Source organism: Amia ocellicauda, chromosome 9 (assembly GCF_036373705.1).
Source record: "Amia ocellicauda isolate fAmiCal2 chromosome 9, fAmiCal2.hap1, whole genome shotgun sequence".
Classification (NCBI taxonomy): Eukaryota; Metazoa; Chordata; class Actinopteri; order Amiiformes; family Amiidae; genus Amia; species Amia ocellicauda.
Window position 1 is genome coordinate 15,892,390 of NC_089858.1, and position 72,089 is coordinate 15,964,478.

General features: G+C 39.1%; 1 protein-coding gene across 1 annotated transcript; it reads left to right on the forward strand.

The window, feature by feature from the left end:
* The first annotated feature begins 1,583 nt into the window (after window positions 1-1,583).
* Window positions 1,584-54,506, forward strand: tox3 (TOX high mobility group box family member 3). Its single transcript, XM_066713442.1, has 7 exons — window positions 1,584-2,498; window positions 34,419-34,484; window positions 42,050-42,304; window positions 50,807-51,070; window positions 51,447-51,674; window positions 51,801-51,881; window positions 52,125-54,506. The coding sequence occupies exons 1-7, from the start codon at window positions 2,397-2,399 to the stop codon at window positions 52,986-52,988; spliced, it is 1,860 nt and encodes a 619-aa protein (XP_066569539.1). The 5' UTR covers window positions 1,584-2,396; the 3' UTR covers window positions 52,989-54,506.
* Window positions 54,507-72,089: the final 17,583 nt, after the last annotated feature.

Below are 72,089 nucleotides of genomic sequence, written 5' to 3' on the forward strand. Positions count from 1 at the left end.
GCCCACGGGAGAGGAGGCTGGGTGACAGTGCAATTTCTTTGTCTGGGGCCCTTTGTGATAGCTAATGAACAATGCCATTTATTTTCATTTCCTCGCTGTTGATTGCACTCACAGATTTTTAGCAACAGCAGCAGACACAGGGCAGGTGGCTGGTGGAATGTCTTTCAGTTCAGTTTTTCTCCGGTGGAGGTTCAACTACCCCCTCCCCCTCAACACCCAAAACACACACACACCAGCAGCTACAGCAATTATCCAACTGAGAAGTAAAAGAAATCAGGGAATAAAAGTTTGGTGGTTCTCAGGGTTTCATAAACCGAGAAGCACAGCCGTGTTCCATGGTGCAATATACAGTGATTAACTTTTGTGCGTGTGTCAGTGTGTGTGTATAGAAGTGAGGTTTTGATGTTACCTTTTGTTGTTTTACACAGTTTACACAAGAATAATTAACCTGATCCAAAAACAAATAAGTTCTGAAATACCTCAAATGTGTCTCCTGATGTCCTAAACTACCACAAATGCACAGGTTCGACAGTTTTGCGTTAACCTCTGAGATATAGGAGGCAGAGCTGGCAAGCTATTCACGTGGATGTTAATGAAATGCCAGGGTAACTACAGTACACCGGACTCAAGAGGCTTGTTGCTGTTGGCTTTATAACAAATGTGTCTTTGAGATTTTTACACTTAGCTTCTGGTGCACAGGACCCATTCCATGCTTTTTCTGGACCAGTTGTTTGAAATTCATTTCGAGTGGTGCATGTGTGGAGTTAATATGTTTTTTTTTGTTAAACTATAAACATGGTTTAATGATCCAGCAACACATAGAAATCTTGGGCCTAGACGTTCCACTAACATAACAATTTAATAAAAGCCCGAGGAATTACTTCTTCCATCAGCAGGTTACACCAGGGAGGAGGTCTCATGCAGCAGTTTTATTTTGGTATTACGGCCACTTCTGACATTGTCAAATACATCAGCAGCTTAGAATTTGGACAGCCACCCCTCCTCCAAAACACATTCACTTGTACATAATCCAGCTTTATCAACTGGTCTATATAGCTGGACAGACTGTAAAAATATATACAGATGTTCAAATGAGCTACAGGTGCTCGTGATCATAACTGTATTTACTCTAGAGTTTTGTTCTCAATATTCAGGAACAATAACTTAAATACCTTTTAGTCTTTGCGAGACACTATATGTTAAACTTTCTATTTGACTGCTGCGTGGTTCATCCTTTAAAGCGAACCATCTTGATCCATGCAACCCTTACTTCTTGTAGGCAAACTTCTGAAGCAGACTACCAGGAACAGAAGTTGCTGTTGGAAGGTGGAAGGAGGAGGAAGAGGAAGGAGCAAGGAGGTGGCAGTGAATGAGGTTGTGTGTAGGGGGGGTGCTGCCTGCATGAAGAATACATATCGATAAGCTGTTCAAATGCATGAGCTCCTATGTGTAACAGCAGCACGGCCGTCGTGTTGTGTTGTAGAGGCAGGGGCGTGGCGTGGGCGGGGCGCGGACGAATATGGCCGGTGTGGGCGTGGCAAGCGGCGCGCTGGGCGGGGCCCCGGCTCTCCACATGTTTCCCTTATTCATGATGGTGAAGCCGAAGCGGCGGCAGCAGCGGAGCGGCACTGCAAAACTACAATCCGTGACCGTCGGGTGGGACACTCGCACTCTTGATTGGATCTGCATTAGCATTTTATTTATTTATTTACTTCACTGGTGCAAATGAGGTAAAGCAGTTTTTAAAACAGTTGGCGCGCGTACAGACCGGTCACTTAAAAACAAGAAGCTCAAGAAAAACAACACACAGCCACACAAACTTGCCTGTGATTTTATATGAAAAAGCAACAGAACAGAAACAGGCAAACTTAACTGAAAAGCGGAGGGCAGCGTTACTCCACACAGACACGGGGCGAGGAGGGGCGGATTGATGCTGACGGACCCCCCTGTCCACCAGCCCTGCACCGGACAGCGGTCAGCCTGTATCCGCGGACAGCGTCCAGTCTTTATTATCGCCGGGCGGCTGTGGATGCACGGCCTGGGCACGGCGGCAGCGGCGCTCCGGCATCGGCCAGCACAGTGACCGACCCGTCTCCATCCCCCCCAAACTAGAAACAAGAGCGGAAGAAGAGGAGTCTCACCGCGGCACACTTTTCCTCCCCTGGTTGTACCTCGTTTCTTTCTCTCTCCCCTCCTCCCCTCCACCGTCCCGGGTTAGGTAGAGCTGCTGGCTTTTTTGTTGCGTCTGCAAACTCCGCACAGTTACTGTAGCCGCCGCCGCTACACGCGTGGATGTAAGAGAGCGACAATAGCGATTAAAGCGAGCCGGCGTTTGTGTGCGATTGATCCCGATCCATCGCACGGTTCTGGGCGCCCTTTCTTCATCTAAAGGCATCATGGATGTAAGGTTTTATCCGTCCGCCGGTGGGAACCCCATTCCCGGAGAGCCGGCGAACCTGGATTTCTCCCACTGCCTGGGTTACTACAACTACAACAAGGTGAACTGCTCTCTTTCCTTTGTTGCCTTTTCTGAGAACAACCCCCTAACTGATTTGTCACAAACTGCCTGTAAAGTATATTGGTGTGAAAATGCAAACAGACGACCTCTAAACAATCAATGATCAATGATGATTATAATAATAATAATAATAATATCATCATTATTAGTGTGCACCTAAACGTGTTTTGAGAGTTGATCAATGGTCTGTGTAAAGTAATTTTGAATATATAATAATGGTATTACTTTCGTTTTGTTTACTGGTTTATTTAAGTATGCCATGTATATATGTATATATTTCTGAAACGAATCCCCTGCAAAGTGGTGCAGGTGGAAACCGGTTCAGTGTGAATCCTGGTTAGAGAGCCCTGCAAAGGAGATGCATTTGCGTGTTCATTATCTCTCCCAGGTCCACATGCTCTGCTTGGGTTTGAGGGGTTCACGTCTGCCTGAAATGCCCCGACAGCCTTGCTCCTGTCCTGTGTGTTGACTGTGTGAGTGGTTGTCATTGCAAGAATCGTTGGCTGCTTAATTATCCTGCTAAAAACCAAAGGGATAAACTTGGTATGATCTGTGGAGGCTAACTTCAGGTGTGACGGTACGACTTCTGGTGAACTTTAGATCTTCTTTTGGGTTTGTCTGTTCTTGAGGGCAGTACGTGGTTTTATGGGTTCACAGTAGTAGGGCACATTTTGCGATCGCCTAATGCATTGCTGATTTTGCTGGTAAAACTTGTGTGTTCAGTAGTTCCTCCATGTGTCCCGTTTCCTTTATCCTGTTACACACTCCTGCGCTCTTGTGCGTAAAAGAAAAAAAAAAAAGCACAACCCCAGAACGAAACAAGAACATCTTGCACCTTTTTTCCTGTTTCTTCAAAGGACGCAACATCCAACAGTTGGGGAGATCCGTGAACAAAGAGCTGTCAATTGTGTGCTGTTCAAATAGGAAGACAATGGCCGATAGATTGGAAACCAGAAGCAGGGGGTGGGGGGTTGTGAAATTGAGAAGTATTCATGTAGATCGGGTTATGTCTGTGTGGATAGCTGTGCGTTTCTGATCGGGACTTCATCGCATCGGTTTTCATCTCTTCCCTTAGCATCATCTCCGTGAGTCGTCCTGAAGTGTGAAGTGAAGAAGTTTCCTGCTTTATTTTCCAATGAACGCATGGGCTTGTGCGCTGTGGTAGACCAGACTATTTGGACAGGTTGCCTGCTTTTCATTCATTAACAGGACAGATTGTTTTTCTTCGAACATTTTCAAGGATGCGTGGCATTCTCTCTTGGCCCAAGTGTGTTTATGAACAAGTCAATCAAGAGAGTTGGAATTGGAAAAAAAACCCAACCACTCTAGTGGAGTGGGAAGCGAGAATGGTGTAGCATACTGATGCATGTAGGTAAATACAGGGCACTGCAGATCACTGTGTGTATATATTTTCAGGAGGGTGGGGGACCCCAAACTCCCCCCCCCACACACACACACATGGATAAAAGCAATCAACAATATGCTCTGCCATGATTTAAGCAGTGCCCCCATAGTAAACCAGAGCTGCAGAACAAAGTAACACAAGATCAAGTAAAATGACCACCCCACAATTACATTTTATTCCATAAATAAATAAGAGTTAACTGGACCACTGAGTGAAATATACATGTTTTGTAATGGTACTACTTCTTTCTAGTAGCACCATGCACTACCAAATAAGTTACACTGGACTGTACTTTAATAATAATTGAGAATGGGTCATGGTTGAGTGCTTGAAAAATGCTTAGTAAGCATGTAGTAAGGTTATTTGCTTCCTAATGAACACTATTAATGCCACCCAGTCACCACTATGCAGTTCATAGGTGAGCTTTTCAGAATCAAGCACTGAGGGCTTTTATATGTTTGTGCCAATATTAGGTAATAAAGCAGGTTCCTAGAGCATATACAAGGTTCAATATATAGGTTATTATGCAACGGGTAGCCTATATGTTTTGGCAGTTACTGATTGTAGTTTTCAGTGGTATGATGCCAGTAAAATGGATGAACATAATTATTTCTTTCTAGGTAATGATGCATAAAAGGAAACGTACAAATAATATTATTCGCTATTTCTATGATCTAAGAATCTCTAAGAAACGCACCCACGTGATGTGCATTTATAATTAGCTTTGCCTGGGTTTGTCTTAGGAAGTTAATAACAACATTTAGTGAACAATATTTTCCAAGTAATGAGTAAAACTTTCACCTCCTGATAATAGTCATGGCAATCAGAGAAGGGCAAACATGACCAGATTCTGGATCTGGTCAAATGGAAGGTCTCATAATTAGATGAAGGCCTTGTCAAGCTGGTGTCTAGCTCTCAACATGCATGCTCGTCGGCTTGAGAATATTTTAAATACATTTGAGAGAAACAAATTATTACATCAGACAACAGCCAACCTCACTGGATGAACTTTTTTTCACGGTCAGTTTAGTTTCTCAGTACTCGTCCATGTTTGTTATGGGCCAGTGGTTGTCAGCATTTTTATTTCAATTTAGATGAAGGAAGCAACACCACAACATGTTTCAGCCCATCACACAAAGTTACTTCAGCCTAAGGTTTCCCCATGAAGTGCCTGGCTGCAAAGCAATCGGAGACTGTGGACATTCTAGGAGATGTGTTAGAAGTTAAGATTGTGTTTTGTGATAGTAAAGAAGAACAATCACATGGATGCAGAGGGGCCTTATTCCTTGATTCTAGATATGACAATGAGCAGCCCTAAGACGGTGTTCTCCTGTCCACGTATGGCTACACTAACCAACCAATGCGTCTGTGTGGATTCTCCTTAGTTTGATCCTGAAGATAAAGTAAAGTATCAAGTGTAAAGAGAAGCAGAACCCGTACGGACTGAACCTGCGTGCTGATCTTATGACCGCCAGGAAGCACTTGACTCTTTCTCTGTAGCCTTGCATTGCTGTTCTGATGCAAAGGGAGTGTGAATAATATATATCTTCCTGATGGTTGGGTGTAATTCTAAGATGCTCACCAAACTGTTTGTGGTGCTGTAGCTTAGGATTACAAGATGCACCTCAAAACCGGTTTGGGGGAAGGTTTAGAGCATGTTATCTATTTAAGGAGTGGTAGGCACAGGGAAGAAGCAGCCTTGTGGTCTTCCAGGAGGTAGATCCTTGTGATCCTGTAGGACATGATTGGATGATGTAGGTGATTCAGTTTGGGAATGGGAATTAAAAGATTATCTGGGTGTGTTTTAGGTGGCCAGTTCATAATGTAGGTCCCTAACTCCCTTGCTATGCATCTGATCGTGGAATGGTTCTTTGTAAAATTTCCCTCAGACCTAACAGCCTCTGTTAGTTTTACAATTTGTGACTTGGTTTTGGACAACCTGGGTGTACATCAAATCAATATGAGTAATTGATTTGCTTTATTCTGTATATCTGCAAAACTAAATTAAACTAAACAATCAAGCAAAGCAGGGTATCATAGTTCTTGACAAAAAGCAATAAGCATTGATTTCTGCTTTGGTCAGTCCTTGAAGAATAGAGAAATGTCACTTTCAGTAGTTTTTCATGTATTTAAAATCACATAATTTATTGATATATAATTTTTACAAAGATGACACCAGTCTAACAGTAATTTCTATTTTTTGTTACAAGTGGAAAATGCATATTTAAGAATTGTGAACTCCATATCAAATTACTTGTCTGATTAGGACATTGTATCTTCAAGGCCCTGTTGCAGATTTTCCCTTGTGTCTATTTGCGTTTCACGTGCTCTGAATTAATACTGAGCTGTGGAATTCAGTTGTATATCAGTGCTGTGCCAGCTCCTGCATTTCATTGTGCAGGTAATGCCAAATTACCCAGGAACTAATGCTTTGTTTTGAAAAGTTTCTGCACAATCAGGAGGCTTGTGAAGCCTGTTGAATTTGTTTTTGTATATTAAAGGAGTTTGTGGTATCAAGTCAAAACTTTAACATCCTATACTAAAGAAAGAAAGAAAACGTACAATTTTAATGACACTAGAGACCAAAGGGCACTGCAGTACTTTAAAACAACTTGTTTTTTAATTCTACTGAATGATCCTGATGAACATTACATGTATTTTTGTCAAATCAAATAATTTGTCGTGTGTCTGTATGTGTGTGTGTATATATGTGTGTATGTGTGTGTATATATATATATATATATATATATATATATATATATATATATATATATATATTACACACCGATCAGCCATAACATTATGACCACTGACAGGTGAAGAGAATAACACTTATGATATTGTTATCATGGCACCTGTCAGTGGGTGGGGTATATTAGGCAGCAAGTGAACATTTTGTCCTCAAAGTTGATGTGTTAGAAGCAGGAAAAATGGGCAAGCGTAAGGATCTGAGCGACTTTGACACGGGCCAGATTGTGATGGCTACACGACTGGGTCAGAGCATCTCCAAAACTGCAGCTCTTGTGGGGTGTTCCCGGTCTGCAGTGGTCAGTACCTATCAAAAGTGGTCCAAGGAAGGAAAAGCGGTGAACCGGCAACAGGGTCATGGGTGGCCAAGGCCCATTGATGCACGTGGGGAGCGAAGGCTGGCCCGTGTGGTCCGATCCAACAGACGAGCTACTGTAGCTCAAATTGCTGAAAAAATTAATGCTGGTTCTGATCGAAGTGTGTTCTGACACCTAGTGCATCGCAGTTTGTTGCGTATGGGGCTGCGTAGCCGCAGACCAGTCAGGTTGCCCATGCTGACCCGTCCACTGCCGAAAGCACCTACAACGGGCACATGAGCATCAGAACAGGACCACGGAGCAATGGAAGAAGGTGGCCTGGTCTGATGAATCACGATTGTTGGCTTGGCCTCCAAATTCCCCAGATCTCAATCCAATCGAGCATCTGTGGGATGTGCTGGACAAACAAGTCCGATCCATGGAGGCCCCACCTCGCAACTTACAGGATTTAAAGGATCTGCTGCTAACGTCTTGGTACCAGATACCACAGCACACCGTCAGAGGTCTAGTGGAGTCCATGCCTCGACGGGTCAGGGCTGCTTTGGCAGCAAAAGGGGGACCTACACAATATTAGACAGGTGGTCATAATGTTATGGCTGATCGGTGTGTGTGTATATGTATATGTATATGTATGTATGTGTTTGTGTGTGTGTGTTTATATATATATATATATATATATATATATATATATATATATATATATATATATATATATATATATATATATAATGCCTTTATAACATCAACATTTCAATTTTCTGCTGTATGAGTGGTTTTGGGGCAATTACATGTGATCTAGCTTATACTTCTAGAAAAGCCAACATGAAATCCAGTAATCTAATACAGCCGATAAAACAGGGCATTTTTCTCAGACATGACATGTTAGAGTTTAATAAAGTACCATAAAGACTGTTATGATTTAAAACACTCCTCAAGCTTCTTATGTGGTATTTTTGTAGAAGTAAGATGCACCTATTTTTTCAGTTTTTTAATATTTAATCTGGATGGTGTTGAGGTGTATGACAGATTTGCTGCTGCAGCGTGTACCTTTTAATAAAGTCCTTTGATAAAAGTTTGAACACGGGGGAAATTCCTCCAGATAATTCCAACAGGCTTTTTTGAGTTCATGATTGGTTGGTACTTTAAAATGATGTGTGGAGTTTAGCATTACATTTAATTTATAGGGGATAATGTCTGTGATTTTAATTTTATTGCAGGCTGTAAGGCTTGTATAGGAAACACATGTGGTATTAGTCATTGAATCTTACAAGAAAAAAAAAAGAAATCGTGTTTTAAAATGTTTAATGAATACATGTGTATCTACTTTGGAAGTGATGTCATTTTTAAAGCTGGGTTATAACACACACACACACACACACACACACACACAGTTTAATATCTCAAAACTGATTTCAGCTCCAGAGGTCTTGATGGATTTCTGTGGTCTGAGTTTCAGAAGCTGTGTTTGTAAATTAGTTTCCTAAGTGGAATTAACAACTACATTAACACCCTCTTATTTTGCTGTGTAAATACTGAATTAGTTTGAATGTAAAATATACATGTGCAATGAGCTCTCCATCACAGTCTCTATTTTATGTATCGGCTTCTGGGAAGTTTCAAACATTTGTTTGTTTGTCAAGTATATAACAAGGTTCTGCAGCTACCACAAATGCCAAATACCAGTTCTTAATATGCTTTGTTAGCAGGAAAGATCTGTGCAGATTGTGCAGGAAGCTGTGTGGAAAATGCCACTTTCTTTTATCCTTGATTGGATTGAATAGGTTTAATAATATATCCAACTATAACTGGAAGGACATCTGGTTGATATTGTAGAAATTGCATTAAAGAGGATAGATTTGGGCCTGGATTACATCAAAATTCAGCAACCCGGCAATTGCATATTACAATTATAAACTGCATGGTGATTTTTTGTGCCAGAGGCTTCTTGTTTCTGTTGAATGTTATACTCCCATCACATAGTGGAATTGAAATTAGCCATTGGCAAGTGGGTCAAAGTTTTGATTCAATCTGTGCCTATGTTTCCATGAATGTGTACAGAAGCATAGCAGTTAGTTAATTTATTGACGGAATCCTTTTAACTGTCACACCATCATGTCAATTTTATTGCACGCTTTCCTGCAAAGGTTAAGTATAGTTTTTAAATAATTATTTTAAGATAATGTTTAAGATATCTGGACAAACGTGCAACATTGGTAGAATGGAATTAAGTAAAATATATATATTTGTATGTTTTTGGAGTATTCATTAAAAAAAAAAAAAGTGATAAAGGATGGCTTATTTAAAATCTCTGAGAATAGCTCATTGCTAGGCATTTCGAGAGCTCTGCTAAGGTAACTTGATACACAGTATGTAGACCGTAAAAAAAAAAAAAAAAGTTTTTTTTCTTCACACTGCATGGGACATTACAGTCCTGTTCCTTTCTCCATTATCAACTCTGTTAAAAGTTCCTTAAACGACATCTCCACACGCTCTCACATGCAAAAGAAGAAAAACTGTGACTTTGGCCATTCATGTACTTTATGGAGATCCCTGTCTTTGGACCGTAAGAAAAAGCTGGGTACAGAGGGCTTAATGACCCCAGCCCCCCTGCAACAAAAACAAAGACACACAAAGAAATCCCAGAGATACTGAATTACATCCCCTGCCCCCCACCCCCGTGGCTGCACTCAGCGGCAGTAATGAAAAGGTTAAGAACATCACAACCACAGTGCTCAACATTTCAGCGTGCACAGACTTTTTATTTCATTGTGCAAAAACACATTCTGAAAATACTGTGGAGGCGTCGTCTTTGGCCTGGCGATTCAAAAGCACAATGAAATGCGGGACTGAGACGATTCAAACAGCACTTAATTATGTTTATGCATGGTCGATTTTTTTAATAGTTATTTATTTGTGTAGTTATCTAACGATCTATCTTTTTATGTACCTAATTGAAGCCTGCTTGTAGCAAGTGCATTAATTAAAAAACAAAAGTGTTCTGGTTTATTTTGAATCACAGTAAGTAACAGAATGGTCAGGAGCTTTGAAAGAGACCTGTATCATATTAGGCTGCCTTGAAAATTTCAAATTCTGCCCTCTTTTTAGTTGCTGTGAAGCATCTTGGCTAGCTAACATGTAGTCAAAACACAATTATTGTAATGCTATTATTGCTTTCATTAATGTTTGAACTGTTGATAGCTTTGGTAACCGGAAGCTCCCATGATGCTCTGTGGTTCGCACTGTAACGGTTGCCATGGAAGCTGTGATTCAATTCAAGAATGAGTGAAGGTTCCTGTCTTTCTTTGTGAGGAAAAAGACGCGCGCGCGCGCACACTTTTTTTTGTGCCTCTGAGCCAGATGAATGGTTTAATCTCCATCGTATATGGTGTAGAACTCGGTTACACTGAGATGATTCGATATTTGCATTCTCTTTTGTATCCTTATGTTTATTTAGTTATATTACAGTTCAGATAACTGAAGGAGTTGTTCATCTGCAGATTGCTGTTGATTTCATTGCTTTAAGTGCTCTGGCCTCAGTACAACATGTGAAAACTTTCTCTGGTGACAATGATCTACTGTGCTCTATAGTCACTGTAATAAGCTGACCTTGCACCATATTGTTCTGATCAACAATGTCAACATGCAACAACAGTATGCGCAGTGTAAAAATAAAGTAGTCCTTTATGCAGCCTGTAGTAATTTATCTTCCAGATGAACTCGGCTATAATATGATTTTCCTGTCGGTATGAAAGAATCATTGTTTGGCAGCTGGACCAGAGTTTTACTGTAATCTCACATGTGATATTCTTTGTGTAATGAAAATATTCCCACCCCCCCCCATCTTCTGAGGCTACAGTGGCTTAAACAATATTCAATTTTTATTTCTTTTTTTCCTAGCTTGAAATATGTTGTGGCACACTGAAAACACATTTTTTCTGAAAGCTCTTGGTCGCAGTCCTGTAGTGTCGTGTTACTTGCAAAGAGAAATTTAGAGTATCAAATAAGTATTAGACTTTTTTTTTATTGAACCTGTGTGCACCATTTAAGATAGGTTAGCTTTCTGTGCGATCAGCCACTTGGAAGCCCTGTGCATGTTTAAAACCTTGCTGACATGGGCTGTTTCTTTGAAGTCAGTCTTTATGAGGAGACTGATCAATCAAAATATTTCTCATCTATAGACATTGTAAAATCATTACAAAACATTAACCCCTGGTGGCTGCTCACCTAAATGAAGCAATATGTGCAAGTCATGTTAAGAAAAATAAATAAATAAATGAAGGACTACTTAAAAAGTGAGAAAATCCTATAATGGCAGATATATTAAGGGCCAATAACAATGTTTCGGCCGCAGTCACTGGTTATGAGCGTGCCTGTAATGAGTGATTGTGTTGAACATGTCTGTCATTCTGGTGAAACATACATTTATAGTTATATTGTTCAAGCCATATACCTCTGCATGTGGCCTTGGCTACAGGAGTGTTGGCTTCAGTCATGTGTACGAGCACTTGTGCAGTGTGATAGTTTTAACTTTCTCAATGACACTTTTAGCCATGTCAGAGACCTGAAAATTACCAAGCAGTCATGCCGTTTTGAACCCTGTGCAGTTTCATTCCTGGGCTTTGAGGTTTAATTGTACCGCTGTGTTAGACTCACAGATACTGCTGAGCATTAGTGTTTGTAAGACTGTAATCCTTAGTTAAAAGACATTATACAAAGCTGTCCGTATCCAGAGTTTCACTGTTGAAGCCATGACATTCAACGGTTCTGATGATTTTGAAAAACATTCTGAATGCTTTACATTGTTTATTTTCTGTGCTAGACCTTGAGCATTAGCCTAGTTAAAAAAAACGATGTTCTCTATAAAGTGTTGATGTATTAAGTGGTTTAAAGTTACAAAAAGCATGTCAAATGTTTTACTGTACTATAATTTTAATTTACTGTACCATTTTAAAAACATACTCTAATAATATCTTTGATGTAATTTGTTGATGCATTGTACTTTTAGAAAATTCTTTGAGAGTCAAGATGGCAATTAGTATAGAATAGACCTATATCCATAAGTACCCTTGGTTTCTAATTGCTTCTTAATTACTAATTTCCAGTCTCCATTCTAGAATTTCTGAAATTATAACTGTAATTATTACAGACCTATAAAACATCATTAAAAATTATAATGACTCTTCAAATTAAGGTGATTACACATGATTATACTATTTTCCACACGGTTACAATTAACACTCTGGTAAAGAAGAAAATAATGAGTGATAATTACAGCTTAAAATTATGTGCTATGCCACAGTGATACTACAGTAACCTAGTATTTATTTTTTAAAGACGCATCTTCTTGTATCCATTTTGTTTTCACCCTAAATGTTATTCCGGCAACCCCAATGAACGTAGGTAGTAAAAGGTAAATTAAGTTTATTTTGGCCTAGACTAGCTTGATATTGATGTACTGCAAATAAGACTAAAAAGACACTTTGAAATCTCCCTCAATATTCTAGTTATTCATTTGAATTTTACCTCACGGATATTTGTGCTAGAAATGTAAAATAAATGGCTTGTTTGTTATGGCTGTTTCAACTTCTGTGGAGTGTCTATGAAAGTGTGGAACGGTGTATCTGTATGTGTCAGGTCAATGTCTTTTGCTAGATTTATTTTTTGACTGTGATAAGCTGTTTCAATCTGGCTTTGGCTCTGTATATCACTGACAGGATCAACTTCACTGACTTATTACAGAAGAAAATTCCCTGTGCCCTAGAAACGGGTTGTACTCTGAATTAAGCAGTTTTCAAAGGACAAGTCAATCATTTCTGGATGGGTGATTTAATAAGTGTTGTGTCCTACAAAATGGTTAGCCTTACAGTTAAGACATGCACATTTTTTTCCAGCAGTGCTGCTGTTTAATAGCCACTGGATGCAGTGCATTGAATACACTGGGAATAATATTGGTTTCTAAAAGGCTTTAGGAAACTGCCAATGTTGGTTGTTCTTTGCAATATTTCAAACTCTGGGAGAAACTGTTTGTCATAATCATAATTTGTCATTTTATTTCATATGCTGTTTTGAACATGTGTATAAAGTAGGCAGCATAAAGGGCTTGAATCAGATTGGCTTCCAGGTCAGTCTGTGGTTTATATGATTTGTTGTGATAGTACGACAGTTAAGACATTGTGTGATATTCCAAGCAGCACTTGGTGCTCATAGTTAAGTCTTTGCTTTAGAATGCTTTACCCAGCAGAGTAAACTTACAGGAACTGCTGAATTGATCCTGAAATAATTTCTATCACTACAATTTAACACAGGTGGAGGCCACTTGGTGTGTGATGTTGAAGACAATTTCTAACGCCTGAGCTAATTTAGGATTAAGGGTGGTGGACACTTATCCAACCAAGCTATTTCAGTTTTTATTTTCATTTACTTTTCAACAAATCTGTAGATTTTTTTTTCATTTGGAAGTTGTGGGGTAGGATGTGTAGATTAAATAAAACAAGCTGAAAACCATCTTACTGCATTTTTATTCCTGAGCTATAAGACAACAAAACGTGAGAATCTGTAAAGGCGGTGTACAATATGTTTGTATTTTCCCCTTGACTGGCATTCAGGAGTACAAAATATTTAAGTCAATGATAGAATAATTTAATAGGGAAAAAATGGTAATTATAGAGTGTGTACCTTAAAAAAGGGTCAACATTTTACTAGTCTTTTTAAATCAAAGCCTTACTCAGTGCATTGTGCTGGCCCTCTATTCAGTGTCGTCAGGAGAGTGGTTTATTGGAGCCCGGGAATGACCTAGAGGTACTGTAACACTTGCCTTTTATTGTCAAATAGAACAATTCTATTGAAATTCTTCCTTTGCAACAATCGACCTTCTTTGAAGGGCAGAACAACAACGTAATTTGCTTTGTAATGCCTGTGGAACCAGGGCTGTGACAAGCACATCTTCTAATAAATCTTTCATATCATTGGACTGTTTCCTTCCTGTTTGTTTATAAGAAAGATTGGGGGGCAAATGCTCACAATCAGTGTCTGACTAATAGGAAATACTTTTTTATTATTATTATTTGTGTTATTGTGTTTATTGATCTTATTATTTTTCTTGTAGTTCAATCACATTAGAAGGCAGGGGAAAGTGATGGGGCACAGAATGCATCAGTGATTTAGTTATTGCTTGATAATGTTATCACTGCAGTTTTTTCCCCAGCTGATCTTTACCCATTTCCTATTGCATACTGGTTGTGATTTGTTTTATGTTTTGTGTTCTAGTTTATTTTTTAGCCCTGTACCTTTGGTCTTATTTGTCTTATTTCTTTAAAGCCTCCTTTCTTCGAAGAGCTGTGTTGTACAGCAAAATATCTTCCGTTTAATTAACCTCAAAAGCATTTTTAGTGCTCACTGTTTTGGAATGTAACTAAGAAGTAAAGCTCAGAAACTCAGATTTGTATAAGTTTGGAAGAATACATCTTTTAAACCATAACCCAGGGATATATCACCATATTATCCACCTTGCAGTAATAGCCAGAAGAAAAACAAAACAAAAAAGCAATTACCTGTAGAAATGGAAAATGTGACTTGTACAGTTTACTGTTTACATAAGCCTGCTGGAACTGCTTACTGGAGCACCTATATGTACAAATCAAAACTGTACAAGATGTTCCCTGCCTGGAGAGTCCAGCCCTTTGTATTTCCTTAGCCTTCCCATGTTCTCTTTATCTGCCAGGGAATGAGATGTTTAGCCTTTATCATGTCTCTGACACCTTCCTCACTTGCAGAATCAGATGCAGTGCGCTGGAAATTGACTAGCCTGTCCTGAGCTTCTAACTCCACAAGGCACCCCTCCGCTAAACCTGTCAGGAGCCCGGAAGCTGGGTCTCCATCCAAACACACTTGTTTTTTTAATGGTGAATGAGCAGTGTGTTTACAGAGCAGGCTTCTGCTTTGATATGGTCTCTCTCTCTCTTTACTGTGATGTTCTTGAGAGTATGCAAGAACAGGGACGAGAAAAAATTGTTCAGTCTTCAGATGAGCAAGTAGGCTGTATCTTCATCCTCTTTGATTGAAGGTGGTTATAATCCTTGTAGGAACCTGGCAAACTATGCCTTTTAACTCTGATCTGGCTTCTCTTATACCCCCCGCCCCCTGTCCAGTGTGTTCAGTAAGTTGTTCTGCACGTGTTGCACAAAAATATATTGCTTTGTTTTATATATACATATATAATGTACACTTGCAAACAAATAAGGACCCTGTGCTCTGAAGGCTGTTTCTATCTGCACATTATAGATTCCGGATCCTTCACCCCACAGAACACGTCCAAGCAGTTCTTTTTGTAAAATTCACTCAAGTCTTCATTTTGTCTGGGTTACAACTAACCAGTCACGGTTTGCAAAGAAAAATGGCTGCTGCTGATCTTTGAATGCAGTCATACTTCACAGAATGGGCACTGTAATAAAAAGTGACTGCTAATCCAATATTACTACTGTATTAATCTGCAGCCTCTAAAGGTCTTCTTTGTCCAATAAATATACCTTAATAGTCTTGAGGAAGACCAATATAAATAACAGTCTGAAGGCAATATTATACTAGGGCAGATTTTCATTGAATATTTTATAGACATGCATTAGGCTGATAACACTTTGTATTTAATTACAATGATTTTTTCCCTATTATTTATTCAGGTTTTATTTATTTCCTGTGTTGTTCTTTGGAAGTAATTTATTTACTTTAACACTGACAATCACCATCTGCTGAAATACATATGTGTGTTCGGTATAGCTTTCAGTTTCTATTTTTATTAAATAAATCGAATAATAATAACTCTCCGTTAATAACTTTATGTAATATTCTTCTTGTATTGGGTAATGACTTGCTTAATTCCCTCCCCATAATAACGTCCTCCCCCCGTATTTTCCGTTACAATTGGCTGCAATTTGCTTCTTTATATTACTTGTCAATTATAGTTTCAAGCAGAATAAATAATTCCTGTATTTGGTTTAAATAAATGTTTCACAGTATGCACTGGACTCAAGATGGTTTCATTTACCATTCCAAAACCAATTTAATATTGTTTTTCTGCAGAGGGAAAATAAAATTACATTTCTGCGCTTCAGCCATTTCAGCTCCAAAGACATCTTATTGTGAACTACGCAGCTCTCTTTGGTGTTTTGTCTTTTATAGAGCTTGACTGTATAACCCAGACTGACAATCCTTTTGGGACCAGGTAAAATAAGCCACATGGTGAAGTCTAGTATCAGAGTAGTGAGAGGAAAGGAACTGAACCCTTTTACAAATCTGAATAGAAGAGATTTCTAGTTTCTAGTAAATAACTGTAACAATATCTGCCTGTACAGCTCCTGTTTTACTACATACTCTTTTGGATATTAGACTAATTTCCTGCTTGGTCTTCAGCCTAGAGAGTGTTGTGTCTCTTAATAGTTTGCCGCATCTTCCGTTTAATTTTCTAAAGGTGCCCAAAAGTCGGCTGTTTATGCCAACTATTTCCAACAAAGTAGCCCAAAAAACTTTAGAGGGTGATTTCAATTTCATCTGCTGTAACAGAATATGCAGCTTACCCAGTGACGAATCCACACATAAAATGACCAAGTCTTCACAGGACAGCTCTTTCTGTAGAACATATCCAGAGTTTAAGTGTCCATGGGGGTAGAGAAAAATAAAAGAAAAAGAGCAATTCCAGAAGGCCACTCTGACCACCAAACATGTGGTTTCATTCATTTGTGGCAGAAGTTGAATATTTATTTAATATGTGTATTAAAATGGGAAAGTGGTTTCTTTGTAGACTTATTCCAGAATTGTACATGGATTGCATCATTGCCGATGTGATTTTATTGGCCTCAAAAGTATCTTTAATGAAAGCGGAACCACCCTTCCCTTTGGACATAATTGGATCTTGCATTTAGGATGTTCTAATAAAGACCCAATTAGTTGCATTACAGCTGGCTTCCATCTGTGCATTTGAAGCGGTTCTGATGTACAGTATGATACAGTACAGTACAGCCTAGAAATTCACCCACACTGTTCATGTGCAGTCCTAACACTGCAGATTTAAACCAAACTGTTTACCAAAGAGCCACACTGGTGTTTGTAACTCTTACAAAGACTCGGTCTAGGAGTGTATACCTCCCACGTCTGGAAAAAGGTTATTTAATTCTTCGGACACCTTGAATGATTTGTTTCTGCACTTGTACTACGCATTGTAAATTACATTTTGCACTTCTGGTCTGAGCAGAAAAAATGGCTTATAAATAAATATTGAAGGCTTTAAGAATCTAAACATAAAACAAAATGCCAACAAATTGTGCTTTTCAGAAAAAACATTCCGAAAAACAAAACCACGCCAGATGTTTTTAATATTGTTTGAGAAATTACAATGTTCCTTGAATTTCAGGTTCTGCTTTCTTGAGAGAATGAATGGAGGTAGTTGTTGTCATTTGCAAAGCTTATCTTTATTCTGAGAACACATTTTAACATGGGCATTTTCCAGTCTTTATATTATTGTGGATAATTTTGCGAAACCTCATTAAAAATGTATTTTCAAGGTTGAGGATCAATATTGGACTGCCAGTTTTGATCTGCACAATATATGGCCTGGAAATGGTGAATTGGCACAAACCACAAACCTGTGCTTTTAAAGGTGGATTGAATTGATATGCAAGGCGACAGCTGCTCTCATGGTTTGATAGGTTATTTTTCTCAATGAGCCACGAACCCCACAAATTAAACGACAACCAGAAAAACAAAACTATTCATATTTGTGTGTGTGTGTGTGTGTGTGTGCAGATGCTGTGTACACTCTGCTGTTCCCCTTTCCAGCGAGTCAGACCTGCCCGCTCTGGACTGTGTTGCCGGTGCCAGTGACACTCATTGGCCTAGTTCTCTGACTGGTACTTTGCCCAGAATAACACTCTACCGCTGTAATGGATGAGTTAATATACAGATTATAACATGAGCAGAGAATGGAACCAAGGATGTGGAATGGCAGCTGGGACTATTCGCTCCAGCAAGAGCCAGCTCCTAATGGAGATTTCCCTGCGCAGATTGATGATCAGTGTTAATTGATTGATCCATTGATTCCGTTACTAATAAACTGAAAATATACTTTTTTTCTTTTTTTTTTCCTTTCTTTCTTTTCTTCCGTCCATGTAATGGCCCAGACAACCTTCACTTGAGCTTCCTCGACACCTGCAGCAGCTTGAAAATGAGCACTATTTAATGAGGCACGGGAAATTTCCACAAGCTGATAAAGGGGAAGAGAAACAGAATGATTATTGTATCAGAGAGATTATGGGGAGCTGATTAAAGTGTTCATTTCGAGTTATCCGAGGTTAACCTTCCATAATGAAACACTGTAAAAATAATGATACGCTGAGCAGTTTTATTAAGGCTTCATGGCTGTTTAACGGTGCTGGGATGACCTTCAGCATTTGGAGGAGCTCATCAGCGAGAACATTCAGCACCCTTGTATTTCAGGAGGAGTGCATTAGGTTTACTTGTGTAAATGCATGGTGGACGTTTAATTTGCCTGTGCGAGCACTACTGCTTGGCACACTCATGGTTTGATTTAATGAGTTTTAAATATAACCCTGTTTTAATTTTCCTTACCCAGAGTAGGTAAAACCCTGTAAAATGTAATGGGTTAATTCGAAGGATGGGCAGACCCCGCTATCAGTCTGAAACCTTTAGGTGTCAATGGAGCCGCACCCGCTAAATCAATGTGCAATGTGTAAACATATTGACACACATCAGTTACCGTCTTGTAAATAAAATAAAGCCTTATACTGGGTGTAATTTCACACCATAAATGTGTGTAAAGATGAAGATTCACTACAGCAGAGCAGTATTAAATTTGATGGAGAGAAACTCTTAAGTGAAATGAAGTGAAGCTACATTCTCCCTCACAAATAACGGAAGGTAAACAAAACTAAGCAAGACTCTTACACAGTAAGTTTTTATATGTCAGGGGGTATTTGTGTAGGATATTATCTCCTTGTAACAAACAAAGGAGGTGAAATCTTCACAAATATAGTTTGTTTGTGCAGCATCTCGGCAGTGGCATTGATCATTACTTATTTATTTTATTTATTTATTCAGTCACTGCATAGCTTTTGAGTAATTATAACATTAAAGCTGCATCAGACCCGCGAGTCCCTTAAAAGGCATTACAGTCAAACAGAGGTAAGCCTTTAAACCATACAACCTTCTTCAAATAGCAAAGGCTAATATATGAGCATTACAAGCCAAAACCTCCAAAGCATTTAATAATATGATTAGATATTTAGCAGATGCTTTTAGCCAAAGCGACTTGCGGAGACTAGAGGATAAACTGAGCATTAACAGCCACTGCATGCTGTACTGCTGGACCTACGTCTTCTGTCTCATAGGAGGGAGCAGGACAGACCGGTTCAACGGTCGGCTCTGGGTGACCCAGACTGAATCGGTGACAGGACCAGGACTTGAACCAGGATTGTCCTGGATGTTAATATTTAAAAACCTTTTAATAACTATTTTAAAGTTATTTTAGTTTTCTGTATAAGATTTGCTCATGTTATTGCCTGTGTTTACTGAAGTGCATTCTGAAGATTTCACAACTGTTTTTATTTTTTATTTATTTTTGTTACTTTTTCTTATTTTCAGCAAGGTGAACAGTCAAAAGCATCTGTCCAAATAAAAACAAACCATCACATCCGGGCTTCTTTGTTTTCCTTCCACTTCATTTTTTTTTTTTTAAATGTCATCTCTCCTAAATAAAAAATACGTCACACCACTTGTTTTGTACTTTGGTGGTATTAATTGTTATTTAGTGCTGTTTGTTTAATGCATCTTTTGTTCAATAGCCATAATTGTCCCTTATTGTCAGGGCAGTAATTGTGTGTTGATTACTTTAATTATCCCTCTGGATTAGTTTCATGCCTTGTGGGCATTTTGAATTTGTAGACTCAAAAGCAGGTTAGTTAGTTGCAATTCCAGTGTGCCTTCCCTACCTATTCTGTGAAAGACATTTAATTATAAATGAAATAAGCTCCTGACAGAATTAAACAAAGAATGGTTTGCCGCACAATATTGTAAGTTAAGTAGGTGTGCCATGTCATTACATAATAGGTTGCCTACCCATCATAAACATTGACATTTTCATACAGGGCAACCAATTAATTAATGTAATTCATATTCCGAATTTTTATGTTGAACTATGATACTGCATTGTGATCCAGAAAGGAGAGACTTTTCTCTATATCCCACTATATTACAGCAGTAGGATACCTGCCCCATTTTGAGGCCAATCTACAGTCTGAGCCCCAACACTATCCAACACCAGAATGTCAAGCTAGACTCACACAAATCTTCACCCAATTCAGTTAAGTCCATAGAAAAACAACCCCAACCTTAACGAAAACCTAAGTTTACTGGGCACTCTAACCCAAACCCTAGCCCGGACCAAAATGTAACCCTAATTATTATAATTTCACTTCAGTGAGTCTTGACCACTGTGAATCATGTATATGGCTATTGATTCTCTGTAGTCTTTTGTGACAAAGCTAATAAGATCTTCACAAACGATTGAGAAATGAATTTCCTGCCCTATTTATGGTGGCTCAGGTTTTCATTTGTGAATTTGCTTTATACTTGATCTAGCATCCAGTTGTGAAGTCACAGAGATAATCTCTATAATTAAAGATACAGAAAATAATAGTAATGTTGTATGTGACCTGGGGTAGAATATTAAAGTTGCTATTGGAGTGAAGCATCGTGAAAAGGAAGAGTTGTTCATGTCAGACCTACTTCTGATGCGTCATGAATTTATTAATTTGTCTTTCTTTTACTTGGCCATTAGGACTCAGATCAGGCATGTGTAACCCTTGTGTTTAAAGAATTAAACCGCAACTGCACTTCTGAGATTTGCATGTGTTGTTTATTGGGGGGGGAGTTATTTTAAGAAAGATATGTGTGTATGTAACATTTAGCCATAGTTATTTATCTATTTATCAACTAAGGAAATTACAATCCTTTTAATTTTCTAATTTGTTTTTGGAAATGGGTTTCAACTATACTGAATGGTACATCTCCTCTCTACACAATAAGCCTATTGTCTGCTGACATCCACGAGCAATTGAAAATCGGACCAGAATGCACTGTCTTATCACACAGGCTTGTGTCATGTTTTTTTTTTTTTTTTTTTAAATACTGCTAGTACAAATAACCTGTGCAGCTTAGGTATTTAATGAGTGAACAGTAGGTCCATTTATAATTTAAAGGACGCTGTAGTAAGTGAGAGCTAAGAAGTAATTCCCCTATGATATACTTGGTAAAAGCACAAGAAAATGTTCACTTTAGCAGCAACCATTTTTCAGCGTATTCCAAGATTTATCACCAAGTAATTTGATAAAATGAATAGTCTTTACCCCCCCCCCCCCTATTTGTTTACTTATTAATGGCACTTTATGGTGTGCCACTGTTTCAAAACATCTTGATTTTGTGGCTGGGAAATCATTACAGTCTTAATTGCACGTGGGTGGAGATAATGGAACATCTTGTTGTTTAACCTGCTGTTTGTTTTCATTTTCAGTGCAAAATATTTTAAAGGGAACTAATTAACAAATAGTATAATTAAACTATCTGCATACTTACAAGATGTCTCATAACAGGCAAGCCTCAAGCTGAAGTAACAAATAAATACATAAATAAATAAATAAATAAATCAAAGTTCTTATCCAATACACAGACTCCCCTGAGAGTTACCTTAGTGATTTAATTAAAATACAGAAGTATGCGTCTTAAAGTATAGGTGCCCTTAATATGATTACAGGGGACCGTGTCTAATTGTTGCGGTTTTCATTACTATTCTGCTAAAAACGATCACTCTGCCATTTCTCCCTTCCATGTTATGAGATTTTAACAATCGATTGTGTAAGTGATGTTATGGAGGTGTTTTTGCAGCCTCCAACAACATGGGCATGTTGATGTTATTGAATGAATATTAGAGTGAAGCGGCAAGCTGGGTGAGCCATTGTAAAACGAGCCCAAAAAGCACTACGAAGGTTGAAACGGTTCACGGTTTTCATGTACTGTTAGTATTAATCACAATCTTGTAGTGATTTAATCTGTGTGGCATCTGAGCAACGGGCTCTATACCAAATAAAAATGGATTCAATTGATTGTTTAGTTGGTATAGAAGGGCTAGTTGGACTGTTGGTCAATTTCAGATGTTTAAAACATGGAGAACAAGGTCATAGTTGTTGAATTGCAAACCTACAGTTTTGAATGGGATTGAGTGATACTGTGGGTTGTGTGAAATGCCTTTAATTTGTGAATAAAAAATGCAATTACAGGAGGGATTGACAGTCAATACTGTGAGCTAATTGGGTCGATCTCTTTAGTGGTGATTAATGTACAGATTAATGCTCTGTGTGTGAGCATTGTGTGTGCAGCTCACTGTTCTGCTTAAAGGAGGGTAAAGGATTTGACGACAAGAACTGAAGACTTTATTTTTCCTTCGTTTTTTTTTTATAAGGCAGTATTGGGAATGTTTCCACTTGCGGTGCGGTTGTTTAGATTATAGGCAGATCATTATCCTGGCAAAAAGCACATGTCTCTCATTACCTTTGAAAGAGTCTCTGATTAAGACCTATCATGAAGATCACATTGAGGAGATCCAGGGTACATTGTTAGGAAATACAACAGCTCCCTGCAGACCCTGTGCTGACAGAGATGCGAAAAAGCAGGTCAAACGAAAGCCTAATGAAGATGAATGAAGAGAAATCGCTGTGCAAGAGACATGTGGTGGGAGCGCAGCCCAGGCCCCCGAACGCACGATGGATCCTCACAGCGTCATTTATCAGTGCCGTATTTAGGTGAAGAGTTCACACCAGATTTCTCATTTTCCCTAAGAGGAGAGGTCAGTTTTCGGGTTTATGGCCTTGGCACAATGGTTTCTGCTCTTCTCTTTAGTAGCAAACTGTCTGAAAGCTGAGCATCACAGTGCCAGTACCAGTGTTTGCAGGTGGTGATGTACATGTTATGTAGAAAGCATTAATAACTGTTCATAGCTGGCCTTCAGTCACGCTTACTTGCAGGTTATTAACAAAATGTAGGCTACACTGTTCACAGAGATGACTGTGCTGTCAAAATATGATTCTGCATTGGTGGTTTTTATACATGTGCATTTAACTGTACAATGATGCAACTAATAAACCAGAGCGTGTTCAAACTGAAAACCAGCCGTGCAGCAAACCATCCATGATTGTGCTGTAGTCTCTCCTTACCATCATCGGATGAGATTCTGTAACTTGGTACAGCGCTAAGCACTGCTTTCATTAGCACTGAAAGGGTTAAAACAATCTTTAAGGCATATTTTATTGTGATCCAGTTTGACAATTTAGATTTCTGTTAAGTTTATGAACTCCTAATTTACCCTCCACTGAAACACACTGCAGATAGTACTTGAACAGCAATATATGATTGAATCCATCTCACCAGTTTAGAAACATGCCATTTTAATTTATTTTCCAAAGAACTTTAAACTGAAGCAGAAGCTGGCGATGCTGATCGCACGAGACCCACACAGAAAGTGTTGTGAGTGGTCAGTGTACAAGCCTGCTTCGGCATCAGATTATTTTTTTGTTTGCAGATTTTTTTTTTTTTCCTCCATGTTGTTCATTTTGGGTGTGTTAGCTGTGGATAAATAAACCATGAATCAGTCCTACAGTGAAGCAGCAGAAGGCTGCCCTTTGATCAGGGTTAGGAGACAATACTGTCTGTTCTGGTTTGCATTGTATTATTCCTTCCTTCTCACCTTTCTTCATCCTGAACCTGCAGTGGAGCCCTTCTTGGCTTTCTGTAACGAGGAACCACACAGGATGGTCAGGCAGGTTCTCGGGTTTCTGCAGACTCTGTGTCCTCCAGGGTGAAGGTATCCCCAGATTTTATACTGCCTTCATCTCTGTGTACAATGTGACACTTACCACCCTTGCCCGCCCCCCTGAAGAAAAAACAAAACACCCGATCATTCAGTGATGTGTATCAGTTGTACACACACATTTGATTTGTTTTTCTTAATGCAGACAGGCAGGGTTGCCATGTGCCGGGCACGTTTCAAGACCCGTGGACAAATCATTGGTGTCTGAATTGCACCCCATTACAGTCGTGCTGTCTGGCCGAGCCCAAGCTGAAAGATGCTTTGTGTGAATGCTAATGATGATGCACAAGGAACCTGTATCTCATGACAACACAATCTTTGTTAAACAAAGATTTCTTGCTTGGAGCTTTTCCTACCAAAAACATAAGTAAATAACTTACTGGGAAGTGGGAATTAACTGGGACATGCACATTCCGATGTAATGCAAGTCTTTCTTGTAACGGTAGAGATTGCACTAATCTCAGAAGACATTGAATGCTCTACATTTGATTATAGCCCCAGTTTGAGAGTATGCATTGACTGAGGACCCACTGAAACTAATAGTTTTATTGATTATGATAAAGTAAGTGCTCAAAATATTTGTAGTTCAGTATATAATATGCCCACCTTCCCTCGAACCCCTTTTATTTTATTTTGTATAGACTTTGTATTTTTCTATTTCTTTAATAACCACACATGACTTTCCTATGCCCAGTTTGGCCAGTGTGCTGTGGTCACAACACTGCTTTCACAGACTGAGTTCTACTGTTTAGGACGATTGGTACATATATTAGTGGCTAATGTAAATGACTAACTTAATGTTCTCCTTCGGGAAATTCGCAATGTACTTAAGGTAAAAGGATTTCATTTTGATAGTTCCCTTGCCACTGCAGTGGAGCATTTCTTATGAATGATATCTGTTGAATGCCTGACCCCCCCCCCCCCTTTAATCAATGCAGTGCTACTTCATCAGAGATCTTCAGTGCATTCTCTAAAACTGTTATTTTATATTGATAACTAAGCCTGCAAACTGTGTAAAGTCTCCATGCATGTCAATGCACTCTTTACTAGAACCGTTGGCTGTTTTAATTCATTAAGCCTTTGCATTAGCCTGCTTCATTTTTCCAACAGTAACCATAATGTAGGTTAGAATATACATGTACATGTTATGTATGTATATTTATACAGTGACAGACCTAAAGGTACATTCTGTGGGTATTAAAATTCACATAATATACTGAGTGCACAAACTGAATATTGTTAGTAACAGCTTTAACTAGAATGCTAGGAAAATACATCTAGATTCACCTGTAAAAGATTTATTTAAAGCTGTTAAAGGCTTATTCAGTATTAGCCAGTTATCCATTATAACTAGATTGTTTTTTTAGATGCTAAAATGCAGTTCTGCAAAAACAAACACACCAAAAAACAAACAAACAAAGAAAAAAAGATTAAAAAAACATTGTATTAAGCACAGAGGATCTGAGAAGTCTCAATGGTTGGGCATTTTTAATGGGGTGCACGTTTAAACCATTAAAAGATCCACATGGCTCTCTGTGAGCAGAACACCTAACTGCTGCTTCAAAAACACAGGTGCCACATTAAGTGAATAGAAAACATCCACAGCCATATGTTTCTATAATTTAAATTAATTTGCTACAGTCATACTGTTAATCTTTAGCGACTTGTTGATCGGCAGTTTCCAGACACATTTCTGGAAGCAGCCCAACTGTGTTTCAGCTAGGCCTCTGTCAGTAGCACCAAGCAACATTGCCACAAATTGGAATCTTGTACAGTGCTGGGAAGAGAGCCAAGATTTAAATTAGACGGTAACCTTTGCTCCCTGTATTGCTTCTCTTTTCCAGCTGCAGGCAGATCCATTTGTTTAATACAGTCAGCCCTGTAGTGTATAATAGACTGATATATGAGTCACTGTTCAGCAGTTTGTGTTTCTCAAATTTATATAGATTGAACAACTGGTTAGGATTGTACGTGCTGTAGTTTGTGTTACAGGAAACAACCAACCGGACCTGGGAACAGGCCATGCGTATCTATATTTGGATGTTGGGTCTTTTTTCATACATATTAAAGGATGTTCTTGGTTCAGTTAATAGAGGCTATTGGCATGAAATGGGTGTCTTGTTGGTGAGAGTAGCTGTGAATGGTCTGCTGTGAGATGTCCTTCATTTTATGCTGGGTTTGTGCATTTTCAAATTCACAGTTTGGTAGTGTTGTTTCTTGATTGTTTTTGTTAAAGAAAAAGGAAATGTAAAGGAAAACTTTTAGACAAATATTGGAAATATTCCTGCATCTTGAGGTTGAGGTAAAGCAATGTTACTGTCCTTGAGAATGAAGAAGTTAAGCGAGCAGTGAAGAAGGCTCCGATTTCTTTAACCACAAAGTCTTTATTTAGACCAGCTTGCTCCTGACTTGTCCACCTGTCACAGTAAGCAGAGGACTAAAATAAATCAAGAAAATAAATACATTTGATGCAAGAGAAATGACTCTCTGTGTTTCTCTGCAAAGACCTTTTCAGATCCAGTGTAAAAAATCCCAAAACAATATTTGCTTTGCTATTTGGCAGGTAGCTCTGGATTCCTCTGATAGTATCTTGAACTTGAGTTACATCAAAGGCATCCATAGTAAACAACCCAGGACGTGGCTGGAAGGCAAATTGAAGGCCGAGCATTGTGGTTCTGTACACGTCGGCCTTTGTAAGGACACAGAGCCGGGGCCAAGTCTGTATAGGCAAAAGCCAACCCAGGGATTTACAGGCCCTTGGTGGTGTTTAAGCCTTCTGTGGCCAAGAGCCAGCAGATTTTCACCCCGTTAGATCAAAGATTAATCATTTTGCAGCTTTACCATTATTTCTTTATTGCAAAGTTTCTTTTGAGAAAGCTGACCTGACTTCATAAACCATGTAAATGCGAAGGGGTGAAAGTATACTATGGGAGCTCTGTATTCAGTATGTTCTTTCATATATTTCTATTATTTCTGGTACATTAAAATTTTTTGTTATTTTTCTCAACAACAAAGTAGTGGTTAAACCAATACTGTGCTCTGGGTACAGTATGAATGTTACACAAGAGGTAAGGTGCAAATGGAAAAGCAAATGTGCAAGTTCCCACCAAAAAACCTGTGTGCTTCTTCCCAGATGTCTGCAAATTGTACTACATTAAACCACTTATGCAGTTCTAAACAACCTACGGTTGAAGTGAGCTTTGGCAGTTTGTCTGCAGTTGTATGCACCCCCCCAGACACCACCCCCAAGTTGCCAAAGGGATCTTCTTATAACCGGAAAACTTTCCAAATAGGCAATTAGAAACCAATTATCCACCTGTTCTCCCTTGGAATTTGCACCTTGGGAGACCCAGAAGAGGCCTTATCCTTGAGGGCTGTTTGCACTCTGCTGAAAGCTATAAAAATGTTTAATGCATACTTCCTTGTTCTGAGATTATTAAGAAGTTCTTACTGATGCTATCATGTACTGCAGGAATCTGGATGAGAACAAGTCTTTGTTTAATTAAATTTTACGAGATGTCTTAATGCTGGTAACGCTAAACTAATGTTGGAGAAACCTTTACTGTCACTATGAGACTGAAATATAAAAACATACAAGCTTATAACATTACCTCCCCCCATTGCGCAATGCCTACTGGCAGAATTGAACCCGTACCCATACTTTGATGCCTCAGGCTTGACAGAGATGCAGAGAAAGCAGTATGTCTTATGTGATGTAGTTAATGCATTGATTGGCAGCTTAGGGTGGGCATGTTTTTGGTTCTGGTTAAAGGCTCTTCTGGTTGTGCCAAACTGCTTCCCCTGTGAAATGCCTTTTTTCATTTTGCATGTGCAGTAGTTTCGCAATAGGGCCATAATTATAGCAGCAGCAAAGCCTATATCAGATAGAATCAGCAAATAAAACTGCACATAACCGACAGGATTAACAATTTATGGAACAGTGTAATTTACAGAACGGGATCCAAACAGTAGTTAGAAGCAAATTAGATGCCAGTCAAAGATTATTAGTGTAGGAACAGCAAAAAACAGAACAAGAAAACAATACAGTATCTTATCTCAGTGCTGTCAGTCTGATACGAGCCAAATCTCAGAAGACTGTAACATGCTTAATACTTTTTGCACCAGCTAATCCAGTTTCCTGTGGGTCCTTCTGGGAGAACATAACATAAGATGTCTGGCAATCTTCTTATAATGCTCATTTAAATGAAGTCTGCAGGCATTTGCAATGCTGTCTAACTGGACTTTGCAAAGGCCTGAGACTTTTGCATCTGAAATTCATTTTGCTGCAGAGGCCCATAATAATCTGTAATTCAGCACATATGCTGCTGCTAAAATGTGAACCGATGAAGGCGTGCCTGTGATATGTTACTGGGCTGTTGAGTGTATGCTTTTATTTTATCAGTGTTTTGCAAAACAAAACCTTAAAATCGATCAAGTTTCAGGTGTTGTAAATGTGCTGAATATTGGTATGAAAAGTCAACCCTGGGTCTGAAGTTTACAGTAATCCCTTTGTACTGAAAGGGATCTCGAATATTGACTTTCTATCGTGACTTTTTTTTTTTTTTTTCTGTATAGAGTAGAATCTAAAAATTGAGGTCTAGACTGGATAACATATTAAAAATCGACCAGATTGCCCAGCACAACACTAAGATCAATGGGCCACTGGAGGCAGTGCCTATGACATCCTCCTCCATCTCTTCATTTGGTAAAAAAAATAATAAATAAAGTAAAAAACAAAACCGCAACAACCTTTTAATCTCTGTTACACTCTTACCTGTTTCTAGTGGATGCTAAAGAGGAGGTGCTTGCGATCTGTAACAGCCTGTTCGATCACTACCTTCCTGGTACAATCTTGTGGAAAATCTTTTCTTTCTTTGGAACATGCCATTTACTCTTTTACGCTTTTGAGGTTCCTCCTTCACCACGCTTTTATTATTATGTTTCTATATTGCATCTGAGGAAAGGAGAGGGGAAAAAAACAGGAAACAATTATTGGGAAAACATAAGAATCGGTGCAAGACTGAGAACAAGCAGTCAGTGGCAGAAGTAGAACCAGGTGGCGATGTTCTTTCTATTTGGTATCCCTCAGGTCTGAGTGTTTCTGAAGCGCTCGTCACTGCGGTGGTGTGACGCTGATGCACACAGTGACTTGATAGTTTTAAATTGGCAACTACAAGAAGAAACTAAACCTTGGAAGGATGTTTCAAAGTTCCTGTTTTTTTATATTTTTAAGAGAGAAATCGTCTGCCACCTCCCAGTGTTAATATTAGATCCTGGAATCCCCGGGAGCAATCGTTAAGCATTAACAAACTTAAAACATTATTACATAGATACTGCCTGCAGATCTGATGAAACCAGTGCATGGGCATACTATGCTTCTTAAAAATTGGTGACCACAAAGGGTGACTAGTTTGAACCTGTGAACCGCCCCTGTCCCTGTCTTGACTATCTGACTTGGACAGCTGCTGGCTAGTTGTTAATGGTGTTGTAGATTAGTTCTTATTTGTCCAGGACCTTGAAAATCAAAAGGTAACCTTTCAGTGATTATATTTACCTAGCAGCAGCTGGAAGAGGGAGAGAGGGGCGGCCGGGAGAGGCGCAGCGCTTGTCTGGTCTCGTTGAAACTTCTTTAGAGTAACTGGGAGCAAAGCTGCCTTTCTGCCCTGCCTTCAAAAAGCACTCACGGTTGGTTACAGATGCCTTCTGGAACATTTTATTTCTGTTCTGTATGATCACTTGAAAAGCAAATTAGCATGGAAATTATCTTGCCAGAGTGAAATCCTGGGACCTGTAACTTGTTTTGATTATAGAGCACAAGCTGAACTGTAAAATTGCTCGCCGGCAGCTGATAAAATTCTGTAAAGTTTAAAAGCTTAATTAAGGTCGTTCTGTTGGGATAATGATGCCAGGATTAGGACGGATACCTGCTGCCTACCTGCTGCACTGCAAGAACAAGTCTTTATAGGATATAGTATCAAATTAAGTCATTTTCTTTTCATTTAAACATTGTTAGCTTCTGGAGTTGTTGATGCATCGTGTCAGAAAGCAACAGCTTTCACTAGTATTTTAATTGTGACTGGTTATGTCTTCCATTGACTTTACATATGGACTGTCTCAACACACAACCAGTTCTAATGCAGTCTGTCTGTTTTTGAGAATGACATCATCAGTGTACATGGGGTTTTGCTTATTTGTTTGTTTTGTTTTTATTTTTTGAAACTGTGCCCACAGTTAAAATGACCTTTTTTCTTTAGGGAAGTGAAAATGTGAGTTCTACCAATATTCAAAACAAACACACAAACAAACCGAATTAACTCTTACAGACTGAGAGGTTGTCCAGTGGGTTTGTGGTGGGCTGCTCTGATATTTTTGTGAGCTGCTCTCCAGTCTATCATGGATAAACAGATACATAAAAACAGACCATAACATGCATTGCTGCTGGAATTGAATTACAGAGCATGGTGTATCAGAGCATGTAGAATGCAGTGTAATGCAATTAATTAAGATCATGATGAATTAGGATGAGCAGTGCATTATACACTTGTCTTGGGTTTTAAAATGTTGTGCTGACAAAGTACTTTGATTATTCCACCTAGTTACCACATGTTTCTTGTCGTCTATATATGTGGAAGGAAAGCAACAACAGTGTAAATACTGATTTGTTAAAATTAAGAATATCCTCAGGAAAACCTTTCAGATGCAGACTCAAGCGACACAACACCATCCCATCACAGACCCATTCGGAAGCCGTTAGGTCGCAGTTTTCTGATATACATTTGTTAAGTCTTGTTAATTGGTGCCATTTAGTTTCCCTCTCTAGGAGTGTAGTGAGAGCCTGGAGGCTTTTCAACAGGAGGCCGTCAAAAAACCTTTCACTGGCTCCTTGAAGAAATAAGCAATTATAGGAAAGGCTTGATTTATAAGCAAAGCTCACGATGACTGTATGGAAGAAAATCAATGAAATACAGTGTGAAGAAAATAACTCCCCCTTGCTCATGTAATCCTTCAGTTCATAAAAAAACTAATAATGTCTTGTATTTAAAAACCGGAAAGAAAATCGACAACATGGGGAAGTACATCACACTTGACCTGTTTTCAGAAACAATTTGACAGATAAATCAAGTGAAGGAAATGCACACTATCAGCTGATATAATGTTGAGGAAACTCTACCTTAACCCTTCAAAGGCTTGTTTGCCTTTTAAAGTGCTTTTTAAAATCTACAAATGTACAGAACATATTTTTGCAATTTACACACTTGTTGGTTATCCTGGGCACGGATGGAAGCACACGAAAACAAAGCGAAGGGCTGTTTTCTTTCTCATTTCGTTGTGTGTGGTTCTTCGAGAGGTTTGTATTACAAGGCTCCTTCAGCTATTGAGCCACTTTGATAATAAAAGCTTTATATCCCTCAGCAGTTTTCAGCTGGTCCTCGTGTGCTGCCCATTCGGTTATTTTTCTGGTCAAATGGTCTGTAACCTACCTGGATAATCTTCATAAACACTAATTGATTACCTTGCCCATCCTGTAGAATGCTTATCGATCATTACCCTACATCAGAGTACGTTTTGATTGCTGTGCTTACATTAGCAGCAAAGACTGTTGCTTGGGACCCCCTGTTGCTGCCGGGATGCTCTGCGTGTGGATTGCGTTGTTTGTGCTAATAAGGCTGGAGAAGCATTAGTCCAGATTCTCATCTTTTAATTACAGACTGTCCATTGTCTGTGCTGACCCATTTTTGCCTGGCTCCCCACCAGCAGCCCAGACTTCAGCATCTGACTTAATTTAATTTGGCATTTTGTTCAATCAGACAGACCGTGAACATGATTAAAAATAATAACAGTAATAATAATGATAGTTGCTACTTCTGAATCCTCATTAATATTAGTCTTAGTTTTTTCTTTGCAAACGTTTAATGGTAAAGAAACCGAGATTTAGAAGATTATATATATATATATATATTATACACACACACACACGTTTTTTTTTTTTTTTTTTTTACACAAGTCATCAGACACTAAAATCTCTTACCTGCATGGTTGCATATCCAGTACTGGCACTCTTAAATGAATACCTGTCCCCTTTAACAGAGTTTCATTTGGTAAGAAACTGACATCATGTAGAAAGTGGTTCTAATATAGGGTTTGAGATTTATGATGTCATTGCTCTACTCCGTTGAGGTCAAACAAATATCCACGTCTATATTTCTCTCTGTCTTTAATGTGACTGACTTAAGTGTAATGGATTTTGGATCAGTTTGACACTACAGGTTTGCGCAGAGGTGAAATGACCTGGAGTAAATAAAAACCATTTAAAAAATGATGTGACTGAAATGTCTGTGGAATGTGTGCAGTTGAAGGTTACTAATGCGGCATTGGTGTGGTATATGTTGCTTTAAAATGTCTGTAGAAGGTCTGTACACAGTAGATAATGATTTTGTTATCTAGCTAACAATGTAAAATGGATACCAAGAAACAAAGAGACACAATAGACTTCATCCTTCTTGTAGCTGCATAAATAATTTTGTGCTGGAGCTGACGGAGACTTCGTCTGTCACATGCATTAGGTACCTCTTTTTTGTAATCTTAAGAGAGAGAAAAGTACAGTGTAACACTTCATACATAAGCTTCTCCAAGGTTAATTACTGCAGTGCTGTGTCAGGGGGGCATACAACCTAACTCGGCTAAGTCTAGTAATAAAGTTCTGGAAACCGGCAAAAAGTGCAAAAGTCTCTTAAGAAGCTGGTTCTGGCACTGTAAGCTTCACTGATCTACAGGTGTTCCTTAGCAAAGGTTATATTTTTTTTTCGGGCTGTGTGTAGACTTAGGCATTGAGCTCTGATCCAATTTAGTGGCAAAGCTTCAGGTAAGAGCTTTGTAAATGACTTAGACTACTGACGCCACCTGCTTTGCCAAATGCTGTGGGCCTGTGCTTCCCAACTCATTGGTGCATTACGCTGTTAACATTGTTACTGATTTTTTCACGTTTCTCCAGGGGATATTCTAATTAATGGATACCATTCGCACTTGATTAGCTGCACTTCCTTCGGTAATTACATTCACGTACTAACTGCTCAGAAGATGTTTTAAAAAAATATAATAGATTACAAAAGCAACACAAAAAAAATTGCTTACCCATTGCTCATTTCACTTCATCTTAATTTGTTTCTGCTATTGTTTTCAGTCCTCAGTAGATATCATTTGACTTTTATTTTAATTTGTTCCTTTCATTATTGTGAAGAGAAAATATTTGGTAGGAAATTGTGTGTTCTGAATTTGCATGAATGACGATTGGGTTTTGCTAAAACCTAATTAAAAACGGCATGTCACCTTTCCTTACCTCTTTGCTGGCAGCGGGGAATTGTTATGAGTTGGCCACAGAAAAGTACTGTGCTAAAGGCACAGATGTTGGACAATAATTCTTCATTCTGTGCTGCATTATTCTTACCTGTCATTGCAGTTCTGTCTTGTAGCAAGACTGTCTGTCTGCCATTCTGCCAGGAGGCTAGTTACACGGTGGCTGTGCAGTCACAGTGCTGCTTTCTTATTAAAAGCTCTGCAAAGTAATGTTGCTGCTCAGGAAGGCTCGACCCAGCACCACTGCCTTCACTACAAGCTTACACATCCTCCCAATATTTGGTTGTTTTATACCTTGACTAGGTTTTCCCTTAGGGTTGCTTAAAGTTAATAAGCTATTGCTGCATCTTGCAACTTTGCTTTGTGATGCAAACATGTCATTAATTGCCATCCTGTGGCTATGACTAGCCATCGCAGATACTCATTACTTTATATTGAATTTGCTGTGCCTCTGAGCCCTCCTGTGTGTGACAGTTTACCATAACGGCATACATGACAGTTTAAGAAAATAATTGTTTCACTCTGAATCATACCTGACACACTACCAAACATGAGACAGTGTCCTTGATATTCCTGGTCTTTACCACATTGTACATTTGCAGGTTGTGTGTTACTAACAGCTGTGTTGCATTCTACAATTTTTCACACCATATATGCAAGTTTTTCTTTGGGGGTTTTGAAATGAAAATATATGTACGCTGTAATTTGGCGTTGTAGTATCTTTGTTAGATAACTAAACCGCTTTAATCAAGGAATGCTGTCATACATTTAAATATTTAGTTTGTGTATCGAGGAGGTTGGTTAAAATGTTGTATGTGTAATCTGATTTTAAAATATTTGAGTACAGTTCCTGATGCAGCGAAATCCTTTATTTAACTGTGATTAATATTTACGTGGAATGTGTGGTAGACCAGTCTAGCCTTTGAAAGCTGTAATCACACACACATATTTGCTTATTCATGGGCTACAGATCAATATCTATTGGCAGTACAATGTATGAACCCTCAATACACATAAGCACAGAATTAAGAGATTTTTCCTTTTCACAAATAACTGGTGCTTTTCCAGATGCCATTCATTTGTAAGGTATCTTATTCAATGTGGAATTAATGTTGAAAAATGTAATGACTGTCTTTTTTTTTCCTCTTGCAGTTCGGGAACAATAATAACTACATGAACATGGCAGAAGCAAACAGTGCCCTTCTTGCAGCCAGTGAGGCAAGTATTTCTCTCCCTTTCTCTGTCTCTCCCCCTCTCTCCCCATTTCTGTTTGATCCTTTGTGTGCTGCGCTGAAGACAGAAATGCACAGCAGACAAATGAGATTGATTCCCTGAATCAGAATGCCTTTTTTATTTTTTTTTATTTTGTATGAAGTGCAAAATAAAAGGGGATTTAATGTGAAGCAGAAAGACTTGACACTTCTCCATTACCCAGTCAATCCCGCTGTCCTTGCTTGATGCATACACTGGTGAAATGGGACGGATGGCCAATGGAACGGCAGAAAAGACAAATGGCGGCTGGGGAGCAGTGGATCTAAACTGTTCCATAGGTCAGGGGCTGAGTCAATGTCTTTATTAAAATGCAGAGTGCCACTCGAGACACGTTTAACAGAAGATAAGTCTTGGTCTTCCAGATCGGGGGACATTGCTGTACCATATGACTCGGGCAGTTTGACCTGCACTCGTAACCTGCGGTCTGGTCGATACATGTTAGGCCACCGAGCTCAAGACTAAGCACCGTTGGGCCCTGTAATGGACACTGAGAAAGGCCAGAGGAGGCCTCTAGTCCCACACGGGGCGGCCTCGTCCATCTTGCTGATGGTCCATTGAGCATTCTAAAATCACAGGATGTAATTATAAGCAAATTAATTGAAATACTAGGCTAGACCTGCCTCCTAGTAGTACATCTACCAGTTAATCGTAATTTTTAAATATATTATACATAAATGGAGAAGTAAAGGAAAATGCCAATTGTTAAATCATCAGCTTGATTTAAAGGTGTTGAATAAAGATGGTAATAATCATGATCCAGACTTTTTTTCACTGTTGTTTGTTCTCTCCATTACCCTGTATTTTTATATTTTTTCTACAACTTTTTAAATCTATTTTTGTCAGATTTGTTCCTTAAGTTGGTAAATACACAGGACAAATAAGAAAATAAATCACAACCAAAGGGTGGGACATACGTCTGCAACAGTATTAACAGACTCATACTAAAGTCAAAATGCAAATCTTATCAAAGAGAGCCACATACCAACACACAGGCCTAATCCGGTGTTACTGGCAGTCAATTAGACTGTACTTTGAAATTTCTCACCTCCTGTTACTCTCATTAACATTGAGATATCATTAGAAATCCAGCTCAAGCAAGGCTCATTAACATAAAATTAACCATTCAAAATACGTCAAGGACTGATGCTTCCCTTTGAGCACACAGTCGCTCTGAACCCTTTATTAAGATTGGGTGCATGGGCAGAAGGCTTTGGTTTAAAGCACCACTCGTTTCTGAGAACTTCAGCCTTAATTGCTGGAAGTATCAGGGTACACTGATGTGCCGGGGTTTGGAGTTGGGGGGGCTTTGTTAAACGTGCAGTTTTTTGCGTTGTCCACCTGCTCTCGCAGTAGCTCAACTTCAGAGCTTTCGGACTGGATTTCCGCTCGTCTCGTCTCAGTCACTGCCGCTCCTTTGTAGGAACAGGGCGGGGGGTTCTCGTTGGCGCAGGGAGACGCAAAGACCTCCTGTGCAAAACCCAATCTCTTCACTCTGGAGAGATGGGAGTAAAAGGGCAAAAACTCAATGCCTATAGGGATACGAGGCTGAATGCATAGGATACAGTGTGTGACTGAAGACAAAGGCTGTCTCTCAAATGTCTTCTTTCACTGTCCCACAAAGTGTGTTAATAAACACATCCTTTTCCAACATGCATTTGGTTCCCTTCACCGTACTTGATCCTGTCTGAAAATATAATCCCTCCCAGCCATGAAGCAGCATTGTCCTTTTTGGAGCCTTTGTTGAGTTTGGATTGTAAGCAGTGGCTTTATCAAGACTGCTGAGCATGAGAGAGAAAAAAACATAAAGAAAAAACAACACGGTTATTTAAACTACTTCTGACCTGGTTTTGTAAAGCATGGTTAAAAGCGCTGGATAATGATCTATAGTCGCTCTTGCCTTCTTGTAGTGCTCAGCTGAGATGCTGTGCAGAGAGAGTAATGAAACATGTTACTCTAAAGATTGCCTGCATCTGTGTTGGAGAACTAGGGGTTATTGAGAGTCTGCATAATGATATTAAGCTTGGCTCTTTATTAAGATAAACACAAAGCCAACCTGCAGGAACAATATGATGGTTCATTCTTTCGCTTTCTTTCTTTTTACATGCAGACGTTTGAATCAAATGTCGATGAAAGCTGTGCTTCCACCAGCTGTTCAGAAACAATTTAATTCCAGCTGTGCTAACTCTTGGTGTCAGGCGTTGGCTGTTATGTGTTGATATAACAGCCCTTCAGATTTGCATTTTATCAAAAGGAACAAATGTTTCTAGTGTTATGGTGCAGATGGCACTCTACTGTAACACACGCATTCTGAAAATTAAACGTGTAACTGTATAGCACGCATTTTAAAGAGGGATTTAAGACAATGTACTGTTTATTGTAACTCAGCCTGCGCAGGAATTAAAATCCTACATTTTACAGTCTTGTACTTTCACACTAAAATGAGTTTTCTTCTCTGTTGAAATACTATATTAATCCACTTAGTGTATTGGCCTTCTATACCGTGTGTGATAAGAATTCTGGCTAAGGCCAAGCAGAGGTCACAAGTTATTTCTGTCTACCATTTAAATTCATTTTTTTGTTTTGTTTAGCATCGTACCACTCGAAGGCATTTGCAGCATTAAATCCATTTGAGGAAGCAAAAACTCCCATTTGAGATTAAGTTATATTGTAAAGAAAAGACCACTACAAAAATGTGAAAAAACATCTTTACATCTTCTTTAACTTATTAAGGCTGCTTCAGCGTTTAACCTTTCTCCACAAGCATACAATTTCAGTTTGTTTTTCTGATTTCTGCCCCTAAACTAATTAAAGCAGTATAAAGTGGTAAGAGTTTTCCCACATCTAACCTGGACTGTGTGTAAAACACTGGTTTGGGCATTCACTGCAACACAAATGGGAAGGAGGGGGGGGATCTAATTGCACCATGACTAGAATTAGTGTTTATCTCTTGGTCTAATGCTATATTTCATTAAGCGATAATAGTGAGCCAAATGAGCCGCAGATTAAAGTGGTAGCTGTTGCTGCAGAGTGTATCCTCCATGCAGGCCCTCCAAATGCACCTCTGCTATTGCACTGTAGCAAAAACCCTGACAAATATCTTTGCCAAATCTGTTTACTTATAGTTTCAAGGCCCTACTTAGCCATGCAAGTATACTTTAAAGGACATGCTTTTCATTTAATTAGTGCTTAGTTTAAGAAAGATTTAAGGAGTCGTGTAAAGTCCGTTTTCTCCATTCTAATAATTCTCAAGATAATTGAATGGAAAATTGTGCAACTTATTGCCACAAATATGCCCTGTTAATAAATAACTGGAGATAAGTTTATTCCGTGTGAAATAAAGCAACTGTTCTTGTTTGAAATCTTTGCAGCCGCTTCTGAAGCATAATGTGATGTTATGGCCCTGACCATATACAAACTTTGGCCCATTGACAGATTCCAAATAGAGCACTGATGGGTTTTTGTTTGACAGAGGATTCCTCCTCCTACTCAAATGCAAATCTGCCATCATCCAATTTTTTATTTGCAATTGGTGGCTGGGTGAACATTGTGCTGTTGTCCAAGCATGTGTATGTAATATGGTCCCAAATTTATATATGTGTGTTTTGTGTGCATCACAATCAACATATATGCTGGAAGCCGTCTGAAAGCTGTGAGTGTTTATATGGTGAGGGGGGGAAAAGCCAACTCAAATATTATAATTAATGTATTTCTGACAGGTCCTGGAGCACTGCAGAGCAGCAGCTGCAATTGAAATGGAATTTGTAACAAGTCATAGCCCCATGCTGTTAGAGAGAAAAAGCTAAAATGATTACATTACAGAAGTTTGGTTTTATTTCTCCTTAAACCCTGTGCAAAATAAACATTGAGGTTCTTTACTTTGATTCATTTGAATTACACTAAAAAATAAACAAGTTGATAACTGACAGGTCAAAGGATAGATATGTAGACATACATAAAAAGATTGCTGATTTAATGCAAGTCAAGGGGAATATATTTAATGTTCTTTAGTACATGGAGTCATCTGCAGGACTCGTCAGTATCACTTGTCAAATACAATTTTCCTTACCTTGTACACAATTTCGTAGTAACATTTATAAATGCCATTTAGATGGTGTGGTGCTTTGAAATATGTGGTATCTGAGTAGCTTTGATGTGTTGCTATTTACACAACTTTCCCTGAAACCTTTGAAACAGTGTTAGAACTTTGATTTCTAGAATTTTATAACTATTGATTTTTGTGTCTTTTTATGAATTGTAATTGTATTGCACCCCTTTAAAACACTGCTGTATTGTGTTACACAGCTTGCTGGCAGGCTACAGTTGGCAGTAAATCATATTGTTCCTAGTGTTATTTATTTAATTTTTTCCCCCAGTTTTTTCCCTCATTATTGTACCAGGTCTTGGAAGATTTATCTAGGCTGCTTTCTTAAATTTACTTTCAGTATGACACCATACATTAAAACCACCATTCACTGTTCCAAGTCTTTCTGAGGGGGTCTCTTTCACACCATCAGATTGACTTTCCTGTCATGGCTCTTGAAGTTACTTCCTCAGCTGGATCAGTCAGTTGGGTTCACTGTTATTCCAGTCTTGGCCAATTGCTGTAGCCTTGAATGATCATTCATTGCTACAAAAACAAATAACAAACAGACAAGCAAAAATAATAGTAATAAAGTAATGTTATGCAACATTTCAGTGAAATTCTTCTATTGGTCATCACAGCAGGCAAACTGACAAATCTGAGAACTTTGTAAGCTACAGGACACAATTAATACACTGTTCTCTTGATTACATTGAATTATGTGGTACAATGAGTGATATTCAATGATTTCCATTTATTTCTTTAATAATTTCTTCAATCTCAAATAAATAATTTTACTTTATTGTATTTCTTATTTTACCTTTCTAACTGATTGAGACGTTTTAGTCTGACACGTTTCCATGACCCTGTGAATCCGTAGCAAATTGAGTTAATTCACTCTACACCCTGCACAGATTGGTTTAGATTTTCATTATGAGTGCCGAATGGGTGGTGCGTACGCTGTGACGTGTCAGGTGGCCCTTCCATCTGCGTGCTAGTGGGGTAGTCATGTACCAGTACCTGGCTCCAGTCACCGGGGTAGGTGCTTGGGGAGAGGCGCTGCCTTCTCTCTCCTCCCTCTGAGTGCGTTTTGTCTCGGACCTCGGAGCCAGCGTCTGGTTTGGTTTGGCGCAGCCTCACTTAGCTTTCAGAACAATTTAAAGGGATAATCAGGCAGCTGACATCTGAAGAAAGTGTATTTTGCATCTTTTAATCTGAGATCAGAGCGTAACCCTCCCGTTGCAGAATTAAGCAAGCTGTATGTGAAGTGACACTAATAGAGACTATGGTGTAACACAGCCACTGCTTCACCAGGCATTGGCAGTCTGGCACCTCATCATTTTGGATGAGAGACCAATAATGACAGCTGACACGATCTATATGCAAGCAAAGCCTTTACTCACTATGTCTCAATTTTCAGCTCACTGCGTGCAGCTATTCATTTATATCATCATTAACAATCCCAAAAAGATGACAACTTTTGCAGTTTATAATTCAATCCTTCATAATGATCTTTTTTTTTTCTTTCAGTCTCTCTCTCTCATAAGCTAATGTACATTAGATCACATTTTGCCTTTCTTCTTGTCCTAAAGTGTTTTTTTTTCAGAATTTGACTTAAATGTGAAGGAGGAAATAAAAATAGAAAAACAATATGACTACTGTGGAACACTATACTACGACTATTAATATAATATAATATTGTGAGGTGTTGAGCTGGTTCTTGCCCATAATCAGCATAAGCAGATCAAATTCACCAGTGTTTGGGTTGTTTCCATCTAAATCTGTCCTTACAGATCACTTACTTCTCATTATCAAGGACAATCCATTGCTGTTTACTGCACTCCCTGTGGCCAGTGTGCGGTGTGTCAACAAAGAGAAAAATAAAATGCTGTAGAAGCCTTGAAAACATACTGTATGCTGTAGTCTAGTCATCTGTTTTTGTGTCTTGTACATCTTTTAACATCAATAATTTGCAGGTATAGGCAAACAAGTGGAGGAAAAAACTAAACGCTGCAATGACATACCAGTAACCAGTTTTTGATAGTGAGGGAGGTCATTTCTTAGACGCTGTACCTGTGTGTGTGTCTGGGGGGGGGGCTGTGGTAAGCTCTTTTTTTTTTGCAAAAGAACAAAGAACTGTTTTAATGCTGGTGTGAAAGATGCTGAACACTGTAATAAAACTGAAAAAAAAGTAAAGCTATTAGCTACCACAGCGAGCACATTTCATCACCACCTGTCAAGAAAGAGCCTGCCAGCTTCTACAGAAGGTGTGTGTGGTAAATCACAGCACAAGCACAGTAAACTGTATTAAAGTACAGTGCTGTGGTGGTAATGCAGGACCAGGTCTTGGCTACACGCTGTGGGGAGTCAAGGTGTGGTAAATGCATGATCTATCTGTGGTAAAACAAAAAGATTTATCTATGTGTCCTTCAGGGAGAGTGGGGGCATTTCAGGTGTCCATGTGTTAAGCTGTGAGTAGCAGTATTAATGCTGCTGGTCTTAACCTTGTTTCACCTTGCCCACCCCCAGTAAGAAAGAGGCTTCATAGTAATACATGCAAGTTTCTCCATGCAATTAACCCAGTTCACACAGCACCATTGTTTATTCTCGGTTGGTCTTAGTGGAGGCTTATCTGGGTTATTTGCAGGTTAGTGATGCCTTGAGGCAAGGCAAATATCCCCATGCATTAACCTCCTGCCCAACCTAGGCACCTACTACTCCTTTTTGTGGTAGAAATGCCCTCCCCAGTGGCATGACTAGGGTCGGTCAGACCGTTAATAGCAAATGCATGACTGCATCATGTGGTTCCCATAAATTATGCAGAAGATATTTTTAAACTCCACTTTAAAGTGTTGATCAGAGTAGGTAATGAATTTTTGCTGGGAAGAAACCAAATAAGTAAATTAACTGTGACCAACAGTTTCAATTCAAAAGGATCAGGATTAAGCCAAGTTTGATTAGCAGATTTTAGGGTGCAGGCTTGGGGGACAAAGGGAAACCGTTCTCACCAACCGCTATCATCTTTAAAAAAATATTAAAACCCTTTTCTCAGTGACGTGTATTTCCTCCACACCATGCATCTATAACTCTAGATTAAAAGCAAATCTGTGTTATGTAATCCACTAGTGAGTGCTGTTGATATTTGGGGTCTTTCTGTGTTTTTCACCACCTCCACTAAACAGAACAGGCTCTGGTAATGATGTGTATTTAACCTCACTTTCCTCTTCATTTCATGTCAGCTGATCCCCGCTTCTTGTGATCCTTGATTAAATTAAAGATATCAAGGACTGAAATCTAAAATCATCCAAGGTTTTCCCCACTCACCCCCCTTTAACTGGTACAATATCCGGTGTTGCCGAAGCCATGTAAGGTTCCTCCCACGGTTCTTCAGGGTGCTGACTGTTTGTTGTTTGTCCTTTGATCACTACAGCAAACATTCCACACGCCCAGCCTTGGAGATGAGGAGTTTGAGATCCCGCCCATCACTCCCCCTCCTGAGACTGAATCGGGGCTGGGAATGACGGAGGTGGGCTCGCCCTTCCAGGGGCTCCCTGAACCCCCGCCCACACAGGCCACCCAGTTCACCCCTCAGTTCCCCCCACAGAGCCTGGAGCTACCATCCATCACGATATCCCGCAACCTCATGGACCAAGAGGGCGCGATCCTCAACAGCAGCCTGCCCGTGGTGAGTGTGCAACATGAGCTTGTCCAGCGCCAACTGGCACCCAAAAAAAAAACTTGATCATGCCAGTAGTAAGGTAACACTCAGCTGGGCCTTTTTTTTGCCCTTTCTAAGTATCAGCAAGAGCCTTGATATTATGTTTAGAGAAAAACCCAGTCTGACTTTTTATTTTGTTTGCGTTAATGTTAACACTGAAAAAGCCCATCTTTGAAAAGTTGCCTTCAATGCAGGGGATTTTAGTTCTTTCGCACGTTGACAGTGTTGTTGAAAAAGCTGACCTTTCAGTCACATTATCTGCAGCATAATGAAAATAATTAAATAAAACTCTGCAGCTGGTTTTGTCTGTATATATTATGCATGATGATTCTAGAGACACCTGAAAATGCTGATGCACTGTTCAAGGCCTTTGTCACAGGAGGCGTATGCCGTCTGCTCACTTTGTGGATCAGAGTTTGGTTGTTGGGCTGCAGAGCAATGTTTAATGTGGGGGAGAAAAAAGGCCCAGGCTTTATGTTAATATATAGTCTATCGACGATCGTCAGTCTGTCTTCCCCTTTTCCCAAGGGTGTGGGCGGCTCTGTAGAGATGATCTGGTGGCTATTGTGACCTGAAGCACTGGGATGGAAATAGTTGGCTGATATGGAGACGGAGAGAGGGAGACTGCAGGCTATTTCCAGGGCTGCTGAAGGGTCTCTGAGAATAGTTCTGAAAGGCTGAATTAATTTGGTGGGAATTACTTTATGGGATTGCAGATTTATTTTTATTAGTCTTCTGGAGGGTGTGTTATCTCCACCCAGCTGCCTGCCAGTTTGTGGTCCAGACTTTTACAAACGTTTTGTTTTTAATAATTTGTGGGGCTTTAAAATCTCCTGTAAATGTGCACCATTTTTTCTTTATTTTAGTTTTTTTCTCTCTGTCTCTCCCTCCCTCCCTTTCCCCCTTTGCCTGTGTTGCTCAGGCAGGCAGGGGGCAGATGCTGGGTGCCAGTGCTGTACTTGAACAGAGCAGGTGCAGCAGTCGGGTCACTACGTTGTACAGCTGCAGTGCAACCAGCCCATTGTAGTGAGGAACAAAGCCCTGATAATTACTGACAAAGCACACAAATCCAGAGAAAACTGTGAGAGAAATGGCCATCACTTTGCAGTCTACACTGTGTGTTTAATGTTATTACATTTTTATTACATTTTTATTTTTTTCTCTCTCATTGATTATCATACTGCAGCAGACGGATGGGGAAAAAAAAAAAAAACACAACAGACTCCAATGCAAGATTTGGCAGTTGGCTTAATTGCATGTCATTAATGTTTAGAAGCAATTTGTTGTAGAAATTACACAATGGCAGCGCCAGGGAACAGTGACTTGATAAAGGAATTGTTTTATGATTTCCAGATTTTTAAAACTTCCTTAAATGCCATACGCCCAGCTCTGTGGAAGAAGAAAATGTCAGAGCCGGTTTTGTTTTTCAAGAGCTTTTAAACAAATTCAGGCTCCCTTTTTTCTTTTCTTTTCAAATGTCAAGTAGTTGGCAATGTCTATGCAAGAAGAAAAAAGGAAAAAAAACACGCCATATTTTCTGTACTACTGTAGTCATTATATAGAATCCAGAATTAATTTAAAAGAAAGAGACAATCTTGTGAAAATACACTTAAAACTGTAAGCAATCAGAAACCAACACAATTGATTTAATTTTGCTGCACACACATAGAGCCGCACAGATTTTAGGGATATTTACATTCCAATTTGTGCATGCACTATAAATTTTTTATTGCTTTTTCTCCTTACTGCTGGCATGTAAAATAATTGCAGCTTTTAAAATATCTGTAATGCATAATGTAGCCTCAGAAGGCTTTTGCCTAAAGAATTTTCATTTCATGGTCAGTTAAGCTTTCTACATCTGGAAGAAATGGAACCTTAAAACAATTATAGTTGCTGACTGTTCTCATGACTTTATAGAAGATTTTATTTTTTTATTTTAATACAAATTCTTACTCTTTAACTCTGCACCCATGCTTTATATTTTCCTTTTGAGTCAACCACTTTAACAATGTGGGAAATATTGGTCTTTGTGTTTTATGTGTGATTACATTGCAGTTTCAGTATAAGAGGGTTCATCACATGTTATAGTGTAGTCTCAAACAAAGCAATGCATGGTACGCCTGCCATTCTTCTTTTTTCAATTAGTTTGATTAATTAGGAGTCAGTTCAATAGTAATCAATAAATAACAACATGTTAATTGTTATAAAATTGGGTCTTGGCTTCACTTTGCATGGTGAAAAACAAAATCACAGGGAATTAGATGTTTTTCCTCCTAATATTAGGAACTTCCAGTTTTTGCTTGTATGGTGATTGTGATGGTAACGAGCTTTTAATCTGCAGGCTGTTATCAAGTCATGAAGATTTGTTCTTGTATGAACATCTCCACTAGAAAACAGCAGGACGAAGGTTAAATACAGCAGATAAAGGCATAATCCCTTACAAAAGTGCATTATCCACTCCTGGACTCTTCTGGTTTATATAAAATGTATCAGAATCAACTAGACACAAATGAATATATAGCATGGATGTTGTAATTTTAATAGATGAATCATGAGATATTAATTAAAAGCAGTAATATAATTGTTTGGTTGTTTGATTAGTGCTTTTTCTGCTCTGTTTCCGCCATTCGGTACAAATCCTTTCAATTATTAATCAGATTGAAGGAAGATGAAGAGCATTTTATCGATGCAATCTTCAAATTACCTCTTTTTGTGGACTGATTGCCAAGTGTTGCACTAATTCTTCTCTCCTAATGCTCTGCGTATGTCTTGCAAATTGGGTGCAGATGCTCTGCTTCTACAAAGCAAATGCTATCCTGCTCCAGAAATCTCCTTCCTCGCTCGCAAGCAGAAAATCTGAAGTCATTATTTATTTAATCTGTTAGCCTAACAAGCTTCTGACTTTCATTTTAGCTTCCCAGCATGCAGCTGTCAGTCTTTTAGATCCTCTGATTCCTGTTTTGTTTCAGTCAGGCCAAATATTTGACTAGAACTGCTACCGATGTTTCATCCTTGTCCACATTTTTGCCCTACTTGTGCCCTTAAAGACACACCTGCACATATTGTTATAGAGCCAACATTTTAACAAAACTTAATCCAAAAGTTGGATTAATAATACAGATGGTGGTATTAAAACTGAATAACCAAACGCATCACTTTAAATGTTGGAGAAATTACCATTTAAAAACATGACCAAACTAAGTACATAGTAGACAAGAAAGAGGGAGAGTTACATTCCTGCTTTTTAAAATGATTATTATTGACTAATAGCTACACCCAAATTCATTATATCTGAATTAACTATTATGAAGTCCTGATGTCCTGAACAGCAAGCTGGCAAACATTTTTAATAATCTAGAGAAATGAAGTTATTCTGCAGTGGAACCTCACTGGCTAACTTGTGAAAGAGACTTATTTAGGATGTACATCTCCAACGCAGGGAACAGGAGTGGTTTTGTCTTCTCTTTGTTTGGCATGTTTAATAACAGGCAGGGCTGGCACTCACTATGGCCCCCAGGCCACGCTTGGATAACCTTTCTGATGAAGAACTAAAATACAATAACAACGTGTCCCAGAGGAAAGGTACAAGACAGGTAGCTGGTATCCAAAGATAAAGTAAATTATTAATGAACATAAATAATAATAAAGTACAGCCTTGTGGTACATTTGTTTTCCCTTATTAGTAAGAGTTAATGAAAGACTCAGTTAGCACAGGGGACAGATACTGGATTCTCTTCATTCAGTGGATTAATGGTGATATTTGTGAAATACATTACAGTAAACTACAGTGAGAAAATGGGCTAGTTTCAATGTACAGTTTAAATCTTTTCACATGAATATAATAACATAGTCTGATTAGTTCTATATAAAAGGTATTCTAAGGAAAATATTAATTCACTAAATATTGAATCAACTATTCATTAACTAAAAACAATGATTAATGCATCATTCATCATGCTTTTAATGCAGTAACCGTTCATATGTTTTCAAGAGCATGAACACAGATTTCACCCATAGCTTTGCAACCATTATACCGATAAGTAAATCACCCCTATGCTTTGTGTGTGTGTGTGTGCGTGCGCGTGTGTGTTAGCCGTGCTGTTAAAAGTACCCTGTCTTTAATCCATTGGACATTAAACCATTTCAAACGAAACCCTACATGCCTGCTTGTGCCGTGCCAAACCCATCACTGGTAATTTCCATCCTGCAGATTTACATTGAGAAGCAGCAACTGGTTCACAATAACCCCTGTTTATTAGCAACGGAGCACATCCACCATTCCGCGCTGTAACACACAACCTTATTAGATTTACTGAAGGCATTGTGTTTAAAAAGACAAGCCAGCAGTAAAGCATCAGATCAAATTGAGTGTAGTTTTTATTTTTTTATTTGGGGGGGGGGGGGTTCTCTTTATTTATTTCCTTATTCGTTATAAACCTGGGGCTCTTTTATGATGTCTGTTTAGATAATCATTGTGAAATTATTTCCAGCCCCAAAAAGTGACATTTCTTAGAAAATATGACTAGTGTTGCAAAGAGATTTTTTTTTCTGGCTTTACACCTTTCTGTAAACTGGTTTGCTTGCTGAGTAGCACTGACATCAGTAGTACATCAATTTCAGAAAGTGGATTTTTTTTTTTTTTTTTTTTTTACTAGACAGCTATTGTGACATATTGGGTCAGTCAGAAATGAAAGATATTCATGCAAGCATGCAATACTTGTAATGAAGTCTCAGTCTGACCTTCTGTATGATTGATTCTGTAATTTAGTTTTCTCAGCCAGTGCCTGAAATGAAATGAAATCATGTTGAACAAGTTTTAAATACCCACAGTGCACCAGGAAAAAAAGAAAAAAAAGAAAACAGCAACCCTGTAGGCTAAAGGAGAAGAGGAGGTGGGGGTTGGGTGGGTGGAGGGGTGGTGAAAGAAGAAAGATGGGGCAACAGAGAAAGGGGTTTGGGGATAAAGAGAGAGCTGAGGCAGTAGAAAAGGGGGTGGGGTCTGAGAGAAAGACAGAGAGAGAGAGAGAGAGAGAGGAAGAAAGAGAAAGAAAGAGAGAGAAACAATTTATCTTGATGCTATTATAGCCTTTGCCAGCATTCAAAATTTCATTTTTCTTATTTGGCTTAAGTACTTAATTCTGCAGGTAGCTGTAAATGGGAAAATAAAATACTGTTCCCATTTAAAATGACAGTACTGGAATATGTGCAGGGGACTGATAAACTATCTTTAATAGGGCTGACCTTTCATGCTGCTGAAAGTTACTGGGGGGATTCATCCTCATAATTACCATATAGATTATTTTATACCTCTCCTGCAATGAAACATTTCGAAGAGCACTGTTGCTGATTGAATGGAAATTGAACTTGTTAACATTCTTTTCAGACAGTTATATCTTACACACTGTTGGAGTTAATGCATTATTTTGCCCCCAAATTCTTGTTCTGATATCTGGAGAACCAGATTGGGGCTCCTTTTATTTAGATATCTTTTCACACTTTACCCTGTGTACAACCTAATAATGCAATCCTGGGTTTACATTTTCATTGTGTTTGTTTGTTTGTTTGTTTGTTTATTTGCTTATTTTGTATTATTTATGTATATATGTGCTGCAGTGAGGTGTGTGTTAGTCTGAGGAGTATTATTGCAGTTTATAGTGTTTTTTTCAAAGGTTTGATGAAGCACATGGTATTAATGGGGTTTAAGTAAACAGTCATTTATCACGCAAGCCAGGATGCTTGCTGTGCATTGGTGATCAGTTTATTTGCAAGTAAGTATTTAAGTATTTGGCAGTTGGTGTGGTGCTAGTATTCCAAATGGCACATGTGAAACGCCACGGTTCTCTCCAGGATCTTGTCATGTAAACACGGAATTTGTGATGCTCCTGAGCGGAGGGTCCCTGCGTGCATGGGCTCCGTAGATGTGCTCAGCGTAGGGTGGATGGTTCTCGTATGTTAACATTATAGGAGGAATTAAAGAAACATCACAAGGGCCGTGCGAATCCCCATTATCCTGGTACCTTGGTAACATGCAGTCTGCTCAAAAATCAAGTTAGTCTTTGAATATTTCATGGATAACAGTAAGGAGTTGCATGTAAGGCTTAAAGTGATTAAAGCAAAGCCTGAGCAAAAGCATAACTCTGTCTCTGTGATGGGGAGGGAGGGGGGAGAGAACAAACCTGTACAGTACATACATTGTTTAATAGCTGATATGGATTTTAGAAGGAGGGCTGCAGGCCCCGTACCCTGTGTGTGTTCTCTTTTTTTCTTTCTCTGTTTTTTCTTTTGCATTTCAGTTCTTCTAAAAACCCCCAGAGATGAGTCCATTATGATTAGCCTATGTTGCAGGCAGTGTGTTATGTTCTCATTCTTGGATATGTGTAGATTAAGCCAGGATAAATCTAATGGTATTTGTGGTTATTATTTACTGATAACATATTTTGTTAACGTTAATCAGTATGAACAGCAGTACTCAGGGCATGGAAAATGAAGCCACTATTTTTAGAACTGTTTCATGCTTAATGTACCATGTGCCTTTTTGTTACTACATTTCCTCTATATAATATGAGCTGGCTGGTAATAATAATAATAATAATAATAATAAAGTAATCATTAAAATAAATACTTGGGATGTTTTAAGTAGCCTAGTTGTTGAAAAATGAAGCATTTGTAACCATTTTCTAATTTATACTGAAACCTACTGTTTGAGAACATTGTTTCAATTTGTTTTTGTTTCAGTGTCTTAAAAGATTAATTCTGTCTTCTGTCAGCTCTGTGGCTTTAAATACAGCTTTAATTTTAATGTGTTTAACTAGAGAAGACTGCAGAATCAATGGTCTTCCTGAAAGTGTTTTGAGGAAAACAGAAATTACTTTGTATCACTGATCTCTGAACAGGAATGATCAATTGCCTTGAAATCTATACACCTTTTCATGCTTTCGCACAATATTTTTTACATAAACTGCAAGATCATGTAATTGTTTTTAACACAATTCTGCCTTTGGGATTGTGTAAAAGGCTTATTATACAGACATCAATAGCTAACGATTAAATGACTGAGCATAACAGAAAACTACTGTTGGCTCATAAGATATATCCTATCAATGTTTAGGTGCTCGGCACTCTCTATTTGTATACACTGAATTTGCTTCAGAATGTATCTTTGATGTCCTTGTCTTCTGATAAGCAGACCTAGAGCCTTTATGCATATTGTAATGGAGATGAAAAGGAGATTAACTAAAAACCCTGCAGCAACCTTTGTTCCTAGATTTTCAGATTGAGCACTATATATGAAAATATGGATCTAGCAATTGGAATAATTTTACAGTAGCTAGTGGGGGATGTCTAAAATTTGGCTTAGACCTATTTTGTTTTTATATCAAATGAATGAATTATATTTTTCTGAAGTCACAGCAAACTTAACTCTTTCAGGGCTCTCCATTTCAGAGAATAGGATGACAACAGTAATATACTGTTGGCCTTTAATGGAAATGAGGTAAAGCAAGGAATACAATTCTGAAATCAATTTACGTACTTCGGTTGACAATGCCATCACTGTAGAATAAAATGCAGTTGTCATCTTGTAAATACGGTGAGTACCAAGAAACAGATAAAGCATAAAGGAATTGAGAACAGATGCACAGGCTAAAATATTAAATAAAATAAATCAATAGTGAGTTTTTTTTATTGTTATTTTAAAGAATAAAGGTATACATTTTAAATTCAATGAAGGGTTCACAAGGTCCTTTTAATAAAGGTTGTGGCATCAACTCCTGATATTGTGATGATATTTGAGATTGAGTTAATGCACCCGAATACCTGATGGATGAATTCGAGGAGAACAAATCGCTATCTTATTTTATTCAGTTATTTCTCGCTATTCCTTGTCACCATTTGAGTACTCTTGATCACACTCCTCTCTGGCAGAATGGCATTAGCAGTAATTTCAGTTTCAGCACAATCAATGCAAACAATATTACCTCACTTTCCATGAAGGCTTTTAAAGATGAAATAGTTATAATGTGTGCCATTTTTTAATGTAGATACACAACACTGTAGGCAGTGCAATACAACATTCTTATGCTTGTGCCTTGAGATATAAAGATATATTGGTAACACTTGGTGGTGTAATTCCTCATGAATTAATATATGAATACAACAGGGCTAAAACATCAATACCTTATGCTCATCATGAAAGTTCTGATGTTGAGCACATGAACTCTAACCCAAACCCTGTTATACCTGTGATTAACATCAGATCTCAGATGAAGTGCATGACATATTCATGTGTTAATCCTGAGGTATTCATATGTTAATTCATATTAATCGCACCACTTTATTATCAGGTGTGACCAATAGATCTTATTTGGTATTGAAGCTGCAGTATGCATTTTATTATGCATTTTGATAATATACAATTTTATTAAAAGGCAATTGACCATTTATTGTTTTTCTTCTCTTCTTGTTATTTAGAACATTTCTCAAGCACACGTGCACCAGTATCATCCCAACCACTCGATGGTCATGAGATCTGTAGTCAACATGAACAACCCTTCTGGGATGATGTCACGGAACCAGCTGACAACTATCAACCAATCCCAGCTCAGCGCCCAGCTTGGCTTGAACCTGGGTGGCCCCAACATGCCTCACACCTCCCCCTCGCCCCCTGCCAGCAAGTCGGCCACCCCCTCCCCCTCCAGCTCCATCAACGAGGAGGACCCTGAGGAGGGCAACCGGGTGAGTGTCATACCTACAGCCCAGACATCCACTGTCACTGCTGTTGTGTGCAGCTAGGAGCAAAAACCATTCTAGGCTGGGATGGACAACCTTGTTCACCAGTGTCTTTCAAGAAGGCATTAATCAGAAAATGGCCTACTGAGTAGATTTGAGAGTTTTACCAGACACTGTACACTTCCAAAATCTGTGTTGTTCAGGCTCGGCCAGCCAGTGTAGCAAATCTTGTCATGCTGCATGTAAAAACGCAACAGGCTGTGTGTATACAGACAGACGATTTAGTGATACTGTTTCTACAGTAGAGACATGACAACACCGAAGAGAGCAGTTTGGCTCTGTTAATGGTTGTTAACGGACTGTTTTTCTCTCTGTGCTGCAGGTGATCGGGGAGAAGCGTCCTGCCCCGGACACCGGGAAGAAGCCCAAGACCCCAAAGAAGAAGAAAAAGAAAGACCCCAACGAGCCGCAGAAGCCAGTCTCCGCATACGCACTGTTCTTCAGGGACACGCAGGCGGCCATCAAGGGCCAGAACCCCAACGCCACCTTTGGGGAGGTGTCCAAGATTGTGGCCTCCATGTGGGACAGCCTGGGCGAGGAGCAGAAACAGGTACATGTGCAGTGCTGTGACTCATGTAACTGTAAATGTATATTGGATACAATGAATATGCTATTATTGAAGCTCTCCTGTTCTGAGACAGTGTTTTAACCCCCCCCACCCTTTATGTCCTTGTAGGTCTACAAAAGCAAAACAGAAGCTGCCAAAAAGGAATACTTAAAAGCTCTTGCTGCCTATCGAGCCAGTCTGGTTTCAAAGGTAAGATATGCCTTATTTCATGAGTGTAAATCCCTTTGAAAGTGTTTAGATTACAGGAAATGTGATCATTCTCAGTTCTCATTTTTGTTCAGCAGCAAAACATTAAAACTATAAGTTGTAATTACAAATAGCATTTACCTTTATTTCATATATTTGTGAACAATTTTCTGGTCAGAGATATTGTTCTGCTAAGAAAGTGCTTTACAGCATGGCTCACCTCTGCTCTCTGTATTTCTGCACCAGGCTGCTGCTGAGTCCGCCGAAGCACAGACCATACGTTCAGTCCAGCAGACACTGGCCTCCACCAACCTGTCCCCCTCGCTCATAATGAACACGCCCCTGTCCCAGCATCCCTCTGTCTCGGCTGCTGCTCAGGCCCTGCAGCAGGCTCTGCCCCGGGCCATCGCCCCCAAACCGCTGCAGATGCGTCTGTCCGGCAACCAGATCGTCACCTCAGTTACCGTTGCACCTCCGAACATGCCCACAAACATTCCCTCGCCCCTGATCAACCAGATGGGAGGGGCCATGGTGGGGGCGCCCCCTTCTGCGGTGGCACAGATGAGCCCACCCATGCAGCCTCCGCAGCAGCACCAGATGCAGCATTTGCAGCAGCAGCAGCAACAACAGCAGCAGCAACAGCAACAGCAAATGCAGCAACATTTGCAGCACCAACAGCTGCAGCAGCAGCAGATCCACCACCAACAGATCCAGCAACAGATGCAGCACCAACATTTCCAGCACCATCTCCAGCAGCAGCTGCAGCAGCATCAGCAGCATCAGCAACATCAGCAGCATCAGCACCACTTGCAGCAGCAGCAGCAGCAGCAGCAACAGCAGCACCTACAACAGCAGCAAATGCATCAGCAACTGCAGCACATGCAAATGCAACAATTGCATCAGCAGCAAATGCAACAGCTCCAGCAGCAGCAGCAGCAACAGCAACACCACCAACCCCACCAACCCCAGGCCTCCCCACCCCAGCACTCCCCAGGAACGCCGCAGTCTGTTGGGGGCTCTGCATCCATGGGCAGCCCCCAGCCCACCTCGCAGCAGCAGCATCAGTCCCAAATACAGGCCCAGGTGCTATCGCAGGTCAGCATCTTCTGAGCCTGAGTGAAACAAGAAGAGGAGGAAACTAATAAAAGCATCAGGCAAGGTTGCTTTTCTAAGTTGCACTTAAGAAGTGTGTAAGAATTATGTTTGACCAAGAACTGTCCATTGTTGTTGACGGCTATGCAGATATGCATAATGGGACAAAACACTGAAGCTAATTGGTCTATAAAATAGGCCATGTTATGAAAAAGACAAAGACAATGGGCGCGCACGCTTGTTGTTTATATTTTCTCTACTCTGTGGGATCGACTCGGGGCACATTACGTAAAGGACATGCTGTAATGCTCATTGGGAGACTTCTTACTCTTATTTAAGGGCAAAGCTTTATTTACAAGGGTGTCGGTTATAAGTTCTTCTGCATGAATGGACAAAAGCAAAGGGTGTGGACAGCAAGATCTGTGGAAGGCAGCTGTACTGTGTGTGGACAACCCGGATCAGAAGGTCACAAATCTTGAAGGAAACTATTTTAATGGAGGGGAACACTAGGAGGCATTGACTGGTATTACTGGTAGCCAATAATGTGTCCATGGGAAATGGGTGTTGTTTTCTCTTCACGGGACAGTATATTGTAAAGATTATGTTGGGGTTTATTTTTTTTATTCTTTTTTTTAAACATTTCAAGAGCTTTCTCTGCATAGAAGCGGCCATCAGAACTTGCAATCCATCACTGCTTTGATTTCACTCCCAAAATACGGAGGATCAAGTGCTATCCAACTCAGCCCAGGCCTGGAAGAACTTGGAAGCAAAATTTCACATGTGCTTTTAGAGCCAGATGGAAGGATAGACTGAATAAAAAAAAAAAAACTAAAAAAAAACTGCTATAGACCATTCAATTCTTTGTATGTCTTTAAACTGTGATGGTAATCTACTGTAGATGTCTCGAGGGGGGTAGGGAGACCCAGACGCAATTCTTCTTCCTAGTATCACATCAGGTTCATTCAGCCAGAATGCTCTCCAAAACAGATCACTCTTTTACATATTTGTCTTTGTTACCTCAGACTTTTAACGCTATCATAAATTATGTTTATATTTTTTTTAATTTGGTGTAAAAAAAAACAAAAAAAAACGAATATTTTATGGTAAGTGTAAAATCACAGGCTCTATGTTGATGGTTTCATGATCAATGTATTTTTTAAACAATATGGTTACTTGGTACCATGAACTTAAGAGGAAAAAAAAAAAAACTTGTAGCAAAAAACATTTTGTTGCACTGTAAAAGCCAATTAAATAGGCGTGGGAACATTTAGTGCCAGCTGTAAAGAACTCCTTTAAGAATAAAAAGAAAAAGAAAAAAAGATGTACATTTTTTTCATATCACGTTGTAAAGTTTTCATATGTGAAGCTTTAATATAACCATGAACTGTGGATTGCTACATCGCATAGTGCATTTTCTGCTGTTTTATACTTTTTTATGAGTTATGATAGCAGTGATTAAGTTGTTTGTATTTTGCTTAACAAAAAATCTGCTTTTTTATCTTGCTATAGAATAAATACATTTCAGTAAAAATCAAACTGTTTTTGAACTCTTACTAGGCAAATTTATTTGAAGATGAATTCTGCTTATTCAAGAACTAGCAGGAGACATTTCAAACCGGTGTGACATCAGCCATAATTTTGAGTCTGCTGTATGTTTCTTCTTGTGACCTTTGAAGTCTCCCTGTTTGGCATTAAAATAATAATTATCTTTTCAAAACAACTTGAAAAACTTAAAATTAAAACTCTATTATTTCCAGTGGTATGTTAGCAGTAAAGGAGGATTTAAAAGGATACTTTTAAATCTTAAACTTATCAGGGAAATTCAGCTCTAGGTGCTATATATATATATATATTTGTTTGTTTTTGTTTAAGTTTGCTGCACAAGTTGACCTATGTGCTGTTTTTCAGTTACTCCACCTAAAATGTCTCCATTACCCTGTTCAGATCGTAATAGACAGTGTGCAGTTTGAAGCCTCACTGACATTGATGTTTTTCCAGTAAGACATTACATTTCCATTAAAGTACACAACTACCAATCCCTGTCCCTCCGCATACGTAACTGTCTATACAATATATCCTCTGAATCTGTTCATTATTGGGGGAGGGCGGGAAGGGGGTTAAAATTAAAACAAAACACAGGTAATGGGGGAGGGGAGGAAATGCAAACACCGATTATCATAAAACCACAAGAATTATGTGAAGTAACGTGTGTTTTTTTTTTTTTAATTTCGTTTTATTTATTTTTTAAATCCGTGAAAATTTGACTTTCTTATGAAAAGATGTCTTTAAACACTGATGTTTAAAATACTCTGCCCTAGTGTATTTTGGAAATACCTCTAGGATTAAGTGTTATTTTCTTATTCTTTTAATTAATTTATTTTATTTTTTAATTTATTTAGAATTTGGGGAAGAGCTGTCGTAATCATTCTCTGTATTCAGTATGGCTGCAATTCCCACTTCTCTTGCATGATTAATTACAGCATCTGTCCTGTCAGAAGCTGTAGTGAAGAGGTCTGTAGAAAAACTGCAAATAAGCGCTGGCAACAATCTTAAACCGCTTATGATAAAATGAAAATTAAAAACAGCAAGTGCTCTACATGACCTGAATCTTAATAGGGGGTATGGGAGAATGTTCAAGTAGGTGTCCATGACTACCAAACACAAGACTTAAAAACACACAGTAATGAGGCTCGGGGAAATGGCATTTATTATTCTGAACAGATTTATGTTGAAGGATATTAATAATGCATGCCTCTCTTGTTATTCCATAACCCTTTAGCATTGTGTTCACTGTGTACAAATATTTCACAGCAAGGGTTGTATTTCTGGGACTGTTCAATAAAATAACGTTGCAAATGTGTTTTTAAGGGCATTTTTATAAGAACCCATTGCGCAAAAACAGATAGAACAACGACAACAACACTAATATATACAAAGACGCACACACGCAAGCAAAATACTCGGCTTCTTTCTTTGAGGGGCATTCATCATTGAAGAAGAGGTATAGATTCTATGGTTGTTTTTATTCTCTGACCTTGCATTTTTGTTGCCCTTTTAAAACCAACTATCGTAAGGAGTTAGTTTACACATTATTGTTTCATGTCTGTGTTTTGGTAAACAGCTTAACAACGGGGACGGCAGATGACTGGGTGCAGGAATTAGTCATGATCATTTGCACAGAATAAAGCATGACAAAGAAATATGACATGCAGTACAACAAAGTACTCGCTTGGAGACTTGTTCTGGAGTCAGTTTGATGTGATCTAAACGAATTGCCGCACAGATGTGACCTCTGTCTTGTCTCATGTAATTAAACTCCTTGGATTTCTTTTTCTTTTCGTTTTCTGTGGAAGTGAACTGTGCCCCTGCGTGCCACACGTTCTGGGATGTAGGAGAGCTGTGGACTGCTGTGGATGCAGTGGGTCATTCATGGTGTTTAACATGGTGCTACTTTCTCTATCGGTGCACACACACACACAATGTCGGTTCAACAAGAGTGCTGGCTGCAGCCTCTGACCAGACCTGGAGAGCCGAGGCTTGTGGACAGTACTGGACTTACAGCTCAGGATGGATGGTCCTCCTACAGATGTATTTTTTATTGTCCATCTGTAATTAACGTGTCCTACTTAAAGAGCTCATATGGTTCCAGCTTCATCTTCATGGTTAACAATGGATGTTTATACCATGTTCAGCCCAGTTTTTGATATATGTATACATACCTATAGTGAAAAAACCTTTCTGAAATGATGTTGACCAAAATGATGCTAATGACGACAATAATAATAGCATTAATAATAATGATAATCATGATAGTAATAAAACTCATGTGTTAATAGTTTTTTTTTTTTTATCAGGAAGATAAGTGATCTAGATTCTATGACAAAGTGAAAAGTATTGAGAGCGACAGGCTGTAAAATTCTTGTCAAACACCAGACTTTATCGCATGATATGCAGGTAATTATAATAACCACTTGTGCTGTTCTTTAAAGTTCACTATAAACAGATTTCTTTCTTTTAATTTCTTTTAGTTTTTTGTATTTTTTTTGTCAGACAGATACAGTGTTCAATTAAAAGATAAAGTTGAAGTGCAATCAAACTATATCGGTATAGTTTCTGTCGGCTGAATTGATTGTGCGGTGATTAGGGAGATGTATGCAACCTTTCTCACATGCTTTTAGCAGTGAGCGAGATAGTGGCAGAAATTAATAGTAATGATATTCTCTAAACACACGAGTCTGTCTGGTGTCTTTAGCAAATGCTTGCAGTTGTAATCACTCTCCTAACAGGTTTGTAAGATTCATGAGAGTTTTGTGACACAACAGAGTTAAATATGCTGTTTGCCATTCAAATCTTGTCTCTCTTTTTAAAGGATAGAATTCATTTAGCAACATGCTGGCTGCAGTCACGAAAAGGTCAACCAGCCGCACAGACTGGAAAATCATGCAGCATAAAACCAGCATTTGAGTTCTCGTACTGTGTAATGCTTCTGAATTATATCTACAAATGAAGTATCAAAATTAAATATATATCACATGAAAATAAGATATATTGAACTATATATATATATATATATATATATATATATATATATATATATGTGTGTGTGTATATATGTGTATGTATGTATATATATATATATATATATATACACACAACATTTATCTTTAACTACAATCTTTGGGAAATATGATATTATTATTATTATTTATTTTATTTTTTTTCCTTCAGTTTTCCAGTTCATTTGTTCTGTCTGACAGTTATTGCTTACAAACTGTATATGTCCCATTTGGTTGTGCAGAGAAAGTCTTTGCAGCTGAACAATGACCTGGTCAACAGTCATGGCACCTGGCATGGCTTGGTAGATTTCCAGAAGAGGGGTGTGGGCATGGGCATCACATGGCCACCCAGAGGGGCACACCCTCCAGCTTCCACAGCTGGGAGAGAGGCTCCTGTTTAGGGACACCACCCAGTGCACTGCCAGCCTGCAGGCATAAACTATGCATGTGCATTCCAGCTAATCAACTAGCAATGAGCAAACAACAGCTAGGCACATAATATCTGATGTTTGAAGGCACGTGTACATGATCAGACATGTTTATACCCAGGAAATGTACATGTTTTTCTCTTCTAAATATGCAGTTCAATTGATAAATGTATATAAAGTCATATGTCCAGGACCCTCTCTAGGTCAGCTCCACAATCTCCCCAACTGGGTTCCTTGGGGTGATGCAAGCTGGAACTCATTGTGGTCACCTCTCCTGACATGTGAAAATGGTCTTGTCAAAACCACTGATTGGTTCAAATGAGTGTCATTTACCTGTATTACTCTAAACTACCAATAGTGAGTACTTTTGCTAACACAATGTCAGTATTTGGAAGTGTAATTGGCTGGAGTGGTAGCCAATTATGGGGAATAGTTGAGGTCTGATTGGTTCAGGTAGTTGTCAATCACATGCACATCTTCCTGTAAGATTTGTGGGTATGACATGTATCACACAGTATTCTCTGTTCTATTGGAGGGCTAAAGAACGGAAACACAATTTGAAGGATAAAACAGAAATAAAAAAGAAATATCTGGCTGACCCCATCCTCTCTCAGAGGTTTATTACCTGTGATAAAGTTGTTGAATGGAGTGCTGTGGCCTGATTTAAACTGGTGTCAGCTATAATAAAAGCACCTATGTCTCCTGAGAGAGCTGACAGCACTGCCATTGTTAATGCCTTCAAAATTCCAAAACTAAATTGAATGGCCGACCAAATGAGCGCCACAGCTGCCCTGGGCACAGCATGGAAAACAATGAAAACTCAGAGATTCAGTACTTCTACCTTCTGCTTTGAAAAAAATAGAAATCTGCCAGGTAGTTTAACTCCAAACTTTGGGCCTCCTGATCCTGATTCAAATGCAGAAGAAATGGAGGGATAAGCTGGGACTGTGTTGAAGGGGACACAGCTGGGATCTGACCAATGAGAAAGGATCCAGTGGCTTAACTTCACTGCATTCCCACAGCCAGTGAGTACCGAAGTGCTGTGTTTGAAATCCCACTGCTGTATCCCATTATAACCTAGAAAGCACAGTGTCTGTTTCGGTGCACTCAGGCGTTGCTCTTTCTCCAGTGCCTCCTGCAGGGGTTGTCTGATCATATCCCATGAATCACTTCTATGTCTGTTGTTATTATTATTATTATTATTATTATTATTATTATTATTATTAGTCTTGGATGAACAATAATCCTACTTTCCCTGCCTACTGTCTGGCAAAGCCTCAGCCAATGGACCAGGCTTGGTGGAATAATAATAATAACAAGTGTGTTTGTTTCGTTAAGGCAACTGTATTGGCTACACCTGTTTGCAACTGTATAACCACACCTGAGACAGTTAACGGGACTGCAGTCCTTATGTGAATGACACATACAGAAATTGTTTGAAAATCTGTGTGTATGGGCATGTGATGCTTAAAATGTAAGTAGAGATGTAAGATTAAATTAGACCATGTCAGCTTCAAAAAACTGGTGCTCCGCTGTGAATTGAGTGAGCATGGAGAAACGCTGGTTCACTGTATTTAGATTTTTGAATGTAATGTGAGATTTGTGTGTCGAAAAGAAAGCACGTCAATGAAACTTTCCCCTTTTCTGTTTGGTTCCACTTTCACTGTTTGACATTAAAAACACCTGCTATATTTTACTCTCTGCCTTATTGCACCGCGTTGGCCTGGCGCAGTTGGTGTTTCAGATGTCCTAGTGAAGTACATTACAGCACAATACAGTACATAATAACACAGTCTACAATATATTACAGTGCAATGCAATATGGTGTGTTACATGTATACGATGCAATGTAGCAGTATCGTGTTAGAGTACACTAAATCATGGCAAAGTCAATAGGCTTCTCCAGAGCAACAGACTGGCCAGTACATAATGACTTCTACATGATGATGTATACTTATGCAATAATATGGATGGATGCATTTTGGTTATCTCCTTTTTGTGTATGAAACTTTTTAGTCCTGTGTGGCATGTTTTGCTGTATGATGCATTTTGGTCGCATATGAAGTTCTTTGTTATGGTATGGCACATTCTGGCTGTCCTGTGACATACTTTGTCTCACATCTTCCTTATTGGCCATATATTTGCATAGCAGTTATGATGTTAAATAGGCTTAATTAGTCTTCTGGGCTATTTAAATAATTATCATGATGATTATGAGTATTATTTTTATGAATGAATGAATGAGATTCTCACCATCCCTACCTACATATTCAATAATAATATATTATGCAAATAGTAATGTGACACGTAGACGAACTATCTTCAGATAGTTAAATTCTTGTTATTATCATGATGATGATGATTATTATTTCAAAACTATTTAACTTCTGATTGTGTGGCACACACATTCTTCAGTTTTGTGACAATGCCGTCGTTGTGGTAATTTCCTGCAGCTCCTCCAGTGGTTAGTTTAATCCTCTTTATCCTCTTCCCATAATTCTCTGAACGTAAGACTCCTTTTCCACTCCCCTGACCCCAGTGTCGCGACTGCAAACCAGGATCGTTACTCTGTGAGTCTTGACCCAGTGCAGCGAAAGTAAAGGGTTTCTTGGTCCCAAAAATAAATGAAAGAAGTAAAAATAGCAACATAACACAGGGGTTGTTAAGGTATAAAAGCTACATTGAGCAGTTTAGACTGCAGTTATAATACACACACTGTGATTTCCTACCCTACTGTGTCTGAATTATATCATAAGAACAGTCTCTCTCTCTCTCTCTCTCTCTCCTCTCTTTTAACCACACATTTGACACTATTGTCGTTTTCTAAAGCCTGGTCACACTCTCTTAAATCGTTTAAATGAAAGAGTGTGAAGCATTTAGATGTTTTTCCTGTCCTCCTTGTAAAGCCATTCCTGGAATCATTATTTATATCAGGAGATGCTGCTACTGATTGAATGGCTGGTTAATTCATCAGGCATTGAAATCCATTTCAGCAGAGGAAAGCGTAAAAGGTCAGTCAGCGAAGTTTTATAAAGAAGACATGCAGCATGAAGTGGAGGGAAAAATCCTGAATGAGAGATACAATGAACGGATACGCGTGTTTATCTGTAAAAGATACATACATAAATGCACATATATGTACATACATATATGTGGAAGAAATTAACTGTGAATTTCCTATTATTATTGTTGTTGTTGTTTTAATGTATAGTATATGTTTGATGTAATCACTGTTTTGTTGGAATTTGGTGGGATCTATTAGGCAGTGTAAGAATGGATGGCGCTGGCAGCTCGCGGTGCATTGGGGCAGCTGATGTTTAAAGGCATGCAAGTTGCGGAGGTCTGCTGACCCTCCTGGGCAGTCCCCCTCCAGGTCAGTGGCCATACATTATCCCAGGCCTGCCTTTCACAGGGGCTGTGTGTGATGCAAATGAAACACACCAACAATAGCAGGAAAATAACAATTCAGGGCTCTGTGGGGTGAATTGAGCAGCATTAATGTGGCTCACTGGAGAGAGGAAACTCCCTGGAAAAGTGTGTGGTACAACACAACGTTTCATTCACATAATTTCAATTAAATACCAAACACTTGAATCTCCTTCTTCATGTGCTGCCCACTTTTTATCTGACTAGTGATCTTGGCTAATTTTGAAAAACAAAAACAGAACAATGTGTATTCATATATCTGTGTATGTATCCAAATAATTAAATGACTGTTTCTTGTGGAAACTGTAAGTCACTCTGGGTTAGGGTTGTCTGCTGAGAAGTAAATAGTAATAATACTAATAATAGTCATATGTACTGTATATGTTTATGCATATTTATATATTGACATTTATAAGTTAATACACACAGTTGATCAGTTTTGACAGCTTTAGATATATTTTTTTTTATTGTAGACATCAGGGTGAGAGGACAAAGCAAATCCTCAAACTAACCAGCAGTGTTTCTTTCTGTTATTATTATTTTTTGAGTGTGTGACCCTGCAGGGTTAAAGCACACTCTCTGGTCATTCGCCTCGTTGACTCTTACTGAAAGAATGTACGTTTTTTCCTCTCTTTTGATTTGCTGCCGGTGCATTAATTTCCATCTTTAAGTACAAAGAGCCTGAGTGACTGTATGCAACCTTATTTTCAACCATCTATTATCACCTGACCAACTGAAGGTAAGAAGCCTCTTCCAGACAGATGGATTAAGCATCTCAGGTTTAGCCTCGGTCTTCTCCTGGCTCGTCTGAATGGGTTTTGGAAACGTATGAAAGCCTTGCATTTCCATCGCCCCCTTTACAGAATATTTTTCAGCACCGGACTTGTGCCTAACCTTTCCCTGCCCCCTTTGTTTGGCTTTTGTTTCACAACAGCTGTTATCATCATTTTTTGGTCAGCTGTGATTGCCTGAGGCAAAATAGGAGCAGATGGTGTTTTGCTATGCATGAATGGAGAGTTAGAAGAGTTTGGATTGAATAGGCCAAGTTTGAATGGTGTCTATGCAGCACCTGCCCCCTTTAGCAGCAAGAACACATCAGAGGAGCATGATCTGTCTGTCTCCCTACAGCCGGATGGGAAAAAAAACAGGAACCTTGTTGGATTTCGTCCATATTTATTGATCTTCCTCAGAGCAGTGGCATAATGCGGTACACAGTCAATTTGAGTTAATTGGATATGACACAGCATGTACATGTAATCTATCATTGTGGTCTCCTGGTACACTTTATCAGTTTTGTTGCCATAGAAACATGTGAGCTCAGTAATAGCTTACATTAATAGGCTAAGTAAGTTGCAATAGAAAGCAATTTCTGAGTTGGATTTTCGCAAAGAAAATAAAGCTGGTAAAACAGTGATGAAGGGAGCTGGCTGTAAAGCAGGTGCCAGCAGGGTAATATCAACATATTTTTAATGCTGCTACCAACCAACAACAACAACAAACTACACTAAAAGGAACTGACGCTATGGAGACACACTTTGGCCTCTGCTATTTAATGTTCTCCCATAATCGTGCTTCTTGTAATCTCTACATCAACACGATTGCTTACGGTGAAAACAAATAGTGTATGTTTGTGATTATGTATATATGCGTTTGTCTATGTATAGGTAGGAATATTAGCTCACACATCATAGACAAAATATAGTTTGTAGACAGAGTATAGTCTTCTAAATAGATCAAACATAAAACAAATTGTTATCATTGATAAGAATGTTGATGTAGGAAATGAAATAAAATAAAATGACAAAATAATAATGACTTCGGTGGTTTCTCCTGTGCCGATCTGTGTGTGCTCAGGTGGCAGGGCACAGAGACAGGCATCCTGTTTTTTTGGTAACAGGCAGCACAGATTCGGAGCAGCCGTATTAAGATCGCAGGTCTGCTGTGCTCGCCCCAGCAGCAGCGCCCACCAGACTTTAAATGTTTATACAGTGACCTTTTAAAGGCTGACACTGAGGACGGGGGAAACTTGCCTTGATGGTATTTAAGGAATTTGTTCTTGTTTCAGTTTGCTCTCTAACCTTTCGGCAAGCTTGCAAACACTCTTTATAAGCCAGTCCGTGAAGGCTGCGTTCTGACTGTGATGAGGGGCTTTAATGGATGGAAAGAAAGGAGAAAAGAAGTAAATACCTACATCAATAGTGAAATAAATAAACAAAGCGAGGAAAAGGTCCTGCTGCTACTGAGACAGAGAGAAGGAGACCCATGCAGCTGTTGTTGTGCCCTATCAACTACAGTCTTAATGCACTGCTGTTCCGATTGTAGTCACTGGCAAAAGAAAAAGCTGCATTTTAATGAGGTGCTGGAATGTGGACTGGACAAAGTCTGCAATGCTTAAGAGGAGTGTTTATTTGAATATCATTTTCAAGTGATGAGAATATTTATTGATAGTTTTTTATTGTAAGTTTATAATCATTTATAATCAGTTTATAATCATAATGCATTGTTTACAGGATATACATATATCTATTGATTGTAATTTCTGCTGGGCTGAAATGTATGTGTCCCATCTTTATATGTGTGCGTGTGTGCGTGTATTGTTTCCTCTTTGGAAGACACATTTCTTAAAGCTGGCTTCAAGGTGCAAGTAATCCTTTGTGAAATACTGAGAGCACCAGGTAAGGAATGGCTAATGCTCTGGTTGATTAATAATTCAGTTCAACATGAATAATAGCTGCTCAAGGACATACCTGTTCAGTCATTCATGGGGGTGGGGACTAATCAGTAGGATTGATTTCTCAACCCAACTCTCCGGAGTAGTACATCAGGACCGCAGTAGTCCACTAGACCCCCAGACCTCGAGCTTCACACTAGATTTGTGTTACACTGGGCAGGGAGCACTCAGCATGGGTTTGGCGGTGCAAACACCATGTGATGCGCAACAGGGCATACCTTTGAACAGGTGTCCCAGATTGGCTGGCTTTGAGACACTTAATTAATAGACTGGAGGTATTTTGCCTTTTATGCTGAATACTCGGTGCCGTGTAAACAGTGCGACGAGCTCATTTCCATTACGTTGCACGCATGATGCCTGTAGGAATCTCAGACAGCGCTTTCCCAGAAGAGGCAGTACAAACAGCCAAGACCCAGCAATGTGTTGATGAAAGGCCTCTGTAATAGCAGGCTGGATGCTGCTCAAGTCAGGGATGTGTACTTGAGTTGCGTCTCTCGTTACAACATTCAAAAAACCCTGATCACACGGGCAGGCCTGAGAGCTGTCTGCAGGCTGTTTTTGTTTCCCTTAGTTTTCAATCTCTTTGTGTCTGAGCTTGCATGGATGTGTGTATTTTTCGTGTTCGTGTTCCATTGGAGTAAACATTGTGTTTCTATTTTGTAAACAGGCTGGGTGGGATACAGGATATATTGGGGCTACATTTTTTTTTTTTAATGCAACCCGCCTTTATTCCTTATTATTTAGAGTAATTTGTCTGCAGAACTGAACACAGTCCCCACAGTTTTATCTGTTTAATGCAGAAGAAGCATTCATTATTTCTTTGCCGGGAGGTCAGCCTCTCTTGAGGAGAACAAGTGTGGGTTGTGTTTCTGTCAAAAGAGGTTTAGTGCTTGACCCCAGAATTCATTCAGTGCCCAGAGTGATCCATTGTTTATATTCTCTCATTGTTTGTACATTACAGAGGAAGGGGCCAGTGCAGGGGAGGCAGCCTTGAGTTCGTATGCAGAGAACGTAGCCCTCCGAACACCTTCACACAGCTGAGCCAAACCCAGTCCTCAGGGCTCCCCAGTAGTGAGCGATCAAGAGTGCTGTACCCCAAGTTCTGCAGCTCAATGCACTCTCACAACCGGGCTGAGAAGCACACAGCGCTCATGTTGAATAAAGCTCAGCAACCCAGAGAGAGAGAGAAAAAACAGAGAGACACTTACAATGTATGTGTGTGTGGAGGGCTAAAATCAAGCAAAAAATCTCCCCTGCTTCAATCTCCGTTTACACCCTTACCGAGGAAGCTATAAAAAATACCCTGGTATAAATGAAGCGAATCATATACACAAAGCATGCTTTTGTCTCTGCTATGTGGTGATTTGTTGACATTTGATAAGAGAGTGCATATGTAACCCAGACTGGCACACGTCCTCCTGAAAGCCTTGAACCTGTAATCTCAAATGGTACACCTTTTTGTTCAAGATAAGGCTTCAGTTTCAACACAGTAGCACTGTCCAGATACTGGTGATGATTAAGATGATGATTATTAATAATAATAATAGTAATAACAATAATAATAATAACAATAATTATCATAGTCGTAGCAGCAGTGGCTGTACTCTAATGTAAGATAGTCAACAGAGTCTGGATAGTGAAAGAGTCTGGAACACAACCCTGTGGTTTCATTTCCTCCGATTTCAAATGGGAACTGTAATCCTTAGGTGCTGAGTACTATTGCTTTTGTCTCCTCGCTTTCAGAATGACCCCGGAGTTACTGGTGTTGGCACTCCAGTTCATTTGTAAACGCTACAGCTTCTTAGTCGATCGATAGTGTACATGTGTTTAATTATACCCTCACACAGAAGTCACTTTTAATCCTTATCCTCTTGCTAGCCTTAACTTTCCTCTCATTTCGTTGCTGATGGTGTATCATTTATAATACCTAATGGACAACAGATTACTAATGCCATATAATGAAGTCCAGCCAGTCTGAAAGGAGGTGGTGGTGGTGGGGGGGGCAGCATACAAACACTTCAGTATACAACTTGAAACTGTGTAATCAATGTGGGCTGGCAGTCCGTATCTTTCTGGGTTGAAACAGAGGGAGGGGGTCAGTGCATTTATCATTTTGGCCGTAATGTGCTAATTCCGTGTTCATAATCTAGTGGGGAATCATCAATCACTGTCAAGTTGACAGACCCCCACCTGCTCCCACACCCCGTCCTCCCTGTCTCTGTCCCTCTGCCCCTCATACGCAAAGGGTTGTCTGTTCACACCTATTGAAATACAGGATTGCAAGACATTTGTATTGTACCCCGATAAAAATGAACAACTACTGCCATTGCTGATTAATGAAATCCATAGAGATATATAGCTATATAAATCAGTTTATTAACCTGCTTTGGTGAAATTTAACAAATGGCTGCTGAGATTAAAAAAAAAAAAGAATTTCTGTTGTGTACATTACAGAAATAAATCACCTCTGTTCTGTGTTTTAAAATCTATATTCTCTTTTGCTTTCCTTATTTTATTCTTGTGAAAGGTATTCTTTTATATTTTTGAAGACAAGCATCTGGTTTGTAGCACACCAATTCAGGATTGTCGTTTATGCTTCATTATATTTAACTTCACTGCTTATGAGCAGGTAAGTATAGGTGGAATAATTTTTCTGTCATCTTCTCTGAGTCACACAGAGTTGTTTTTCTTCTAAAAAGAAGTTGTTTAGGGTTGACAAGATTCAATAACGCATGTAATAAGATGCAGGATTTTGAAACCACTTTTTTTTTTATCACCAGCAGCCTCATATGTAAATCAATCAGACAGTCTTGAACAGAAACGGAAAAATGCTCGTAAGTGTATGAAATCTACATGCTCACAAGGCATGTACTGTGACTTTAAACGGTGAAAGGTGACAAAGCAAATTCCACCAGTGCGAGTATAATACGCGAACATGTTCTGACCTTTACTCTAGCTATGAGAACAGTGTACCACACAAGGTGAACTACATTAAAAAGTAAATAGAGGTGCTTTATGAAAAGGTCAAGACACATGTTTCACTAAAATCTAATATTAGTCTATTGGCCCAGAGACCTTTTTTATACTGGGAGGGTGGGCAGATGTAATGCTAAAGAAAAACTCAACCAAAAAGGATAGAAATTCACAAAAAAGGAAGGGGGTAAGTGAAGAGAATACGAGAAAAACAAAATGAATGTTTATAACTAGCCAGCCTGTGAATAACAATACTTAATCTAATGTAAATAACATTACAAGAATCTTGGCCACTTGGAGTCACTGACACATCACGGAAAGGGCACCTAGTTTTCCTGACTGTTTCAGTAGAATATAATAATCATGGTTTTGAACGATGTAGTTATGCAGAAAGCAAGTAAAAAGCACAATTCCAGCTGGCCTTCATGGAAAGTGGGTGGAGGATTTATGTCACACAGCCTTCGTGCTGTACTAGAATGTTGTCTTCTACTGGACTGGGTTTAATTTCTTTGTCATTTCCCTAATATCCTCTGATGGTCCTCAGTTTGCCATTTCATCTCAATCCTTCTGAAGGTCAATGTTGCACTTGTCAAGAGAATGGGGGTCACCACAACAGAGGGGGGTAGGGGGGCGTGGGGGGTGCACTTTGGGCACACAACGACAGCTGTGACCTCCTCGGGGCCGGGTGAGAGCTGACAGCCGCCGTAGCCTCAATTAGCTTTTCACACAATAGCGGGAGGCGCGGTGCACTGTTTGCATAAACTCTTTCACCTTTATTTCGTCTTTATTCCAGTGCATTTAATTCAGTCTGCAGGAAACTTTGATTGATTTTTTGGGGTTTTGTTTTTGACTTGTTTTGTTGTTGTTTTTGTCTGCAGCCAGATGTAGTCTGTGACTCACTCTGTGTAGGTAAAAAACAAACATCCAGAATGCTGCAGTTTGTGTGTGTTGGAAATAGACAGTCTTGACATCCTCTTAGGGTGCTATGCCTTATGAACATAAAGCTTTTGTCTGTTTCTATTTCTGTAGCTTAGTGCCCAGGTATAGCAAAGTAATGCTGGCAGCATTCAGTGAGTCAACTCAGGATGAATTGTTTGAACTTTGTTAGTGGTACAGAACATCATTCCTTGTGCTTAGTACCATATGATGGGTAATAAAACCAAGGTATATAGGCACTAGTCACTGTGGATGTTTTACCTTCAAAGCTGAAAATATGTCCCTGCATTTCTTGCAATGCACTGGGAATATACCCTCTGTCATTTATAGTGTACTATAAAATTAAAACGGTTCATGTTTGTTTTAATCACCTGGTATTTGCAGTTATTTATATTCAGGGAAAGGATTCAACATAAAAGGTTATTTTTCCATAAAGTCATGTCATCACGGCAGTATGTCTGAATTACCTTTAGTGCTTAGTTTGCATGTATTCACATTTTTACAAGAACAAAATCCAACAGCAGTTGAATGCTAGTGAGAATATTGGCTGCTCCGTGTTATAAATCTACAATAAAGAAAGAAAAACGTTTACACTGCTGCTGTATATAATATACTAGTGTGCTGTTTTGAAATCCTCTGGAAATTTGTGTTGGGCCATAAATAATTCTTTGGCCTTGGACTTCGAAACCTCTTATAGAAGCAGTAACAGTAAATAACAAGTTAATGAATCTGCAGAGAAGTGCATGGTGTTTTCTTATTTTAAAATAAAATAAAAATCTTGTGGGGATATCTCCAGGTCAGACAAACCCATGCCTGCACCCCTGTGAAATATTCTCCAAACATTGAGTTAGATTGCATTTCCATGGAACGTACTTCCAGAAATGTGCGATCAATATATCACCTGGCTTTTTAAAGTAATCTAAACAGCATGTCTAAAATATTGTACAACGTAAAAGATTATAGATGGGGTATAATACAATGCATTGCAGCAATAAAAAAATGAGATGGGCTTTTTTATTATTCTCACTCTATTTATTTTTTCCAAGATGTGGCTTCATCATTGTTTGGTTTTAGGAGATTCTTTATTGATTCATGGCAATGATTGTGAACAAGCTTTTCTTTCTGCATTGCAACTGATAATTTTAATTTTCTGTTTTCAATGTAATAAAAATTGACATGAGAGTCTGCCTGAGGCTGAGGCATCTAATGAGAAAATGAAATTAGTTTTTCAGTTGGCTGATCAGAAACATTGTATACATAATAATCAAGTATTTATTTGAGGTTTTTTTGTTTTGTTTTTTTAGTTATAACATTATAAATAACACAAACAAAAGGCCTATTTGAAAATAGTTTGAGTCTGATTTTACACATATGTTAATGATTAACCTTTATTGCAGTAGAGATAATTCAGTGGGGTCATTCTGTGAGAAATCATCCCTCTTAAAACCCCTATATAAATCCCTACTGTTCCTGATTTCAACCACACTTTGTTCGCACAATGATTGCAGGCAATAAACAAATAAACTCTGTATATATCTATGGTTCATACAGTAAGTTGTTGGTGTGAGGGTTGAGTTGGGATCAAGCCTTACAATACCCAGAACTGCAGCCATCACCAAATGTTCAAGCTAAACCCATTGTACAGCTCAACCTGTTCAAAGGGGAACTAAATTAGTCCCTAAAATGATTGGTTTATACACATTCATGTGTTAAAAGGAGTGTATAAGGAAAGTATCTGTGATTTTTGTTTTCCACTAATTTTGGTAACTTTTACAACTTAAAAGTGCAACCTTCATCGCAATTGGGAAGCTGATCCGATGGAAGTCAATTCCCTGGGTATTCGCATCCTAGTCCAACCCAAAGCCTGAAACATGTCTGAACCCTAATCTGAATAGTAGTGCAAAATGTATATATCTTCTTCTCTCCATTACTAAATGATCTCACAAAGCCATTAGATGAGTATATTACCCATGTAGGTACATTCGATTCAAGCCAAAACCCACTACAATTATTAGGATGTGTGCATAGTTTGGTTAGAGGGGCTCTTGTGGTATGAAAGGATGCTGAAAAGGCTGATGGGCCTAATCCCCCTGTCTTGATTTATTGCCTTCCATCCCTGGATACCATAAAATCACAACTTTGTGAAAAAAAAAAAGACTGAATTAAATTTAGGACAACTGGTCCTACCGGGTTCCCCAGAGTCTCATCTGTCAAACACTTACTTCATAACTTTTGCCAGTCAAGAAAGATAATGTGTCTGTGTCTTTAATGAGTGTGCCGTGCAGTCTGCTATGGACGATGTAAACATCTCAGAACAAGCTTTTGCTGTGTGGAGGCTTCTCCTATGTGGAAAAAAACTGTTTACTTAAACATGCAGCTGCCCACATCCAAAATACACCAGTTCAGACAAATATTTACTTTACATATTTTGACACCCTGCAGGTGAAGGCACATGGTTGTACTCTCTCATGTTTACAGGTTTGACTTCTATGGGGAAGTGCTCCAGTATCAGCCCAAGTGTGCTTTTCCCTCTGTTGCTGCTGTAAAACTGCAATAATGCAATGCATACTTTGCGCAAATGTGTCTGTCTTTCTCAAGGAACTCATTGTCCACGGCGGGGAAACATTCCAGTCAAATTAATCACGTTGAAAAGCAGTTCATGTAATTTACACTTACCTTGACCCTAGCAGGGGGTGGGGCAACTGCAAATGCAATGAATAATTAATCGAAGCCAGTTGTCAATTCAAGAGCCCAGCAGCCTGATATATGCATTGTTTGTTATATCGAGCCTAACAGGAGTGGTAGCACTGTTCCACGTCCCATCATTCGAACCACAAGTACAGCTGTGCCATGTGTGTCACACCTAAAAAGGAACGCCCCCGGTTTTGCATGAGTGCATGTAGCATGTTTGGAGTGTGTGGAGTGCATGGGTTGCTTGACCCAACAAAGCCAACGGGTGTGTTCAGCTGCCCCGCTCTGTGGCAGACAGGCCCAGTGTCACAACGCACCCCCCACTCGGGCTCCTGGTTTGGGTCATCATTCAAGGGGATGAGAGGTTGTGTTCCAGGAAGAGGGCGCCAAAGCCAAAGCCAAAGCGTCTCCTCCTCCCAGGAAGCTCTCATTTAAAGCAGTCATCTCCTGCCGCCTCATCTGTCACTTAACCAAACACTGCTGCCAGGCCTATACCATCCTTAGGGTTTATTTTGTCTCGTTTGAGCTTAATATTTAATGATGTTGGTTTAATAAATATTTAAACTCCTGTAACTGTCTCTCTTTGACACTTTAAATTTCTTCAATTAATGACAAATATTGGATTTACATGTTCATTAGCTCAAGCGTTATGTTGAAAGGGTTTCAAAGCAGGGATTTTAATGTGTGGAGGCACGCAATCAGCCTCACATTGTACTGTACTGCATATTGTATGTGTCCCATATCTGCTGTTTGCTTCTAATTTGTCTTCTGTAGAAGAAAGCCCAGGGAACTTGTTGTTTATTACAGATTTTATTATTTTTTCCTTCTTCTGTTCCTTTGAGGAAAACCCACAGAGATAACATTTGTAAATCTCACCGGGGCTCTGCTGGCAAGTAGAGACATTTAATTAATACAATTGCATAAACAGACAATACAAAATGTGCATTAAGACAGCCACAAGAATGAGCAGTTTCCAGTCTGTAAATGTCAATGAGTACATGCTTGGTAGATGTCAAACGAGTGCACACATAATGTGTGAGCAGATAGCTTCTCTTAAAGAATGATTAATCAGCGATGGTGCATTCTACAGAAAGTGTTATATGCCACTAATTAAAATTTCACAAAACCAGCTAATATGTACAGTTTGATTAGCCTCTCATAAAATAACACATTTAATTATTTAAATAACACCTACAGCTTTACAGCCCTGAATCCTTTCGTGATGTCTTGTGGATATTCTGGATGTAGGGATTAAATATTTTTCTCTTCCACTTGTATAGGCACTGGAATCTGAATCCCGTCAAATGTAAAATCACAGTGCTTTCCTCTATATGTTATTGTGGTATCTCCTTATCCCCCCTACACACACAAACACAGT

Excerpts from the sequence above, each read along its gene's own strand:
- tox3 (XM_066713442.1), top strand. The coding sequence starts at position 2,397 with ATGGATGTAAGGTTTTATCCGTCCGCCGGTGGGAACCCCATTCCCGGA. Across the intron at positions 2,499-34,418 it reads GTTACTACAACTACAACAAG|TTCGGGAACAATAATAACTA; the intron begins GTGAACTGCTCT and ends TTCCTCTTGCAG. Across the intron at positions 42,305-50,806 it reads TCAACAGCAGCCTGCCCGTG|AACATTTCTCAAGCACACGT; the intron begins GTGAGTGTGCAA and ends CTTGTTATTTAG.